Source organism: Mesocricetus auratus, unplaced genomic scaffold (assembly GCF_017639785.1).
Source record: "Mesocricetus auratus isolate SY011 unplaced genomic scaffold, BCM_Maur_2.0 Super-Scaffold_100038, whole genome shotgun sequence".
NCBI classification, from domain to species: Eukaryota; Metazoa; Chordata; class Mammalia; order Rodentia; family Cricetidae; genus Mesocricetus; species Mesocricetus auratus.
The window spans coordinates 8,597,175-8,668,675 of record NW_024429216.1 but is presented as its reverse complement, the minus strand read 5'-3'; the positions used below and the strand labels follow the sequence as shown (position 1 = coordinate 8,668,675).

The 71,501-nt window shown below is 45.4% G+C and overlaps 1 protein-coding gene, 1 long non-coding RNA gene and 1 pseudogene across 2 annotated transcripts; 2 read left to right on the top strand and 1 right to left on the bottom strand.

The window, feature by feature from the left end:
- Nucleotides 1-9,064: 9,064 nt before the first annotated feature.
- LOC101827815 lies at nt 9,065-9,880 on the top strand (annotated as a pseudogene).
- A 9,224-nt stretch (nt 9,881-19,104) lies between these two features.
- On the bottom strand, nt 19,105-28,013 carry LOC121135544. Its single transcript, XR_005872647.1, has 3 exons — nt 27,891-28,013; nt 22,856-23,095; nt 19,105-19,463 (listed from the first exon to the last, which is right to left on the bottom strand). It is a non-coding gene; the product is annotated as an uncharacterized LOC121135544 (long non-coding RNA).
- On the top strand, nt 22,659-57,023 carry LOC121135543 (cytochrome P450 2B1-like). The gene is made up of 9 exons (XM_040734560.1): nt 22,659-22,844; nt 44,782-44,944; nt 45,045-45,194; nt 47,050-47,210; nt 47,967-48,143; nt 48,569-48,710; nt 50,300-50,487; nt 50,637-50,778; nt 56,460-57,023. Exons 1-9 carry the CDS (start codon nt 22,665-22,667, stop codon nt 56,639-56,641), a joined length of 1,485 nt encoding a protein of 494 aa, XP_040590494.1. The 5' UTR covers nt 22,659-22,664; the 3' UTR covers nt 56,642-57,023.
- The last annotated feature ends 14,478 nt before the right edge of the window (nt 57,024-71,501 follow it).

The window sequence follows — 71,501 nt, the reverse complement described above, 5'->3', positions numbered from 1 at the left end:
TGATTAAGTATCACTATCTCTTAAAGATTTTTCATTTTATGTTTTTAAAACTCATTTTACTTATTATTATGCACACATTGCTCTTCTTGCATGGATGCCTGACAGAAGAGGGCACCATATCTCATTTCAGATGGTTGTGACTGACCCTGTGGTTGCTGGGAATTGAACTTATAACCTCTGAAAGAGCAACTGGTACTCTTGATCGCTGAGCCATCTCTTCGAGAGCCCTAAACATTTTTCTAAGGAGCCTCTTTGGGTTAAATTTTCATTATTTTCCTTATGGGCACGCTGCTAAAAATCAAATCAGTGCAACTCAAATCAAAACAAAACAAGGACTTTTCACTTCTAACCAGTTATACAACACAGTTCTCACCTCCTGGTATTTGCTTAAAAAAAAAAGATTTATTTTATTATGTATACAGTGTTCTGTCTGCACGCCAGAAGAGGGCACCAGATCTCATTGTAGATGGTTGAGAGCCACCATGTGGGCTCTGGGAATTGAACTCAGGACCTCTAGAAGAGAAGTCAGTGCTCTTAGGCTCTGAGCCATCTCCCCAGCCTCCCCTTTTTTGACAGGGTCTCTCTTTCCAGTCTGTGGCTATCTTGGAACATTTAGGCAGGCCAGGCTGGTCTTGAACTCACAGAGCCCTACCAGCCTCTGCCTCCTGAGTGCTGGGATTAAAAATGTGTGTCATCACACCTAGTTCTAGTCTTTGCTTTGCTGGTCCTTTCCCTCTTCCTTAAAAAAAGTTTATTTTGAGACAGGGTCTTGGCTAGCCTCGAACATGATATATAGACCAGGCTGGCCTTGAACTCACAGAGATCTACCTGTTTACTTCTACCTCCTCAGTGATGGAGTTACAGGTATGTGCCACCATTACCTATCCATGCACCTTTAGTAGTCTAGGATGTGTCTGGCATCTGTGTGGCATCAGTGGCATGTGTGGCTCTTAGTGTGTGACCAGACTCAGTGTTCACTGAGTGACCAGGACCTCATCTTAGCATGTGACCATGGCCTGTGTTCACTGCTCTGGCCAATGTAATGTGTAGTCTCCACCAGCCACCTGGGTCCCCTTGCCACGTTAGCCCCCAAAATAACACAAGAGACACTATGCTAATTATGAAGGTGTTGGCCGTTTCCCTGGTTTCCTATCAGCTATCTCTGACTTAATTATTAACCCATAACTGCCAGTCTGAGTATTTCCACGTGGTCTTCTCTCACCGGAGAAAGGGTCTGCACCTCTTACTCCTCTGGTGTCCTACATAATGACTCACTGTGCCTCTCTTTCCCAGAATCCTCCTCGACTCCTAGTCCCACCTATCTTGCTTTCCTATTGGCCCACAGTGCTTTATTGACATATACACAGAAGGACTTCCCCCATCACCTCCTCTTTTCTGTCTAAATAAAAAGAAAGGTTTTAACTTTAACGTAGTCAAATTATATATAGCAAAACAGTTATCAAGTAAGGACCATAGTTACATTATTTAGTAAGATTTAAAAAAAGTATTTTATTGCCTATCCTATCTGTGTGAGTCTAAAGTCTTATATGTAACTTATCTTTTATCATAACTAAGGAAAACTATAATTATAACTATCTGTCTTCAACTCCATCAAAGACCACAGAAGGACAATATATAAACACTAGAATTGACAGAGACATCTTGCTACCTGGACAGTTAGCCAACATTCTTCTGTAACGTTGGGGTATCCATCTTCAGCCCACAGGCCACAGTGTCTGGCGGACTTCTCAGAGAAGCAGGAAATTTTAAACTGTCCATCTACACTGGCAGTTTGTCAGTCATTTCTCTGTGTCCTGCAGAAAGTTTGGCAGACTCTTCCATGAAGCAGGAACCCTTTAGGACTGCCCATCAAGTTCAGCAGTCACTTTCCTGTGACTCCTGCATGTCCAGATTATACAGTAACAGTCAAATAGTCCAGGCAAGAGCAGTCTCTTGTGCAAATGGCCAATCCTGCCATATTGAAAGCAAACCCCATAACGAGTTTCTTCGATGCCCATCTTCCTCTCAGATACAATTGGTGTGTCAAGAGCAGTTGTGTCTCACTATCATGAAAAACCCTAAACCATTTAAATGTCATATATTCTGTAGGTCTTTGAAAGGTTTGAAGAATATCTATCCATCTCAAATACATTTCTGTATATCTAGAAAACCTAACTAGCTTAACTATGTTTTGACTATTATAGGTAACTAGCTATAATCTGTATTCAACTATGTATTAGGTTTTAAAAGATCTGTATAAACACAACACTTAAACAAGAGGAAAAAATATATATCACAAAATTGACCTTAAATTTGTATCAATAATTAAAAATTCATACCAATACAATTTCTATACCATGATCTCCCTTTTACCTTTAAAAAGAGGTTGGTTGTGATCACTAACCATTTATAAGCAACCCCATTTAAAATTACGAAAACAAAATTTTATAAACAGTATTTGGGAATTTGGACATTGTTCATTCCAAACTGCTTCCTGCTGGTTTGGGGCGCTGCCCATACCATGGGGATCATGACGAAACACAGAAACATGGCCAAGACCTTTTTTTTTTTTTGTAGTCTACACAGCTGTATTGTCCCAGCTTGTAGCGATCTGGTTTGGTTATGGGGCTTCGGGGTTACAACACTTCTCAGTGATCCGGGCGAAGGGCTAGGATGTAAATGAAGACAAAGACAGCAGCTCATTCTTGCAAGAAGAATGGCATTTATTTTAAGAAGAGTGGAGCGTTATATACCAATAGCAGGTATGATGGAAAACTACCAAGTTCTACCAAGGTCAGGAGCTCACATTCTCAGGGCCCTCCAGGAAAGGATGGGCCGATAACAGGAATTAGCATTTAGAATAAGGATGGACAGAAAACGGGAACTTGCATTCAGGCTTACCTGGAAGGAGGAGACAAGAGGTATTTTGCTAGAAGCTCCTAGTTACAAGCTGGTCAGCAGACCCCCATAGGGGAAGGGTGCAACACCAGCTGTTTCAGATGTTGGACACTGATTCAGGAGGTCTTGCTTCATCAAACCACAGAAACCAGGAAGGAATCCACAGCTTTACATTTTCTGTGGAAACATAAATAAAATCTTTTACAAAGTAACATATCCTTATACTTAAATTTTGAAGTAAAAGCATTTTAAAAATATATAAATTGGATTAATTTAGCAGCATTTATAGTCAATTATATTTCAGCAGCTGTTCCTTCCTTAGCAACTGAACAACTGAAAAACACAATAGCACACAGTATCCAGAATCTCTGTGTATTTTCCATCTTTATGTGGCTTTTTAAAAAAATATTTTATTTATTTATTGTGTATACAGTCTTCTGCCTGCATGCAGCGGAGGGCACCAGATCTCATTCAAGGTGGCTGTGAGCCACCATGTGGTTGCTGGGAATTGAACTCAGGTCCTCCGGAAGAACAGTCAGTGCTCTTAACCGCTGAGCCATCTCTCCAGCCCTTTATGTGGCTTTTTTATTACTCTATTTTTTTTACTTTTATTTTTTTATTTTTTCTCTGAGACAGGGTTTCTCTGTGGAAATCTGCTGCCTCTGCCTCTGGAGTGCTGGGATTAAAGGCTTGTGCCACTATGCCCAGCTACTCTTTTTTTTTTTTTTTTATAAATCACTATCCTGTTTCTTTTTCTCTCTCAAGCCTATGTATATTTTTAAACACACTATGAACCTTTTAGAGGTTTTACTTCATCTGAATCTGACTTTACTGTAAATCTTTATGTTTTTCTGGCCATGTGTCTTTTATCTGCTAAGAGCCGAGGTTGTTTTAACTGTGGTCTTTCCAAGATGGTGGGCTTAAGTTTACTGCCAGCACTGGCTGTGTAAGTCTCTGCTTGTCTGTAGCAAAACAGAGCCCACATGAGAAAATGCTGCTACCAAGAAGCCTTGCTTTTCTCTCTTCTTGTGTTTCTAAAATCCATTTTTAAGTTTTTGTTAGATTCTTAAGTGGGAGTTCTTGACCCAAGTCTATAATGTGCCAATTGACTTGACCCAAGTCAATTTATAATGTGTAGTCTTCCCGCCAGCTGCCTGGGTCGCATTGCCACTTTGGCCCCCAAATAACACACGAGACACAATACTAATTATGAAGCTGTTGGCTGTTTCCCTGGTTTCTTATCAGCTATCTCTGACTTAATTATTAACCCATAACTGCCAGTCTGAGTATTTCCATGTGGTCTTCTCTCACTGGAGAAAGGGTCTGGATCTCTTACTCCTCTGGTGTCCTACATCGTGACTGACCGTGCCTCTCTTTCCCAGAATCCTCCTTGACTCCTAGTCCCACCTATCTTGCTTTCCTATTGGCCCACAGTGCTTTATTGACATATACACAGAAGGATTTTCCTCATCAGGCCAAAGCAAGTTCTAAATATCAACTGCTCGTTTTCTTAGGACATTTCCTGCAGTGTTGTCAGCTGCTACTGAGAGATCAGTGGCTGGACTCACTTAGCACTGAATGGTTTTTGTTGGGTGTCAAGCCCGGGACAAACAACTGAGGTGCCTCTTTCCCACATCAAAGTGGACCTGGTGGCCAGGCTCTTCCAGCATCCACAGTCCCTGCCTGTCAAAGGTGTGGCTGGCCATACCCCTCCTCCTTCCCTAAACTTCTCCAGCTGGGGAGCTGGACTTCCTTTCCCCCAGCTGCTCTTCTCCATATAATGCAGCCATGTTGGGTACCTGCTCCCTTTCGTCAACCTTGTCCCCTCCTGGCCTCTTGGCCTGGCTTCCCCTTCTCCCCTCCCCCTGCTCGTCACATGGCCCAGCTCATTCTGGACTCTTCCAGATGTTCCTGCCTCTGGCTACACCCTCCCTTTTATCTGCAATAAACTTTCTCTGCGGCATACCTAGCAGCCATCTGTAGGGACCAGACCCTCACCCAGTCCCCTGCTTTAGCAGCCATGACAGTCTGCAGAAAAGACCCAGCAGGATGTAGGCCTCTGACTGAGCATGTGTTCCAACCTTCTGACCTTGCCGGACCTTCCCCAGTCACTAGGAAGCCAGATACCCTCCATGTGGCAAAGAACTAATCAGAAGTTAGCTAGGGGGCTCTGGATGTGTTTTACAGATGTGATTTGCAGAGCGTAGCAACTACCCTGGGAGGGCCTATCGGCCATAGCAACCAGTTGACCAATCAACTCAGGACAGGCTGTCCAAGTCCGGAAGTGCACCAACCCTGAGACTGTTGTAGACCCCAGACACTCCCCTTGCTCTACACCAATAAATTCCCTGCCCTTTGATTTTTTTCTCGCTCCATCTACTGTGTCAAACAGACGGACTGAGTTAATACAGTAAAATGGTTAATAAAAAACTCATTGCTTTTGCATCAGATCGGGTCTCTTGGTGATTTTGGGGTTCAGGATTTGGGCACAGCAGGTGGCTCCTAGGGAATAATGCCAAGGTTGCCCCATGGCTTTCTTAAGAACACACGCATATATACATACGCATTCAGGCACACATGTGTTGTGGTCTGCAAGATCATGCAGTGAGATTTTAGTTGACAAACTCACCAGGCTAACCCATCAGAATCAACTGGAGAAAACCCCACTTGAAAAGCCTTGGGGACACCTGCCTTTTGAGTAGTCACGGTCATCTCTGTAAAACCCTGGTGAAGCTATAGCACTCCCCCTTTTCCATACTGGGATTCACCCCCCCCCAAACCTCAGCAATGTATTAACCAATTATTAGGCACAAATCCCTCTGCAGGTGTTTTCAGTGAATTGACGGTGTTACGGGCCAATCCTGGTGCCTCTGAATGAATAATAATTTGTGCTCTTTACCACTGAGCCATTTACCTAGCCCCTATTGGTTAATTTTTTTTGTTATTTTTGTTCCTTCATTGTTTTCCTTGTTTTTCCATTGTTGGTTTTTGAGACAAGGTCTTGCTTTTTAGCCTTGGTTAGCCTGGAACTTGCTACATAGATCTGCCTGGCTTTGAACTCACATAGATCATATAGGCATACCTCTGTCTATGTCTCTGAAGTTTTAGCACTTGTTACATGAGCAAGGCATCCACATTCCTTTGTCCCCTTTCCCCCCAACTCCTCCCACTTCCCCCCTCAATCTCAAATTCACAACCTCTTCTTTGATTACTGTTACATAATCCACTTTTAAAAGTGTGTGTGTGTGTGTGTGTGTGTGTGTGTATGCTCACATACATGCAGGTGCTCACAGAGGCCAGAATCAACAGATCCCCTAGGAACTGGAGTTGTAGGCAGCTGAAACCTGCTCCGTGTGTGCTGGGAACTGAACTTGGATCCTCTGTAACAGCAGTACCAGCTCCCAACTGCTAAGCCATCTCTCTGGTCCCCAAATCTCTGTCTTAAAAACAAAAAGTCATGTCTCCACCCTGCCAGGGATGGTCATTTGTAAAGGGAAGCCTTCCCGCCAGCCTGGTTCCAGAGCCGCATCAGTTCCAAATAACACCCAGGAGGCTATATTAATTATGAAGCTGTTGGCCTTGCTTGTTTCTTACTGGCTAGCTCTGACTTAAGTATTTATCCCATAATTGTTAATCTAAGTATCTCTCTTTTCGGAGCAAAGTTTCCGGGCTTCCTACCCCATGGCGTTACATCTTGACTTCCTGTGTTTCTCCTTCCCAGAGCCCTCCTGGACTCCTAGTCCCACCTATCTTGGTTCCCTATTGGCCAACAGTGCTTTATTGACATATACATAGGACTTGGTATATAGGACCTCTTGTAAATATTGCCAGCTGTGGAGGGCCCTAAATAAGGATAGCATAATAAAAGCCATCTTCATATTCCTACTGTATTCTTAGAGGCTAACGCTTAGTTAAGTTTCTATTTCTCTGTGTCTGCTTATCTTCCTGTACAGCGTACTTTCAAGGCCTGCAGTCCAGACTACCTCAGCTGCAGATTTGTGTCCTTGGAACATATCCTGCCAAGACCACGCTCCTGCTTCAAAGCAATAGCCTCTCCCACCTATCCCCCTCTGTCTCTGCTCTGCCAAGCTTCCTGCTTCAACCACTGTAAGAATCCTTGTGAGAAAATAAGATTTTGCAGCTTGATCGGAAAGTCTGTCTTGCTTTCTGTTTCTCGTGTCTCTTGTCCCTTTATTCCAGGTTCTCGTGGGTTCAAACCCCCATTGTGCCCTGCTGGCCAGGGCACCACCCTCTGATTTTTGGGATAAGACTTAGCTGTTGGCAGGTCACACTGATGGGTCACCTAAGGTATCCAGTCCCCATGTATTTTATCTTATGACATTAGTACATCTGGGCTGTTCCTGACATGTCAGCTTCATGCCTGGCTGAAGCCCAACACCTCCTCTCTGATTCCCGGTTTGGCTTTGTTTTTCTCATAGCACTGAGAAATAACAACATATAGCCAACTGTTTATCTGGACTTTAGAAAATTTCATCATACATGATAAGATGTTTGGGCAATGAGGTCCAAATCTAAACTCCAAACTTATTATGTTCCATATATCTATAGATAGCCTGAAGATAATATTCTCTCTCTCTCTCTCTCTCTCTCTCTCTCTCTCTCTCTCTCTCTCTCTCTCTCTCTCTCTCTCTCTCTCTCTCTTTCTCTCTCTCTCTCTCTCTCTCTCTCTCTCTCTCTCTCTCTCCTTCTTTCTTATTGAGACAGGGTTTCTCAATGTAACAGCTCTGGCTACCCTAGAACTTGCTCTTGTAGACCAGGCTGGCCTCAAACTCATAGAGATCCGCCTGCCTCTGCCTCCCGAGTGCTGGGATTAAAGGTGTGTGCTACCGCTGCCAAGCTGAAGATAATCTTAAGCAATGGTTAAGTAACCCTATTTTCTCAAACATGACCAATAATATGCAGTTACATGTGGAATTGCTTACTTGAGGCTTCATGTCAGAACTCGAGAGGCTTCAGTTTTGGGGGAACTTTGAATGTTTGAGTTAGAGATGATCAGCTTGTACTAAGTGGTATGGAAAGAAATTAGATCTCTAAATTGGGCAAACCAAAAGAGGAAAACAACTGCACGTTGCTCATGGCCAATGGGAGTCACTATGGGAATGAGATACGTGTCATGTCATAGTGTCCGCTTGTGCCCATGACCAAATGCCACACACAGTGGCTGAGAAACTAGAAATATTCCTTCTCATAATTCTAGAGGCAAGGTCCAAGGATAAGGTCAAAGCGGGGGATGGGGGGCAGGTTTGGTTTTCCCTGGGGCCTCTGTCCCTTCAGGTTGTAGCCTTGTGGGAAGCTGTCTTTGTGTGGCTGCAGTCTGAGCCAGCCGACTTGCCCGGTTTGTACCTGAGAGGGGGAGGAGAGTGGATTGAGAAAGGCGAGGTAAAGAGGTTAAGAGAGCCAGGCGGTGTTGGCGCACGCCTTTAATCCCAGCACTCGGGAGGCCAAGGCAGGCGAATCTCTGTGAGTTCGAGGCCGGGCTGGACCGACAGCCTCCAAAACAATACAGAGAAACCCTATCTCGTAAAAACAAAAAAAAAAAAAAAAAAAAAAAAAAGGTTAAGAGAAAGACAGACACAGGATAGTCAGGAGGGCAAATCCAGTCCATACTGAACGCCCTTAGTTTATTCTTCAGTATTCTTAAGTACCCAACCAAAAGTGGGGACAATGGCAGAGAACACTTCTATTATCATATATAAAAAACAAACAAATGTTCTTGTTTTCACTCCGGATTGTCCATGTTGGACCCAAACTGAGGAGCCCGGAGCTGCCACCGGGGGATCGGGGCTGGCTGGGGGTGCCAAGTGAGCCGCTGTCTGGGCTGTCTGCCCTCTTGTATGCCGCCTCCCTTCCTGGCCCGGGGAGGAACCGCCAGGTGGGAGGATGAAAAGACTGTGGGAATTGGAGTCTCGGGAATCCGAGTCCGACTGGCACCCCCTCCCACCCCTCCTCGCCCAGGCCCCTCAGCCCAACCCGGGAATCGGAGTCCAACTAGCCCCCGCCCATGCCCCTCAGCGCAACCTGCCTGCACGCTTGCCCGCTAGTCCTCCAGCCCCCCCCCCCTCGCCCAGGCCCCTTAGCCCAACCCGCCTGCAGGCTGGCCTGCTAGTCCTCCAGCCTGGCCAGCCCGGGCCCGCGGGATTGTTAGATGGACCATGGCTCCACCACGAGGAGGGAAGACGCCCTGATGCTCCCCAAGCAAGTCTCCAAGTCCTCTCCTAAGAAACCATGTGGCCGGAGCATCTTCAAGGTCCTTTTCTGCTGTTTCCACACCCAGCATGTTGGCCAGCCATGCTCTTCCACTGAGCTCACACAGAAGGAGGAGAGAAACACCATTGCTAAGTCGGATCTGTTGCAATGTCTCTTTTATCAGATCCCCGGGACCTGCCTGCTCCCAGAGGTGGCAGAGCCAGGTCAAGGAAGGATCTGTGTGGTCATCGACCTCGATGAAACCCTTGTGCATAGTTCCTTTAAGCCAATCAACAATGCTGACTTCATAGTGCCTGTAGAGATTGGACCACTCACCAGATGTATGTTCTCAAGAGGCCTTAACGTTGACCAGTTCCTGAGACAGAGCGGGGGAGCTCTTTGAATGTGTTCTCTTCACTGCCAGCCTGGCCAAATATGCCGACCCCGAGACAGACCTCCTGGACCAATGTGGGGTGTTCCGGAAGTCCTGTGTATTCAACTAGGGCTGCTATGTCAAGGATCTCAGCTGCCTGGGCAGGGACCTGAGGAAGATCCTTATCCTAGACAACTCACCTGTGTCTTACATCTTCCACCAGGAGAACGCAGTGCCTGTGGAGCTGTGGTTTGATGACATGGCAGGTCCAGAGTTGCTGAACCCCCTTCCAATGTTTGAGGAGCTGAGTGGAGCAGATGATGTCTACACCAGCCTTGGGCAGCTGCGGGCCCCTTAGCCTTCTTGCTTCCAAGAAACAGCCATCCCAGTAGGGGACTTTGCCACACTGTGCCTTTCTGGTCACAGCCGAGTAGGAGCTGGAGCGCTTGCCCGAGAGGGTCTGTACGTCTTCGGAAAATGATGACAAGATCTTTAGGGCAGGTTAGATGCAGAGCAGGCAAATCGGACCTATCCAGAGCTGTCTGCACCCTGTGTGTGGTTCCGGGAGAGAGAGTGTATGTGTGCATGTGTGTGCGTGCCCATATGGTGAACTGTGGCCCAGGGTGTCCAGTGTTCCAGCAGGGGGAGAGGCTGAAAGGCCTCTGTCTCCTTTCCTACTGACCTGTGAGCTGTCAAGCTTTACAGTGATGACCACCACTGCAGGCTCCCTTGCCAAGGAGAAAGGAAAAGCCAGAGGCCGCCCTGATGCTACAGACACACACCCTTCTGAAAACATAAAAATTAGCCACCAACTGCAGACATCCCAGGGAAGATGAGAGCGTGTTTGCAGAACCAGTGCTCAAAATCACCAGATCCAGCCAGGCGATGGTGGCACACGCCTTTAATCCCAGCACTGGGGAGGCAGAGGCAGGCGGATCTCTGTGAGTTGGAGGCCAGCCTGGACTACAGAGTTCCAAGACAGCCTCCAAAACAATACAGAGAAACTGTAGGTAAAAGGGACCAGTCAAAGAAACACACCCTGAGCAGAGCCAAAGGAACACACTTTGTCCCAGGAATCAGAGTCAGTGAAAGAAATGCACCCTGGCCCTAAAACTAGAGTCAAAAGGCTAAAAAGGACCAGAGAAAGAAACACACTTTGGCCCTAAAACCAGAGCCAAATCTGACCCTAATCCTGTGCAGAAAACTAACCAATCTTCGAGCAGAGCTCTAGCCAATCTGAGCTCAGCTCTGAAATCGGACCAATCCCTACCCTGGAAAAACTTCCCCGCCCCCAAGAATCCCTATATAAACCCTGTGTATGTTCAGCTTGGCAGGTCCAGCTGCTTCCTTCCAGTAAACCACTTCCATGAGCTTTGGGTAAAGATCTTCTTTTGCGGCTTTGAAGGAGCAGAGGCAACCCTGGGCAGAGCAGAGCGAGCAGGGCTGTAACACATTGCAGGGGAAACCTTCCCTTGGCAGAGTTGAGTTACTCTGCTCTCCACTCTCCCTCTCCACTCTCAGGGAGCAGAGCTGAACTGTAGCAACTTGGACTGAGAAACCTCCTGCCCAGGAAAACTGCTACACTGGGCAAACATCCCCAGCTGGAAGACCCTGTCCTGACAGAGTGGAGCGGATACACTGGGAAGCCTTTCCCAGAGGCAGGGCTGTAAGCAGCTAAGCTTACTACAACCTGTGGTGGTCCTTGGCTCCCGAGTTCCAGGATACCTTTCCATCTGAGCTAAGTAACCCTCAGTATTCTGTGACTCCCAAATGCCAGAATACACGGTCAATCCCAAAACGCTCACAGAAGCCCTGTCTCGAAAAACAAACAAACAAAAAATCACCAGATCCTGTGCGAGCCCCAATCCTCCCCCCATCTGGCTCCAGCAGAGTGCCGCCACCATGGGCCCTGCTGTGTCTGCCCAGGCTCCAGCACCAAGCCAGCCTTCTTACTCCCTAGCCATAGTCTTTAACTCCCGTGGGGAAGGAGGTCTTCTCCCTACCCTGGAAGAGGACACAGAACTGACTTCTGTTCTGTCTACTCTTTTTCAAATTCTCTTTGTAAATGTGGAGTGGTGGGCTGTGGGAACAACAGACCTTGGCTGGAGACCCACTTCCCCATCAGCCTGAGGGCAGGCAGCTGTAAGACAATGTTTACTAAAAAACATGTTTACTAAAAACATGTTTACTGAAAACAATCCGGTGTCCATAAGAAATGTTTACCGGAGCAATTAGTTCCTGAAAAGGGCTCGCCCACAGAACGCCCTGACCTCGACCTTTCCAAAGACTAACCGCCTCTTCCTGACCCCACCCACCGCAGTCTCTGGTGTCAGAGCAGAACCAGCCAGGGGTAAGGAAGGGAGCGGAAGCTTTTCTTGAGTGAAGCCTTTCTTGGAAAGTTTTCTTGAGCCTTCTTGGGGCCTGCTTAAAGATTTCTTTACACCACCGACTGGTCTCTGTGTCATTATTCCCAACACCCTCCACACATTCTCGGATACAGGCTGGGCAGCGGGCGTGGCAGTGGGCCTGCTTTGTGTCCAGCTGAGTTACAGTCTGGGGCCTGAGACACATACAGGAGGTGCTGTGGTACAGGGAAACATGTGTCCAAAGCGGAATGTGTGCCTCCTTGGGGAGTGGAATGAGCGTGTCCCTGCCTGCACATCTAAAAGTGCTGGTGCAAGGACATTAGCTCCAAAGGACCGAGAGGGCTGCCAGGCTGCTCCAGCCCTCCTGCTGCCCAGGCAGGGCTCTTTCGTATTGTGTCTTCCTTCCCTGGTGTCCGGCCCTGGTTGTCTTGTCTGGTCTAGCCTTTATCCCTTTCTGGCTGTTTTTCTTCCTCTCCAGGGCCTAGGGAGAACTGCTTTCCCAGGACTGTGGGGTTGCAGGTCTTGCTGTCATTGCATTGCCAAATGGGTAAATTGCTTCCTGCCTCCGGTGGTAACGGGGACCGGGACCGAGTGAGGTCCTCACCGTCCTGTACTCCGGGGATCTCTCAGGTTCTCAGTCTTTAAGTTTTAACAAAGAGTGGCAGAGTTTCCCCTGGTGGAGACAAAAGGGAAATGCAGCTGTCACTTGGAGCACAAGGGGCCCCCTGAGGCGCCACCTCAGTGTCACTGCCTTAATTGAGTCCTGTCCCCAGGGTTGGGTCATGTGGTGCTGGTGACACCCAGGACTGCATGCATACCAGACAAGCACTACCAGCTGAGCTACACCTCCAGCCCCCATTTCTTTTTAGAGAACATCGTTAGTTAAGAAACATCAGGGAGGAGAGGTGACGAGTGTGGCCAGCTGTCCTGCCCACCCCTTTAGTGCAGGGTCAGCTCCTGAGACGGCCTCTCTCAGGCTGGTGATGTTCTTTGCCTGTAATTACCCCAGGTTTGCCTATTTCCCCTTTCAAGATGCCATTTGGAGGGGAGGGGTCTGCTTCGCACTGTGACTGGACTATGGGACCCTTGACCACCTTGCTTATGATTTGATACATTTGTTGTATTAAAAAACTTAAAATGGAGGATGCCATTAAGAGTATGTTTATATTTTTGGAATATTTTTATTACTTACAGTTAATTAATAAAGGCTGGTTTAAAACCTTAAAAAACAAAATAAATAAACAAACATACTTCCCTTAATCCTCTAGATATTTGATAACCACACCCACTATTCAGTCTTGAGGGTCAAGAATAAACACACCTGAGCCCAAGTCTGTTGTTATTTAGATAAGAATGGCTACCAAGGTCAAGACATCCTGCCTTAGCTAAACATTTAGACCTTTAGGTCTGAGTGCAGTTTCAACTCTCTGATCCTAAGACAAGATAAAATAGACCCCTGTTTATGGGTCCTAACATTGCCTCCTCTGTTCCCTCTCATAGTCTTGCCTTCTCTTTTTCTCACTGTGTGTCCCTGGAGTGGGACTGGGTGTGTAGACTGGGTTGTGATTGAGTTCACAGGATCTGCCTCTCAGGTGTTGAAATTCAAAGCGTGCATCACCACTCAATGATTTCGTGATATTTCTATGCATGTACCCGTGCTTGTTTACATATTTCACTAGAACAGAAACACCCCAAAGGCAAGAGATAACAAAAGTGCTTATGGAATAGCGAAGGAATGTGTGCCAGCCCTGAGTGTGATAACCTGGGACAACCCTCTAGCTCTGTTTCAAAACTATGGCAGCAAACTGCCTCTGATTGGGTAGAGTCAATAACAGAAATATTGGCTCATCTTCTGGAGACCAGAGTTCAAGATCCAGGTGTCCTCAAGGTTGGGGTGGGGGTCTCCTTTTATCATCCAATATTGGGAAATGAACCTAGAGTCTTGAGCTGTTAGATGGATGCTCTGTCACTGAGCACTCCCCACAGCCCCTCACTGGGGGATTCTAGGCAGGGGCTCTACCTTTGAGCCATGACTCCAGTCCCTTACTGGGGGATTCTAGGCAGGTGCTCTACCACTGAGCAAATGAGTGCCAGTGCCTTCAGAGGCCAGAAAAGGGCATTAGATCTCCTGGAGCTAGAGTTATAGGAGATAGTGAGATACCTCATATTGGTCTGGGAACCAAACTCAGGTACCTGCTCATAGCTTTCCCCCTGTTATTAGACAGCGTTTAACTGCAGCCCAAGCTGGCTTCAACCTCATGGGAGATCCTCTTGCCTCTGACATCCCTGTGCTGGGGTTGCGGTGTTGCCCTGCCATGCCAGGCTCTCCTGACTGTCTCCTAAGGGTCGAGCATCCTTCCATACCTTTACACTGGGGAACAAGTTTCCAGCACACAGCGCTCTTAGGATCAAGACCTCTTAAAGCATAGTGTCCTCCTAGGAAGGCAGTGACAGCTGAAGTCTTTTGGAAAATAACATGGCTGAGTCCAGTCAGCCTCAGGCAGGGTTGAGGAGCCCAGAGTACATTTTGTGACCTCAAGACTTTGCTCCAAGATAAATTCCCCAGCAGATTAAGGCTTATTGTCTGAGGTGTTTATTTATTCTCCAAAGACTGTTGCATGAGTTCCGCCCATAGGAATGTTAACACAGGGGCCCAGCATTTGTTCCTTCTCTTACCCTTGTTGTGTGAACTTGCAGAAAGTACATCATGAGTCACTGTCCCCAGCGCCTCCTAGAACTGTCCCATCAGAATGCTAAGCAGGGATGACATTACAAACCTGTAGCCCTTTCAGGATAGACTATGCCACACACAACGTGAAAAACCACTGGGCGTATGTGAGTATGGGTTTGCACAGGGTAAAGAGGAAACTTTGGTGGCTTGTTTGGAAGAGTGAGCTCAGGGCTGGGGTAGGGGCTTGGTGGGAAAATGTTCATCTATCATGGATAAAGCCCAGCACCTATAAGCAGGGATTATCGGCTCATGTCCGTAATCCTGGCACATGAGAGGGAGAAGCAGGAGTTCAAAGCCATTCTTAGCTACATAGCAAGTGTGAGACTAGTATGACTCCACGAGACCCCATCTCCAAACGAAAGTGGGCTCTGCAGTCTGATGGACCCCACTGACGTCTGCAGCCTACCTACCACTTGCTGACTTGGAGAGAGGCCTTCAGTCCTTCTGTCTTACCCCCTCCCCTTCTCTTCCCTGCTCACTCAAGTCCAGCCTGCTTCCTGGACACACCACGGCTCTGGCCCGCATCTCAGGACTTTTGTGCTGGCTGTTAGTTCTTTGAATAATACTTTTCCTAAAAGGTCAAGTCTTTCCCACCACCAAGTCCCTTAGGCCTTCACTCCATTCATCACCATGTCAAGGAGGCTTCCCCTCTGTGTTCCCACCCGTCTCCACCTTCATCATCACCTAGACACACTCTTTTCTCTTTGAGATACTGTGGGATCCCATATCTTGCTTGTGGTCTGTTTCCAAATGACTGTGAGAACAAGGCATTTCCTGGCAATGGTTGTTTATCCTTTGGTGGGGTTTCCTGTAGCCCAGGATGACCTACAACTTGCTTCATAGTCAAGGGTACTCTTGGGCTCTTCCTCCTCCTGTCTCTTCCTCAGTGCTAGAAATGTGGGTGTCTCTCTTCACCTCTGTATAGCAGTCTCTAGTGTTTTTAACGGCCACCACTCAGCAAAGGAAGACACAGCACAGGACTAAGACAAGAACGCTGTAAATCGGACTTCCGTACTCTCTGACCTCAGCCTCCTCGTCTGTAACATGGAGGTCTCTTTAAAGCTATGAAAGCAGGCTGATGGGATGCTCAGGGGGTATGGGTGCTTGCTGCCAAGCCTGACTCCCTGAGTTCAAGCCCTCAGACACACATGGTAAAGGGAGAGCATACAGTCCCCCAGTTTGTCCTCTGCCCTCCACCTGCTCATCTTGGCCCACAATAAATAACTGGAATACAAAATAAAAAATATGAAAAACATCACAGGATTGAATGGCCACAAAACATTTTCTGTATCATCCGGCATAAGACGAACAGTTAATAAAGGCCGTCCGTCTCTCTGCGTCTTGGAAGAAGCCTTGTTTCTAATACATGATCTATGTGTGCTGTGAACTCTATGAAATCCATAACCCCATTTTTCCTTAAAGGGAACACATGTTGTAAAATCAAATTAGACTGCAACTAGGGACCATATAATTGGTTCCACTGGGATTATTTTGAAAGAATGATTGTCAGTAATTAACCAGGGCAGGAAGAGAAACTAAAAGAATCATTCTTGCAATAAAGTCACCGCCGATAAGGGCCAGCAGGGGACAGATGTTATGAAACCGGTTTCCAAGTCACTTTCTGTGTCAGGTGCCCTTTGTTTGGGGACTGTGTTACCTAAGAGGCAGGGTCAAGTTGCGCCTTTTGAATATTCCTTGACCCTCAAGCAAGAACGTGTGTGGGAGCCATGGTTTGGCACCCTGCTTCCGTGAGATCTAGGGCTGGGTGTCAGGGAGACATTGGAAGTGACTCTGGGTTTTCTCCTCTGCAGGCAAGATACTCTTTCAGGTGTAAACAGCCTTTGACATGGTGTCTCTTCACAGCAATAGAAAAGTAACGAAGACATCAGGCGAGTGCTCTACCGCTGTGGTACATCACCAACACTTTTTGTTTGTTTGTCATTTGAGACACGGTTTTTCTTTATTGCTTTGGAGCCTGTCCTGGAACTCACTCAGTAGACCAGGCTGGCCTCAGACTCACAGACATCCACCTGCCCTTGCCTCCTGAGTGCTGGTATTAAAGGCATACACCACCAATGCCTGGCATCACCAACACTTTAAAGGTTTTAATTGGTCATAAGTTCTTGATACGTTTTTGTGCAGGGATTGGTGCTTATCTCAGCCTTCCTAATGCAAAGATGAGAAGCATGGGCGGCCATGCCCATCCTTAGGCCTCACTTTCTTAACAAGACTTTACTTCCCTTTACTGGAGAGAGAGATGGAGTTAGGGAGAGGAGGCAACAGCCTTCTTGTGAGGTTCAGCCAATGCCTGTCTGATGCTGGCAGCAGAGCTATACTCCAGTGACTGAGGAAAGATAAAGGTAAGGAAACCATGGTGATTTCAGGCCACAGTAGACTTCAATGACACCAGCACCTTGCACCTGCTGAGCTGGGTAATCTGACACTGAACTTGGGTCATGATTCAAAGCCAGGATTCCCAGTAGATGCTACAGAATTGCATTTCATGCAGTAACTGCCACAGTCCTCACACTTTGTGGGAGGTATATAGCCTTCACCTACTAAAAAACTGAAGGACACAGATGTCATGAACCTTCATCTTAGGCCACATAATGGATTAGAACTATATGATACTCATGATAGCTACTCCCCAAGCATGACCATCACATGCTTGAAATGTGCCAGGTGTGGTAGCACAGACCTATAGTCTCAGCATGGGGAGGCTGAGAGGAGAACATTATTGTTATACTCCAGTGTCTGAGGAGAAAAGTCAGGAAATCACAGTGGTTTCAGGCAAGTGCCTGTACTTTTCTGACCTTGGCATGGTGCCACAGTAAACTTCGATGACACCAGGACCTTCCTTGGTCCTGCCAATGAGATGATCGGGCACTGAACTTGGGTCATTATCCCAACCCAGGATTCCCAGTGGGAGTCATGAACTTGCATTTCATGTGGTACCTGTCACAGTCCTCACACTTTGGGGGCAGTATATCGCCTTCACCTACTAATAGATGGAAGCACATGTTAGGAACCTTTATCTTAGGCTACACACTGACTTGGACCACATCAGCCTTGAGTAGAGAGGGAAACCTTGTCTAACACACACACACACACACACAAACCAAACAGACCAACCAGTGAATGCATTTCAAATGTGATATAGCTAATCAAATATTAATTTAAATAAACTCAATTTGGAAATTGTTACCCAACTATTGGAGAACTTCAGCTATTCCTGTAGCATCAGGTTCATGGAATTTCTCTTTTCTAGTGTGGGGTTTCATGAACTCTAAATACAAATCCAAGATTTTATAAGGGGAGTAAAAGAAAGACAAAGAACAAAAGAACATCTTTGGAGACAATTTAGGTCTCCAATTAAGTCAGGCTCTCATTGCCAAAATGCACACCAGATTTCAAGCACAGCATGAAGAAATCATAACAGCAAAAACATTGCCAGGCCTGGTGATGTTAGCTTACACACAGCTACTTCAGAAGTTGAGGTAAATTGACGGTTAAAGGCCATTCAGAGCTGTAAAGTGAGACCTAAAACCAATTACTAGGAATGGTGGCACAAATCCCTAATCCTGACACTTGGGAGGTAGAGTCAGGAGGACCAGGACTTCAGAGCCAGCCTTAGCTATATAGTGAGACTCTTTTCCCTAAACAAAACAACAATATAAAGAAATTATGGGGCCCATGCATATGGCTAAGTTGGTAGAATTGTGGCTTACATAGCACATCTGGAACTCTAAGTTTAATCCTCAGCACTGCTAATATGAACATGATAACTCACGATTGTATTCCCAGCACCTGGGAGATGGAGGCAGGGAGATCAAATTTCAAAGTCATCTTTGGCTACCAAGGGAATTCAAGGTCAAGCAGGCCTATATTAGACCTTGTCTTTAAAAGAGGGAAGACATTACGGTGCAATATTAGCATTGACTTGCTGATCTTGTTGTGCCGGAATTTTGAACCCCAAAATCACCAAGAGACCCATTTCGATGCAAAAGCAAAGAGTCTTTTATTGTAGATGTTTAATGAGCTAACCCCATTAGCTCGGGCCCTTCACCCTGCCACCATGGCGAATGGCTGGAAAAAGACCCCAAGCAACCTCGAGGCAGGGATCTTAAAGGGCAGCATAAGGGGAGTGTCTAGGGTATGAAACAGTCTCAGGATTGGTGTGCTTCCAGGTTTGGGTGACCTGCCCTGTGCTGATTGGTCAACTGGTTGTTGTGGCCCACAGGCCCTCCCAGGGTGGTTGCTATGTTCTGCACGTCACTGTTGTACACTGTCTGTAAAGCACACCCAGGGCTGTAAAGCACAGCCCCACCAGCTAACTTCTAATTGGTTCCTTGTCACGAGGAGGGCTCTGACCTCCTAAGTGACCAGGACAGGAGCGGCAAGGTCATGCAAGCACATGTTAGCTTGTAATGGCTGCCAAAATGGGGGACTGGTCACTACAATCTATCAGGAGGACCAATTCGTGGAGTCAGCCTTGGCCACCGAACCATGATGCTGTTGATGGTTTTGGGTCTTTAATAATTGAAATTTCTTTTTTTGGAGATACTTGGGAACCGTCATTGTAACTGAAAGTGTGATAATTGTGTATTTCAAAATGACCTTAAGTTCCTGCTCCATTTCCAGAGTGAGGGGATTGCAGGCATATGCCACCTTACCCACTTTATGCGATGTTGAGGATAAAACTCAGAACTTGGTGAATTCTGGGCAAAAGCTGCATCTCCAGCAAATTTTGTCCTATGATGCCACTGTAATTTGAAAGATTTCTGTAGAGGCCAGTGTTGTTTACATGGTCCCTTCTCAGTTTCTTCCCCCTCTTCCTCTGCCGATGAGTCAACACAACCTTCCAGTTCTTCATTTGTCATCAATTCTGCTGTGGATATCAGGATAAGAAACAAGTCTCCAGAGACAGAGGATAAAATTCTCATCTAAGCCATAGACATATACAACCTTCCATGATCCACATACATGAACTATACAAGCTTATACCAATTTATATTTTCCCACATGAATGATGAATAATAAAGTCCACACAGTGAATGGTTGCAGGAAAGACTGTCAGTAAAATAAAACTTGGGGCTTATTGGTATGGAATGAATGTATTTTGTGTGTGAAAGGGCATAAGGGTTGTGTGTGTGTGTGGGTGTGTATGTGTGTGTGTGTTGTGGTAGGAAAGCTGCAGTATAAATGTCATCTCTGAAACCCATGTTGAAATTTTAATGTCTTTATAACAATGCTAAGAAGTGAGGTCTTCAATGTGTGATAATGGTATAAAGCTTTTGCATTTATGTTACAGATGGATGGTGAATGTTGCCCCAAACGTGTGCTTGAACATCTGGTCCACAGCCGTAGTTCTTGGGGAATTATGGAATCGTTAAGAGGCAAGGCCTGCCTGGTGGAATTGGGTGACTTACAATAGACTATCCTTAGATTATATGATGTCTTAGACCTGGGCCAGATTCCTGCTTGTTCCTTTTTCTCGTTTCTCATCGGCCACCATTATGTGACCAGCCATGAGCTCCCCTATCAAGCCTGGGACTCCAACTGACAAGGATTCCAGCCTTTGAGTAACAGGGCCTTGTTTATCCTAACCACCCTGTTCGGGACCATTTTTCTGCATTTGTTGCTTTTCTTGTCACCATGGGCAAATTCCTGCTTCAGAGCAACTGAGAGGAAAGATGTCTTTTCTGTGAGTCTCTTGGCAGATTCAGTGTAGCGCTTGGGGTTTTGGTCTTGGCAGATGGAAGAAGATGGTGGAGGATAAAGAGGAGGAAGAGGATTCTCTCTCTCTCTCTCCTCTCTCTCTCTCTCTCTCTCTCTCTGTGTGTCTCTGTCTCTGTCTCTCTTTCACACACACACACACAGAGACAGACAGACAGACACACACACATACACACACATGCACACACACACACAGAGAGAGAGAGAGAGAGAGAGAGAGAGAGAGAGAGATAGTCTCATGAGGTAGAGTTGTGACTGTCAGCTTGCCCCCAACAACCTTCCTCTTTCTTGCAAGCTTTACCTCTTAGGGTGTCCTGCCTCCTCCCCAAATAGTGTTATCTGTTAGGTGCAAAATGTTGACATGTGAACCCATGACAAAGATTTCACATTCAAAACTAACACTTTGTGAATGTGTTAGTCATCACTGAGGTGGTGGCCTTGCTAAGGAAGTCCATTTCATTTTGCACTTTCTCCTTGAGTCTTAGGTGGTACAGTTGCTGACCCCTATGTCATGTTATAGTGCAACAGCAAGGGCCTCACCAGACGCCAGTGCTGTGTTCTTGCAAACAACTGCTTCCAGAACAAAACATCCTATTCATATAATGGCTGGGTTTCCAGTATCCTGCTACAGCAGCATACAGACTAATACAGCCTCTGCATCACAGAACTTCATGTTCTGTGAAGACAGCCAGGAGGACAGAAGTATCTGCCTTTAGGCACAAGAATCAGAGACTATATTAGTTGGACTTTCTATCTCCTTGACAAAGCACCACTTCCAAAGGCAACCTGGGGAGGAAAGGGTTATTTTGCTTGCATTTCCCTCCTCCAGTCCGTCATCTGTAGAAAGCTGTCTTTGTGGGGCAGTAGTCAGAGCCAGATGACTTGCCCCAGGTTTGTACCTGTGAGGGAGAGTGTGGGTAAAGAAGGGTAGCTAAAGGAAGTGGGAAACTCGGGAATATTGTCAGGAGGGTGAGTTCAACCCATAGAGAACGCCCTTAGTTTATCCTTCAGCAATCTTAAGTACCCCACCCAAAGTGGGGCAATGGCAGAAGGAATTGATTATCATGTATAAGGGGCAAACAGACTCACTCCCCTTAACCCTCTAGGCATTTGGTAGCCATACCTGCCCTTGGGCTTTCAGGGTCAAGAGTAAACACACCTGAGCCCCAGTCTGTTGTTATTTAGATGAAGACATCTGCTACCAAGTTTGAAACATCCTGCAGCCACCAAGCTGTAGCCTCACAGGTATAAGGACAGTTTTGAACTCTTTGATCTTGAGGCAAGATGAAATGGACCCCTCTTCATGGGCCCTGACAATCATCCAGAGAAGTAAGGAGAGGGACCTAGACACTGGAGCTGATGCAGAGCCTAGAGAGGGTGCTACTTCCTGGCTTGTTCCTCATGGCTTGCTTAGTCCACTTTCTTATAGAACCCAGGACCCCAGCCCAGGGACAGCAGCACCTGCAGTGGACTGAACTCTATCAATCATTATTAATCACTAATAAAAATTGCCCTGCAGTGTGATTTTATGCATGCATTTTCTCAGCTGAAGCTCCTTCCTCTCAAATGACCCCAGCTGGTGTCAAGTGAACATAAAAGCAGCCAGCACAACACCCAGAGGTTCCCACCGCTCCTCTGCAGGTTTCAGCCTCTCTCTCCTCTGGCTCCACAGCCTCTGCCCTCCTGAATCTCTTGCCTCTCCTCCTCTCTCTTCTTTTCTCTCATTTGTGGCTGTCAGGGACTCTGGAGAAATCGCATCTGCGGCCCTTCAAGGACATGGGTTGGGGACTGCACAGACACACAGAGACACGCAGAGGGCCATGGGACAGTCTTCTTGTCACTTCAATGTAATCACATTCACATATGAAGCTAAGCACACTCAGAAGGACCTCCACCATTGAAGACTGTATCTGCAAACACACCCCACACGTGCAAGAGTAGACTAGCTATCATGTCTAGACTCAACCGCAGAAACACACAGCCTCACAGTCATAATAGAAGTGACCTTTCACATATGAAAAGCGTACAGTGCACACACTCAGGTCCATGCCTGAATAAATAATCAGATAGATCTGAGCTGACATGTGTACACTCACCCCCAGAAATAGATATGCATTACTCCCAATGCCCTTTTGTCCTGTATATCTGGTTCATGGTGTCCCTGCCAACATCTAGGGTGGGGATGAGGGAATAGGGAGTCAACAGATCACCGGTAGCCCACGCAGGAACTGTAGGTGCTCACACTCTTAAACAACGATGAGACAGGAGCAACTGAAGTTGCATAACTGGGTGGAGAGCAAGGTGGAGCATAAATGATCCTGCTGGAGTGTGCGGTGTAGTGGATTGTGTTCAGATGAGGACCATGGAGCCTAGTGTCCTGCTCCTCCTCACTTTCCTCCTGGGCTTCTTAGTGCTGTTGGCTAGAGGACACCCAAAGGTTCATTGCCACCTCCCACCAGGACCCCGTCCTCTGCCCTTCTTGGGGAACCTCCTGCAGATGGACAGAAGAGGACTCCTCAACTCCTTCATGCGGGTGAGACTTACGTGGGGATTTAGTGTGGGCTTGCCTCTGCTTTTGTCTATGGAGATCTCTCATTAGGATGAGGAACGGACCCCTTCCAGGCCGTAGGTTCAGGTGGGAAGTTCGCTGAGTGTAAGGTAAGATGCTGATTGGTAGTGGATAGTGTTCAGATTCACAGGATTGTCCTCGCTATGTTGTGGGTCCCTGTGCTTGGAGTGTGACAGGTGTCCAGATGGTGAGGTGTAAACATTTACACAAGGGGCCTGTCCAGAAAGGAAAGAGAAATATCAGAGGCATCTACAACAGGTTTTGTTCCTGTAAACAAAAGAGAGAGCAAAGATTAGATTGAGGTGTTCAGGGACGAAGAGGAGAGGTAGGCAGAGCAGGAGGAGGGGTGAGTAGGGAGTGTATATCTGTTTCTTCCAGCAACTAGCATTGTATTTTCCAGTCTTTGCATTGATGCTTCACACTTGGGGTTTAACGCTTAATTACCACCTGTTTATTACTACTTAATCAGCCTCTGCATCATGGTCCCACCTTCCAAGAGAGAGCTGAAGAAGTGGCTGTAAGTCCCACTCCTCTGTCTCTCCCCATGGTGTGGCAATCTCCCCCTTGAACCTTGTATATATTACCTCCTGGCTTTTAAAAGTCCCCCCCCCAATTGATGGCAAATTCAGTTATTTTAATTTACATTGTGTGATAGGGTCTCCTTGTGTTTTTTAGGTTGGCTTCCAACTCATGATATATAGGTGGATAGTAATGAATTAACCAGACCTGGTAGAGTAGTAAATGGTGTTTATTTGGGAAAGAACTTACACAGAAACCAAGTGACATACTGTAGTGGGGTTCCTGCTCCAAGGATGCAGACCCTGCCTCCCAGATGCTCTGGGTGAACCGAAGGGCCTTCTGAATCCCAATCATTTCGCTGTGACCAGCCATATCTGCATCTGTAAACACGCCCAACAGGTGTGGCCACTGATACAGGTGCAGAGGTGAGTATATTGATGCAATTCCCTTTTTAGTCTAAAGAAGGTTTAGGCTTGATACAAAACTATGTACAATTTAGTGAATACCAGATATGCTCTAGGAGGAGGAATGGTAAAAACAGACCCACTGAAGACCATAGTGAATACCAAATATGCTCTAGAAGGAGGAAAGGTAAGAACAGACTCAATGAAGACCATAGTGAATACCAAATATGCTCTAGGAGAAGGAAAGGTAAAGACAGACTCACTGAAGACCATAGTGAATACCAAATACGCTCTAGGAGGAGGAATGGTAAAAATAGACCAACTGAAGACCATAGTGAATACCAAATACGCTCTAGGAGGAGGAAAGGTAAGAACAGACTCAATGAAGACCATAGTGAATACCAAATATGCTCTAGGAGAAGGAAAGGTAAAAACAGACTCACTGAAGACCATAGTGAATACCAAATATGCTCTAGGAGGAGGAAAGGTAAGAACAGACTCAATGAAGACCATAGTGAATACCAAATATGCTCTAGGAGGAGGAAAGGTAAGAACAGACTCAATGAAGACCATAGTGAATACCAAATATACTCTAGGAGAAGGAAAGGTAAAAACAGACTCACTGAAGACCATAGTGAATACCAAATATGCTCTAGGAGAAGGAAAGGTAAAGACAGACTCACTGAAGACCATAGTGAATACCAAATACGCTCTAGGAGGAGGAATGGTAAAAATAGACCAACTGAAGACCATAGTGAATACCAAATACGCTCTAGGAGGAGGAAAGGTAAGAACAGACTCAATGAAGACCATAGTGAATACCAAATATGCTCTAGGACAAGGAAAGGTAAAAACAGACTCACTGAAGACCATAGTGAATACCAAATATGCTCTAGGAGGAGGAAAGGTAAGAACAGACTCAATGAAGACCATAGTGAATACCAAATATGCTCTAGGAGGAGGAAAGGTAAGAACAGACTCAATGAAGACCATAGTGAATACCAAATATACTCTAGGAGAAGGAAAGGTAAAAACAGACTCACTGAAGACCATAGTGAATACCAGTTATGCTCTAGAAGGAAAGGTAAAAACAGACTCACTGAAGACCATAGTGAATACCAAATATGCTCTAGGAGAAGGAAAGGTAAAAACAGACTCACTGAAGACCATAGTGAATACCAGTTATGCTCTAGAAGGAAAGGTAAAAACAGACTCACTGAAGACCATAGTGAATACCAAATATGCTCTAGGAGAAGGAAAGGTAAAGACAGACTCACTGAAGACCATAGTGAATACCAAATACGCTCTAGGAGGAGGAATGGTAAAAATAGACCCACTGAAGACCATAGTGAATACCAAATATGCTCTAGAAGGAAAGGTAAAAACAGACTCACTGAAGACCATAGTGAATACCAAATACGCTCTAGGAGAAGGAAAGGTAAAGACAGACTCACTGAAGACCATAGTGAATACCAAATACGCTCTAGGAGGAGGAATGATAAAAATAGACCCACTGAAGACCATAGTGAATACCAAATATGCTCTAGAAGGAAAGGTAAAAACAGACTCACTGAAGACCATAGTGAATACCAAATATGCTCTAGGAGAAGAAAGGTAAAGACAGACTCACTGAAGACCATAGTGAATACCAAATATGCTCTAGGAGGAGGAATGGTAAAGACAGACTCACTGAAGACCATAGTGAATACCAAATATGCTCTAGGAGAAGGAAAGGTAAAAACAGATTCACTGAAGACCATAGTGAATACCAAATACGCTCTAGGAGGAGGAATGGTAAAAATAGACCCACTGAAGACCATAGTGAATACCAAATATGCTCTAGGAGGAGGAATGGTAAAGACAGACTCACTGAAGACCACCGCCAGTGACGCAGCAAACAGCAATAGAGAAGAACCAAATGTCCAGTCGCAGGACAAAGCACGACAGAGAATCTGCGAAGTTGTCCTAAGCTGGAAAGTTTAAGTCCTATACCTCATCCTTCTCTCTAAGAAGAAAGGACAGCAACTGTGACAGTCTAATCTTCATCCTCATCAGAGACCTGAGAAGGAGGAAAACAATACTAGGGCAGGCAGGAAGTTCAGGGGAGCGACTTCCAAAGGTGCAGAGAAGACAGAAACAGCAGGGTACGTGGACAGTCACCCAAAGTCTCACAGCAGTGTAGGGGAACCAGCTTTGCCTGAGGCCTAGAGTAACTGACTGACCAACACAGAAGCAGGGAGGTTGAAAGACTGTCTTACCCTGACTTGGCAGGTTCAGTGGTCTTCTGAGTTTAACTCCTGCAAGCACGGTAGGACAGCATGTCCAAAGTGAGTGGTGTAGGCGGGGGCAGTTCTTTGCCAAGTAGCCGAGGAGAGAATGAACTCCAGAAGGAGTGTCCTCAGTGCCCATGATACTCTCAGGAATAGCTCTGTGCTGTTAGGAGCAGTTGTGTCTCATGTCAACGGAGTACTAATATTAAAACATTTAAATGCCATATTCTGTAGGTCTTTGAAGTGTTTGAAGATCAAATATCGATGTCTGACTAACGTCATTGGTATAAGAGACATGGGTAACTATAATCTGTAGTTCTCAGAAACATAGTTGCTCAATGGCTGAAGCTTCCCAAAATAATTTAGCAAGGACAATTACTTCAATTAATGTAACTATATGCACATGACACATTCTCTCTCTCTCTATATGCATATATCTATATCTATATCTCTAGATCTCTATGTTATCTCTATATCTCTATCAATATCTCTATATCTATATCTCTATATCTCTATCTCTATATCTCTATCTCTATATCTCTATCTCTATATCTCTATCTCTATATCTCTATCTCTATATCTCTATATCTATATCTCTATATCTCTATATCTATATCTCTATATCTCTATATCTATATATCCATATCTATATATCTATATCTCTATATATCCATATCTATATATCTATATATCTATATCTATATCTCAATAACAACTGAATTGTCTTGACTAGAGGTAGAACTGCAAAGTGCAATATAAAATATCCTAAGTTGTATCAATATACAATATATAAAAGATAGTTTCACATTTGTTTGGGAAACAGAAAGAAGACACTATTTAGACAACATACAAGAATCTAACAACTAGAGTTATCTATAGCTAATGGTTGCTAAATTTAGTTCGCAAGAAGATATGGTAACCTATTTCCCATTCTAACCATACCCTTCCCATCCATCCCCTTATACCCGAGTCTGACAATCATCTTCCATATGCAACCCCATTCAACTTAAAATCAACTCTAATCAGGTGATCATTATCCCCATTTTTAGTTATGAGAGAAAAGAAAACAAAACCCAAAATACCTTTAATACCAACTGTAGGGAAAGGTGGCATTCTTTTTTTTTCAGAATTACTTCCCACTGAAATGGGGCAAAGGTAACTCTATGGGATACTGTAGGAAAAAATAAAACAAGGAAAAATTTCCAGAAGACTAGCTGTAACATTTGTAGCTAGTCTCTGTGAGGCAGGAAATGCTTAACTGAAGTTCTTATCTGAAGCTCTGGCCAGGGTGTAATAAAAAGGTGCATCATTTCAGCTAGCTAATCTGGAATTGTCTAGAGCAGTAAAGTCCCAAACTGGTCTTAGGTGTTATCTTTTAGTTCAAAGACATCAAGTTGAATCAAGTGGATTCTATGAAGTGGGGCCCCATCTTCTTTCTGGAGATTTCAAAGATTGCTGTTAGGAAATTTTTTTGTTTACTTGAGAAGACTTAAACATTAATATCAGCACAGAAAATTTAGCTTTAATAGGCATGCGTACAGGGAAAGGTAACAATAAAGATGGAAATAAGTGTGAGGGAATAGGATTTTTGAGAGAAAACAAAGTTATGACAATAGTAGTCCTTAGATTTTGTTTTCTTCTGTCTTACACCAATTGGCCTTTTTATATGAGACAGAAACTCTGAATTTTACTTAAACATGTTTGAATTTGGAGAAGGAGGGTCAAATCCAACTCCAAAGCCATCTTTGAATTTTATGTGAATTGGTACTATGACTACTGGGAAGTAAGGAGATATAAATTTAGTATAAAGATTTTACCATAAATACATTTGGTACCATAAGTCAGATTCTTCTTTGTTTGATGGTTCTTTCTGGATAGCTAGCCTCTCTTCCTTAGGCATCTACACCTTCGAAGTCTTTTGGCTTCTTGAAGATGGGTGTTTTCTGTCTTACTGTAAACTCTAGAACAGAACACTCCCCCTACCTTTGTGAGGTCTCCATACATCACGTGGGATATACCTTGGTGGATGACCTGTCATTTCTCCTCACCAAGAGGTTTCTCCTGTTTGAGTCAGATCTTGATCAACTTTGATGGTATCCACAGCCTTTCTTCTCCTGTAGAAACAAGGACGAAACCCCTACTCCAATGTAACCCATATCCTGGTTTCCATACTGAGGTCACTGTATCCTTGAACTACACTGGTTGATTTAGTTCAGAAGCTTTTTTCTATAGTCCAGTGTCTTTCTGCAGCTGTTTTTCTTTTCTCATTAGCATTAAGAAAGTTTAATATGAGTAAAGCATTATGTAATCAGTTTTTGGGGGTCTTTGTTTCCCCTGCCTGTTTATAGAGCATTTGCTTTCAAGTGCAATTAGATCTCTTAACTACTGCTTGTTCTGTAGGAACCTGTGGTATTCAAGTTATATGCATCATGTTATAATATTTACTGGAAGACATATGCTGGGAACATTGTTAGTTTTTATTTATGCAGGTATACCCATAATAACCATTACCCTTATAGGTGTGTTATAACAAAATCAGCCCTTTCTGAGCTTAGAGAAGTTGCCCATTGAAATCCTCAAAATGTGTCTATTGTGTGGTGCACATATTTTAATTTTCCAAATTCTGCAAAGTGAAACACATTCATTTGCCCAATTTCATTTCCATGCATACCTTTAGGGTTACTACCTGCTGGTAAAGGAGATTGGTTATAGAATGAACAAGTAGGACATTTTAAAAAATATTTCTTTACCTTGCTGCCAAGTGATGGAAAAATCCTTTTTTAAATCTTTGCTATTCACGTAGTGTTTTCTTTTTAATGAAATTGTGAGACCCCAAGCATACTTCCTATTAATAAACTATCAGTTTCATCATTGTGTGTGTGTGTGTGTGTGTGTGTGTGTGTGTACATACATACATATATGATGAGCCCTATGCCTGGTTATTTCTTGTCATTGTATAAACAATGGAGTTAATTCTATTTCATCAGGAATAAATTCAGCAGTTTCAATGTATAAGACAACTCTCTCTGCACATTGAGAGTCAGTAACTATATTGAGAGGTTCTGTAAAATTCATAAGTACCATGAGAATGGCGGACAATTCTGCCTTTTGTACAGAGTTATAAGGGCTGTGAACCACTTTACTTTTATTTCCTGATTTATATCCTGCCTTACCTGTTCTCCTTACAATGCATGGAAGGATCCAAATGGATTTCTTTTTCTTTTTCTTTTACACTTTTTTATTATATATTTAAAGTAGAAACAAGCTTGCTTCCCATGTCAGTCCCAGTTCCCTCTCTCTCTCCTCCATGGCCACTCTCCCCACCAGGCCCCCCCAGCCCCCCACCCAATCCCCACTCCATTCCCCAGGGAGGGTAAGGCCCTCCATGGGGGATCTCTAGAGTCTGTCGTTTTGTTCGGGGGGGGCAGCCCTCCCCCAAGTATCCAGATTGAGAGAGTATCCCTCATTGTGGGATGGGCACCCAAAGTCCATTTGTGTGCCAGGGATAAACACTGATCATGTGATTTTTGTTTCTCAACTTGTTTATATAGTGGATTACATTAATGGATTTTTGTATGTTGAACCATCCCTGCATCCCTGGGATGAAACCTACTTGATCATGGTGGATGATTTTTCTAATGTGTTCTTGGATTCGATTTGCCAGTATTTTATTGAGTATTTTTGCATTAATGTTCATGAGGGATATTGGTCTGAAGTTTTCTTTCTTAGGGATTCACTCTTCCATCTCTTGTATTCTGTTGGTTATGCTTGCATCTGTAGTACCTGACCATTTTCCCAGCTTTTCTATTTCCAGCATTCCTTCAGCCTGTGTTTTTTTTAATTGTCTCCATGTCAGCTTTCAACCCTTGCATTGTTTGAATTGTTTCTTGTAATTTTTGCTTTGTGCTTTCCTCCCTTTCTTGCATTTGTTGGAATTTTTGGTTTGCTTTTTCTTCCATTTCTTGCATTTTTGGTTTGTTCTTTCTTCTATTTATTTAAGGGATTTTTCTCATATCCTCTTTGAGGGCCTCTATCATTTTCATAAAGGTGTTTTTAAGGTTATTCCCTTCTGCTTATTCTGCATTGGGGTGTTCAGCTCTTGCTGGTGTAGAATCTCTAGACTCTGGCGGTGTCATATTTGTTTTTCTGTTGCTCAGTGTGTTCTTATGTTGCCTCTTCATCACTTCTTACAGTGGGTGTAGAAAGAGCCTCTTCCTCTCCTGCTGTGTAGGTGATCAGGGTTCCCTTTTGACGGGTGCAAGCAATTCCAATACTCTCTGTCCTCTGCCCTCTGCTCTGAATGTAGCGGGAGTAGACTGGCTTTCTCTGCAGGCTCCTGGTTGCTTGGTCATCTGGGGGTGAGTGGACCTGGCTGCAGTCCCCAGGCCCAGGAGATCTGAGGGAGGGTGAGAGGGAGCAATTTGGGTCTTAGATGGGGGCCCGGAGCTCACCCTTGCACTCTGCCCAGATTTCTTTTTAATAAGAAATACAGGAGAATTCCAAGGGCTGATAGATTCTTTAATAAATTCAGCATTTAGCTGTTCCTGAACCAACTCTTCTAGAGCCTCTAGCTTTTCAGAGGTCCTAGGCTAATGCCACACCCAGACAGGTTCATCAGTTAGACACTTTTTTTTTTTTTTTTTGGTTTTTACGAGACAGGGTTTCTCTGTATTGTTTAGGAGGCTATCGGTCCAGCCCGGCCTCAAACTCACAGAGATCCGCCTGCCTCTGCCTCCCGAGTGCTGGGATTAAAGGCGTGTGCCACCACTGCCCAGCTAGTTAGCCACTTTTAGGGTAGGGCTTTTGATTCCTCTGTTAGTTTGGCACTTGTGTTGTGTTTTTGTATAGCCGGTATAGTTGGTGTCTGTTTTTTTTTTTTTTTTTTGAAATTTTTTTATTTATTTATTTTTTTTATTTTCCATTTTAAATTTAGATAAGAAACAAGGTTGCTTCACAAGTCAGTACGAGGTCCCTCTCCCTTTCCCTCCCCTCCTCCCGTGCCCTCCCCCCCATCCCCCCCCGTTATCCCCTCATTCCCCCAGGGAGGGTGAGGCCCTCCATGGGGGTGTCCATAGTCTGTCATTTCATATAGGGCAGGGCCTAGACCCTTCCCCAAGAGTTCAGGGTGAGAGTGCACCTCACATTGTTCTATGGGAGTCCAGAGACCGTGTGTATACTTGGGATGGGTACTGATCTGCTGTCCAAGGCTCAATAGATTACCTAGGCCTCCTCACTGACACCCAGATTCAGGGGGTCTTGATCAGTCCCATGCTGGATTCCCAGGCTGATGCCTGGGATTCAAGAGTTAACCTTTGTCTGGTCAGCTGTTTCGGGGGTTCAACCAGCCCAGTCTTAATCCCTTTGATCATCAGTCCTCCCTCTCTGATACTGGCTTTCTTGAGTTCAGCTCAGTACTTAACCAGCCAGTAAATGAAGTTTCTGTTTCCCAGACTCTCTGGCAATAGGATTGTAGGCTGGCACTCCCCAGATCTATGTCTAAAATCCATATATGAGAGAGTACATGCCATGTTTCTCTTTTTGTGACTGGGTTACCTCACTCAGGATGGTTTCTTCTAGTGTCATCCATTTGCCTGCGAATCTCATGATTCCATTATTTTTTTCTGCTGAATAGTACTCCATTGTGTAGATGTACCACATTTTCTCTATCCATTCTTCGGGTGAGGGACATCTAGGTTGCTTCCAAGTTCTGGCTATTACAAATAAAGCTGCTATGAACATAGTGGAGCAGACATCTTTGTTATATGAATGGGCATCTTTTGGATATATGCCTAAGAGTGCAGTTGCTGGGTCTTGTGGTAGGTTTATTCCCATTTTTCTGAGGAATCTCCATACTGCTTTCCAAAGTGGCTGAACCAGTTGGCACTCCCACCAGCAATGGAGGAGTGTCCCCCTTTCACCACATCCTCTCCAGCATAAATTGTCATTGGTGTTTTTGATTTTAGCCATTCTGACAGGAGTGAGATGGTATCTCAGAGTTGCTTTGATTTGCATTTCCCGGATGGCTAAGGATGTTGAGCACTTTCTCAAGTGCCTCTCGGCCATTTTAGACTCCTCTATTGAAAACTCTCTATTTAGTTCTGCAGCCCACTTCTTAATTGGGTCCTTTGCTGTTTTGGAGACTTGCTTCTTGAGTTCTTTGTAAATTTTGGAGATCAACCCTCTGTCAGATGTGGGATTAGTGAATATTTTTTCCCATTCTGTGGGCTGCCTTTTTGTCTTGCTGACTGTGTCCTTTGCCTTACAGAAGCTTCTCAGTTTCAGTAGGTCCCATTTATTAATTGTTGATCTCACTGTCTGTGCTACTGGTGTTATGTTCAGGAAGCTGTCTCCTGTACCAATTCTTTCAAGGGTACCACCCACTTTCTCTTCTAAGAGGTTCAGTGTGGCTGGATTTATGTTGAGGTCTTTGATCCATTTGGACTTAAGTTTTGTGCATGGCGATAAACATGGATCGATCCGCATTTTTCTACATGCCAGTCTCCAATTATGCCAGCACCATTTGTTGAAGATGCTTTCTTTATTCCATTGTATATTTTTAGCTTCTTTGTCAAAGATCAGATGTTCGTACGTGTGTGGGTTAATACCCGGATTTTCAATTCGATTCCATTGGTCTGCCTGTCTATTTTTGTGCCAATACCAAGCTGTTTTCAGGACTATAGCTCTATAATAGAGCTTGAGGTCAGGGATAGTGATGCCTCCGGATGTTGCCTTGTTGAACAGGGTTGTTTTGGCTATCCTGGGTCTTTTGTTTTTCCATACAAAATTGATTATTGTTCTTTCAAGGTCTGTGAAGAATTGTGCTGGGATTTTAATGGGGATAGCATTGAATCTGTAGATTGCTTTTGGCAGGATTGCCATTTTTACTACATTGATCCTACCTATCCAAGAGCATGGGAGATCTTTCCATTTTCTGAGGGCTTCTTTAATTTCTTTCTTTAAAGATTCAAAGTTCTTACGATACAGGTCTTTCACTTGTTTGGTTAGCGTTACCCCAAGGTATTTTATGTTGTTTGTGGCAATTGTAAAGGGTGATGTTTCTCTGATTTCTCTTTCAGCCCTTTTATCATCTGTATATAGTAGGGCTACTGACTTTCTTGAGTTGATCTTGTAACCTGCCACTTTGCTGAAGGTGTTAATCAGCTGTAGGAGTTCCCTGGTAGAGTTCTTTGGGTCATTGATGTAAACTATCATATCGTCTGCAAACAGTGAAAGTTTGACTTCTTCCTTCCCAATTTGTATCCCCTTGATCCCCCTTTGTTGTCGTATGGCTATAGCTAGAACTTCAAGTACCATGTTGAAAAGGTATGGAGAGAGTGGACAGCCTTGTTTTGTTCCTGATTTTAGAGGAATTGCGTTGAGTTTCTGTCCATTTAGTTTGATGTTGGCTGTTGGTTTACTGTATATGGCTTTTATTATGTTTAAGTATGTCCCTGTTATCCCAGATCTCTCCAAGACCTTTATCATGAAGGGGTGTTGGATTTTGTCAAAGGCTTTTTCAGCATCTAGTGAGATGATCATGTGATTTTTGTTTTTCAGCTTGTTTATATGGTGGATTACGTTGATGGATTTTCGTATGTTGAACCATCCCTGCATCCCTGGGATGAAACCTACTTGATCGTGGTGAATGATTGTTTTGATGTGTTCTTGGATCCGATTTGCCAGTATTTTATTGAGTATTTTTGCATCAATGTTCATGAGGGATATTGGTCTGAAGTTCTCTTTCTTGGTTGTATCTTTGTGCGGCTTGGGGATCAAGGTTATTGAAGCCTCATAGAAAGAGTTTGGCAAAGACCCTTCTGCTTCTATTGTGTGGAACACTTTGAGAAGAATTGGTATAAGCTGTTCTTTGAATTTGTGGTAGAATTCTGCACTGAGGCCATCTGGACCTGGACTTTTTTTGGTTGGGAGACTTTTGATGACAGTTTCTATTTCCATAGGGGTTATAGGTCTATTTAAATTGCTTATCTGTTCTTGATTTAGTTTTGGCAAATGATAGCTGTCCAGGAAGTCATCCATTTCCTTTAAATTTTCGAATTTTGTGGAGTACAGGTTTTCAAAGTATGACCTAATGATTCTCTGGATTTCCTCAGAGTCTGTTGTTATGTCCCCCTTTTCATTTCTGATTTTGTTAATTTGCATGCTCACTCTCTGCTGTTTGGTAAGTTTGGACAAAGGTTTGTCTATTTTGTTGATTTTCTCAAAGAACCAACTCTTCGTTGCATTGATTCTTTGTATTGTTTTCCTGGTTTCTACTTTGTTGATTTCAGCCCTCAATTTGATTATTTCCTGGCGTCTACTCCTCCTGGGGGAATTTGCTTCTTTGTGTTCTAGAGCTTTTAGCTGTGATGTTAATTCTCTGGTATAACTGTTTTCCTGTTTCTTCATGTGAGCACTTAGTGCTATGAACTTCCCCCGTAGCACTGCTTTCAAAGTGTCCCATAGGTTTGGGTATGTTGTGTCTTCATTCTCATTGAATTCGAGGAAGTCTTTAATTTCTTTTTTTATTTCCTCTTTGACCCAGGGATGGTGCAGTTGAGCATTATTCAATTTCCATGAGTTTGTAGGTTTTCTGCAATTTGTGTTGTTGTTGAATTCTAATTTTAAGGCATGGTGGTCTGATAAGATGCATGGAGTTATTCCAATTTTTTTGTAGCTGCTGAGGTTTGATATGTTGCCAAGTATGTGGTCGATTTTTGAGAAGGTTCCATGTGGTGGTGAGAAGAAGGTATATTCTTTTTTATGTGGATGAAATGTTCTATAGATATCTGTTAATCCCAGTTGGGTCATTACTTCTATTAGACCCTTTGCTTCTTTGTTGAGTTCCTGTCTGGTATTCTTGTCTAGTGGTGAGAGTGGTGTGTTGAAATCTCCCACTATAACTGTGTGGGGCTTTAGATGAGATTTAAGTTCTAATAATGTTTCTTTAACGAATGTGGATGCCTTTGTATTGGGGGCATAGATGTTCAGGATAGACACTTCGTCTTGGTGGGTTTCACCTGTGATGAGTATGTAATGACCTCCTTCATCTCTTTTGATTGATTTTATTTTAAAGTCTAGTTTGTTAGATATTAGGATTGCTACCCCTGCTTGTTTCTTGGGTCCATTTGATTGAAAAATTTTTTCCCAACCTTTAACTCTCAAGTAATGTCTGTCTTTGAGGGTGAGGTGTGTTTCTTGTATGCAGCAGAAGGAAGGGTTCTGTCTTCGAATCCATTCTGCTAGTCTGTGTCTTTTTATGGGTGAGTTAAGGCCATTAATATTGAGGGATATTAATGACCATTGATTGCTCATCCTTCTTCGATTTGCGATGGTTGTTGTTGGCGGAATTATGGGTGGAATTTCGCCCCTTTGTTCTTTTGGCTGTTGGTAGAGAGGGATTCTCTAATGTTTATGTTTTTCTGGTTGTAGTTAGCTTCCTTGGGTTGGAGTTTTCCTTCCAAAATTTTCTGTAGGGCTGGGTTAGTGGACACATATTGGTTGAATCTAGTTTTGTCATGGAATATCTTGATTTCTCCGTCTATAGTGATTGAGAGCTTTGCCGGGTATAGTAGTCTGGGCTGGCATCCATGGTCTCTTAGTGTAGGTAGAATATCTATCCAGGACCTTCTGGCTTTCAGAGTTTCCATGGAGAAATCAGGTGTAATTCTGATAGGTCTGCCTTTATATGTTACTTGACCTTTTTCCTTAGCTGCTCTTAATATTCTTTCTTTATTCTGTATGTTTGGGGTCTTGATTATTATGTGGCGAGGGGATTTTTTTTGTGGTCCACTCTATTTGGTGTTCTGTAGGCTTCTTGTACCTTCATTGGCATGTCTTTCTTAAGGTTGGGAAAGTTTTCTTCTATGATTTTGTTGAATATGCCTTCTGCCCCTTTGAGGTGGATTTCTTCTCCTTCTTCTATACCTATTATTCTTAGGTTTGGTCTTTTCATGGTGTCCCATAATTCCTGGATGTTTTGTGTTAAGGATTTGTTGGATTTAAGGTTTTCTTTGGTTGATAAATCCATTTCTCCTAATGTATCTTCAACACTTGAGATTCTCTCTTCCATCTCTTCTATTCTGTTGGTAATGCTTGTATTGGTAGTGCCTGACTGTTTGTCCAGCTTTTCTATTTTCTGCCTTTCTTCAGATTGTGTTTTTTTTAGTGTCTCTATTTCAGTTTTCAACCCTTGCAGCGTTTGCATTGCTTCTTGCAATTTTCTGTTTATCTGTTCATCTGTTTGTTGCCTTTTATGAATTTTTTGGTTTGTTCTTTCTTCCATTTCTTGCATTTTTTGGTTTGCTTTTTGTTCCATTTCTTGGATTTTGTGCTTTGTTTCTTCTTCCATTTCCTGCCTTTTTTGGTTTGTTTCTTCCTCCATTTTTTTCATTTTTTGCTTTGTTTTTTCTACCATTTCTTGCATTTTTTGCTTTGTTTCTTCTTCCATTTCCTGCCTTATTTGGTATGTTTCTTCTTCTAATTCTTGCATTTTTTGCTTTGCTTTTTCTTCCATTTCTTGCATTTTTTGCTTCATTTCTTCTTCCATTTCGTGCCTTTTTTGGTTTGTTTTTTCTTCCAATTCTTGCATTTTTTGGTTTGTTTTTTCTTCCATTTCTTGCATTTTTTGGTTTGTTTTTTCTTCCATTTCTTTGAGGGATTTTCCAATATCCTCTTTTAGGGCCTCTATCATTTTCATGAAAGTGCTTTTAAGGTCGTTCTCTTCTGCTTCCTTCGCGTTGGAATATTGGGGTCTTGCTGGTGTGGAGTCTCTAGAATCTGGCGGTGTCATATTTGTTTTTCTGTTGCTGACTGTGTTTTTGTATTGTCTCTTTCCCATCTCTTCTTTTAGTGGGTGCAGAAAGAGCCCCTTCCTGGTCTGGGGACCAGAGTTCCCTTTTGGTGGGTGCTAGTAAGTCCAGTAATCTGGTGGTTCTTCTATGCCTTGTCCAAATGCTGGTCCGTGGGTAGAGAAGAAGAACAGGAATCTGGGGCGCTTAGCCTCCTACCTGGTCCCCTGGACCCTATGCTGGGTCCTGTTGTACCTGATCCGGAACAGCTACTCCCCTGGTCTCCCTGGCTCCTGTAGTTTCCTGGTCTCTTTGGTGGGAGAGAAGATCTGGAGTCTGGGGTGCTTGGCTCCCGCCGGGATTGGGAGCTCTGTGCAGTTTCCAGGCGATCTGCAGGCTCTGGAACACAGGCCGGGAAGCCTGCCTGTTTACCTGATGCTCCCGCCGGGATTGGGAGCTCTGTGCAGTTCCCAGGCGATCTGCAGGCTCTGGAACACAGGCCGGGAAGCTGGCCTGTTTACCTGATGATGCCAGAGGGACAGCTACTTCCCTGTGCGCCCAGCCTCCTCTCCTTTCCTGGAATCGTTGGTGGGAGAGAAGATCTGGAGTCTGGGGTGCTTGGCTCCCGCCGGGATTGGGAGCTCTGTGCAGTTCCCAGGCGATCTGCAGGCTCTGGAACACAGGCCTGGAAGCTGGCCTGTTTACCTGATGCTCCTGCCGGGATTGGGAGCTCTGTGCAGTTCCCATGGTGTCTGTTTTATATAGTGCCTTACAATATTTTTTCCACAACCATGAATTTGTTTATGGTTCATATCTGATACTGGAGGAATGTTAATCTGGGTATTCCTTTGGTGCAATAGATCATGACCCCATAGATTTATTGCTATAACAGGCACATATGGCCCCAGCCTTCTTCTTTGTCCTTCTGGCCCTATTTGTTCAACACATCTTTTATTTGTTTTTACCTGAGATAGGGTTCCAATCCCTAAGAACTGAGTGCTTACCTCCTGCAGAGGCTATATTGGAGGCCAAGACTTTTGAGTTATAATGGTAATGTCTGAAGCTGTGTCCAGCAAGTCTTCAAGCATAATGTTATTTATTTGTACTCTTAATTTCAGTCTTTTATCATATATAGAAGTCTGCCAAAATATAGGTTTTTGTTCCCTCCATGAATGTTAGATTCATCTTCCAAAGCTAATCTTTTATCCAGAGCAGTATGGTTTTTTTTACAATAGCCTCCGGATTTTCCACCTCCTCTGGGGAGGATTGTCCTCGACAGTGACTGGGAATGGCTGGACCACTTTTGACATGGGGGTGTTTGAGAAGCCCCCCCAAGGAGTTTACCAATGGTAAAGGGTTTCCTTGCTTGTCCCTTGTCAATCTACATTATTTGTGTCAGTGTGTTGGCCTTTTCCATGTCTTCTACATAATCCAGGAGGTTGTGGCCTTCTGTCTGAATTATTCCTAAAAGAAGCATTATTTCTAGGAATACCTTGTCTACAATTTCTTCTCAGATGTCCTATTCTACCACGATTGGTATTTTGATGTCTTTTCATACCTTTGGAGACCGTTTCTCCTACCCAAGCCTCAGTGTCATAATCAAAAGACTCAATATTGTCTGTGTGCCCGATCCATTTATCCAATGGAGCTGATCTGATCTTAAGTGGCAAAGCACCTTTTTGTATTGTGAATTAGCATTCTCATAAGCTAGAGATTCTATGAGTATTCATCTAGCTTCTGGATGTCACCCCTATTTTTACTGCTCTAGTCAATCTTTACAAAAATTCACTATAACTTTCCTTGGGGCCTTGTAACACTTTAGTATAGGACTCAATTGTTTCCCTGGTTCTTGAATCTTGTCCCAATCATTCAAGGCTGTTGTACGGTATAGGGACAAGATGTGTTCATCTAATATTCAGCTTGAGTCTCTGAATCAGCATAAAAACCCTCACCAAGAATTTTATCTTGGGGAGCCTTATAACCCTTCTCTAGGCCTTGAAGTTCAAGTGCTTTGACCTTTTCCCTCCATAAAGCATGTCATTTACTCTGTGGTCCAGTTTCAAGGACAGCTGAGACTAGTTGGCACCAATCATTAGGGGTCACCCTATTCCTTGTTGCCCAAGACTCTACTAATTGCCTCACATGTGATGAGTGCATTCTATAAGAGACTAGTGATTCCTTCATACCTCATAAATCTTTCATATGTATTGGGTGGCTATGACATTCAATGAATCCTTCTGGTTGTTTTTTAGTTGTTGGTTTTCAGTAACAGTAACGGGATACACAGTAGGAGATGAAGTTACAACCTTTGGTAAGTAATCTCTGACTCAGAAAGATACTGATAATGTTAAATCCCTTTCATTTGTACCTCAGCTTCTGGTGTATCAGATTTAAGGTTTTTTTATGGCCTGTAATGTATTCACCATTGTTCCCCTGAGTGTTTGAATTTCCTGAATAGTATACATTTTTAAGGATTTCATTAAATCTGCCAGTTTTGTGTTCTCTTCGTTTATATATGATTCTAAAGATTTAATATTGTCATCCTTAGAGAAGATCTGAATGGCATTTAAACTGCCTTCCAAAAACAATGTTCCATCTGCTTAGCTTATCATTAGTCTCCGGCATGGAACATTTTTTTCTGTTAGTATTTCAATCTTCTTTTAAATTTTAAAATTTTTAATTCAAATAAGAGACAAGCTTGCTTCACATGTCAATTCCAGCTCCCTCTCCCTCCCCTCCTCTCCTGATCCTCCACAAGCCATCCAGCCTCCCACCCAATACCCACTCCATTCCCAATGGAGGGTGAGGCCCTCCATGGGGGATATCCAGAGTCTGGCATTTGTTCAGAGCAAGGTCTAGGCCCTCCCCCATGTGTTCAGGCCAAGACAGCATCCCTCATTGTGGGATAGGCATCCAAAGTCCATTTGTATGCCAGGGATAAATAGTGATCTACTACCCAAGGTTCCATAGATTGCCTAGGTTTCCTCAATGACACCCACATTCAGAGGGTCTCGATTAGTCCCATGCTGGCCTCTAAGATGTCAGTCTGGTGTTCAAGATCTCCCCCTTGTTCAGGTCAGCTGTTTCTGTGGGATTCCCCAGCCCAGTCTCGACACCTTTGCTCATCACTCCTCCCTCTCTGTCATTGGGTTCCAGGAGTTCAGTTCTAACTGTGGGTGTCTGCCTCTGCTTCCATCAGTCACTGGAGTGAGGTTCTAGGATGGCATATAAGGTACTTGTCAAACTCATTATCAGGGAGGGGCATTTAACTCCCTCCATTATGGTATCTCTCATCTCATCCTGTTCTCCTCTATTCTTCCCAATACTCGACCTTCTTGCTACCCCAGGTCCTCCTCTCCACTTCTTTTCTCCCCCTCTCTTTTTCCTGGCTCCCTCTCCCCAGCCCCCATGCTCCCAATCTGCTCAGGAGATCTCTCCTCATTCCCCTTCTCTGGGGTACCATGCATATCTCTCTCAGGGTTCTTCCTGTTTCGCAGACTCTTTGGCAGTGGGATTGTAGGCTGACACTCCCCTGATCCATGTCTTATATCCATATATGTGTGAATAAATATCATATTTGTCTTTTTGTGACTGGGTTACCTCACTCAGAATGGTTTCTTCTAGTGCTGTCTATTTGCCTGCAAATTTCAAGATTCCATGATTTTTTCCGCTGAGTAATGCTCCATTGTGTAAATGCACCACAGTTTCTCTATCCACTCTTCAGTTGAGGGGCATCTAGGTTGCTTCCAGGTTCTAGCTATTACAAATAATGCTGCTATAAACATAGTGGAACAGATGTCTTTGTTGTATGAATGTGCATCTTTTGGGTATATGCCTAAGAATGGAATTGTGGTAGACGGATTCCCATTTTCCTGAGGAATCTCCATACTGATTTCCAAAGTGGGTGTATGAGTTGGCACTCCCACCAGCAGTGGAGGAGTGTTCCCCTTTCTCCATATGTCTCCAGCATAAAGTCTCATTGGTGTTTTTGATTTTAGCCATTCTGACAGGAGTAAGATGGTATCTCAGAGTTGTTTTGATTTGCATTTCCCTGATTGCTAGGGATGTTGAGCACTTTCTTAAATTTCTCTCAGCCATTTTAGACTCCTCTGTTGAGAATTCTCTATTCGGTTCTGTAGCCCACTTTTTATTCGGATCCTTTGGTGTTTTGGAGATTTGCTTCTTGAGTTCTTTGTAAATTTTGGAGATCAGCCCTCTGTCAGATGTGGGGTTAGTGAATATCTTTTCCCATTCTATGGCCTGCCTTTTTGTCTTGTTGACTGTGTCCTTTGCCTTACAGAAGCTTCTCAGTTTCAGGAGGCTCCATTTATTAATTGTTAATCTCAATGTCTGTGCTACTGGAGTTATGTTCAGGAAGCATCTCCTGTTCCAATTAGTTCAAGGGTACCTCCCACTTTCTCTTCTAAGAGGTTCAGTGTGGCTCGATTTATGTTGAGGTCTTTGATCCATCTGGACTTAAGTTTTGTGCATAGCAATAGACATAGATCTATCTGCAGTCTTCTACATGAAAATATATAGTTATGCCAGCACCATTTGTTGAAGATGCTTTCTTTTTTCCATTGTATAATTTTAGCTTCTTTTCAAAGATCAGGTGTTCATACATGTATGGATTAATATCAGGGTGTTCAATTCGATTCCATTGGTCTACCTGTCTATTTTTGTGCCAATACCATGCTGTTTTCAGAACGATAGCTCTATAATAGATCTTGAAGTCAGGGATAGTGATGCCTGCGGACATTGCTTTGTTAAACAGGGTTGTTTTGGCTATCCTGGGTCTTTTGTTTTTCCATATAAAGTTAAGAATTGTTCTTTCATGATCTGTGAAGAATTATGCTGGTATTTTAATCGGGATTGTGTTATATCTGTAGATTGCTTTTGGTAAGATTGCCATTTTTACTATGTTAATCCTACCTATCTAAGAACATGGGAGATCCTTCCATTTTCTGGTATCTTCTTTAATTTCTTTCTTTAAAGATTCAAAGTTCTTGTGACACAGGTCTTTCGCTTGTTTGCATTACCTCAAGTTATTTTATCTTGTTTGTGGCAATTGTAAAGGGTGATGTTTCTCTGATTTATTTCTTAATCCTTTTGTCGTCTGTATATAGTAGGACTACTGATTTTCTTGAGTTGATCTTGTATCATGCCACTTTGCTGAAGATATCATCACTTACCATCTGTAGGAGTTCCCTGGTAGAGTTTTTTGGGTCACTTATGTACACTATCATATCATCTGGCCTACATAGGAGGATTCTGTCTCAATATACAAACACATGTCAATCACACATCTATTGAAATTTTTCTTAGTACTGTTTCATAAATAACATCAGGCACTGACCATTCTCATAGTCTTTCATTTCTATTAGCTGTGCTGCAATCTAGAGTGAGTTAAAGGTTACAAGAAGATGAGGGTGGGTTACTTCCAAATACTGCCCCATTCTCCTCAAGGGCTCTCAGCACTGAAGAGTTGTGATATTTCTGGGACCATTTGCCTGTAGATCCATAGATGGTCACATTGCCAGGTATTTCCCCAACTGTCTGTACCATAGTAATGGCTCACATTGAGTACCACTAGTAAGTGACAATCACTTTCCATCCCACATAATCCAGTGGGTGGGTCACAGCTATTGTCTTGAATGTTGTCAGGAGGCCTTGAACAGGTTGAAGCTGGGCCACAGGAAGCATGCTTCTTGAATGAGATTCCATAGCTGTCCAGACTGAAGGTTATGGCCAACTATATATATATATTCATATCTATCTATCTGTCTATACACATCAATATCATATCCATATCAGTTTATATATCTATATCTATATCTATATCTATATATCTGAAGCATCAGGTTAAGACCTAGACCTCTCACCTCACCTCACCAGTGAAAAATTACTTCTAACGTTCAAGAAATAGGAAAAAATCTCTTTAATAATGCTCATCTGGTTCTGGCCTACTTCCTAGAGAAACTCTACTTTACTTTAAAATGTACTTTAAAGAGTAAATTTTAAGAGCATCTGTATGTCTTGAGTCCTGTCAATCCCCATGTACTTTCATCTTTAAATATCTTTTAGGTTCCATTAGACTTTGAGGTGTTAAATGTGTTACAGAGATAGGAACAGCAATTCTGGCTGTTTCAGATACATGGACAGTTCTAGAAAAGTTAGTGTCACCATTACTTTAAAAGTAGACCAGTGTTGTTCCTTTTGAATCATGATGTCTGTGTCTCAGTCACTGTTCTGTTGCTGTGAAGAGACACCATGACCAAGGCAGATCCTATAAGAAAGCGTTTAGTTGGGGCTCGATTATAGTCTCTGATGTTTAGTTCTTTATCATCGTGTTAGGAGCATGACAGCAGGCATGGCAGGTACTGGAGCAGTAGCTGACAGCCACATCCTGATCCTTAGACAGAGAGAGAAACTCTGTTCTGTAGGCAGAGAGAGAAACTCTGGGCTTAGCATGGGCTTTTAAAATCTGAAAGCCCACCCCCCAGTGGCACACTTCCTCCAACAAGGCCACACCTCCAAATCCTTCTAATCTTTTCAAATAGTGCCAATCTCTGCTGACTAAGCATTCAAACATCTTAACCTAGGTGAGTCAATCTTATTCAAACCACCATCCTCAGTGCCATCTGCCCTCCTGGCAAGATCACACCCTTCCTGACATGAGACCATCACTTCATGGTGGTTGTTACCCAGTGCCATTCTCTTTGAGCCTCTCAGTAGAACCATGTTCTTCAACATGGGAATGGAGTCCAATTTGCAACAATTTTAACAAAAATATGAACAGAAATATGCTCTCAGAAGCATAAAGTACAGCAAGCCTAAACAACAATTTTGTCCAAGACACAACAGTTTCTTACAGTTTCTCACACGTTTGATTAGTTTACTACTCATCACCAAGTCATAATAGAGACAGCACTGCTTTAGCTAAGCCCTACCTTCTATCAAGAAGTTTGCTGAATGAAAGCTTTCGTCCCACCAGCCAGGTACCACAAACGCTTTAGCCCCAAATAAACAAACAGAGACTTCTATTCACTAGGAAACTGTTGGCTGTTTGATAGAGCTTCTTATTGGTTATCTCTGTCTTAATTACTAATCCATTTATATTAATCTAAGTATTTCCACATGGCCTTATCTTACCAGAGAAAAGTCTGGACCTCTAACTCTTTTTGTGGCTCACATGGTGACTGCTAAGGGTCTAACTCCTTTTGTGGCTCACATGGTGACTGCTAAGGGTCTCCACAGAGAAGAGAGTAATTTTCAGTTTGTCCCTGTTTTATATCCTGAATCTGCCCAGCTACATCACTTCCTGCCTGTCTATACAGACCTCCGGAACTCTATGGCTAGCTAGTGGCAATTTTCTGTCCAGTTACATCACTTCCTGTCTGTCCAATCAGCACATTAGTGTCTTATTCACTAACTAATAAGAGAAACAAATATACAGAAAGACTTACCCCATCACTACCTTGTGCAAGTCAGCATTTCCTAAGCAAGTTTGTCTTTGCTGAATCCATTGTAACTGCAATTCAATAACTCAGTTTTCCTGTATCACACCTATATTTTGTTTATTTCTTTGAGACAAGGTTTCAAAGCCCCTGGTTGGCCTCCAGCTCAACAGCAGCCAGAGAAGATCTTGAGTTCCTGGTCCACCTCATTTACTTGCCCAGTGCTGGTCCTATAGTATGAGTCCAAACACACAGCCATACTGTAATACAGCACAGCTCAGGACGTCCAGCATCCATGAAGACCTTCATGCTGGTGGTTTACCCTGAAATTGCTAGGTTCTCAGAAGCAGAAGGGTGGCCAGGGGAGGGGTTCCTACTTACCAGTCTGTGTCTAGGTGTTTTCACAGTGTAACAACAATGTCTGCGCTGAATAACCAAAACCCTGGTTCTCTTATGATTGGCAGTTTCAAGAAAAGTACGGAGATGTGTTCACAGTGTACCTGGGACCGAGACCTGTGGTCATGCTGTGTGGGACAGAGGCCATAAGGGAGGCTCTGGTGGACCAAGCTGAGGCTTTCTCTGGCCGGGGGACAGTTGCAGTGGTTAAACCTGTCTTCAAGGACTATGGTAGGAGGCTCAAAGGTTGGGATGAGGTGTGCACAGAAGAAGGACCCAGGCTTATTTGAACTTCCTCTCTACGTCACCCATTATTCCCCTACTTCCTTAGGTGTGATCTTTGCCAATGGGGAACGTTGGAAGGCCCTTCGTCGATTCTCTCTGGCCACCATGAGAGACTTTGGAATGGGAAAGCGGAGCGTGGAGGAGCGGATTCAGGAGGAGGCCCAATGTTTGGTAGAAGAGCTGCGGAAATCCCAGGGTGAGTCCCGGAGAAAGGGCATTAAGGAAGATGGAGAAGCAGGAACATGAGAGCACAGCCAGAAAGAGTTAGAGACTCACATGGGCAGAGAAGGATACACACAGACACACACAAACATGTGTGAACACACACACACACACACACACACACACACACACACACACACACACTGGGGAGACAAATACAGAAAGACAGAGAAAGAGATACGAAGTCCACAGTGTCCAATCATAACTCAGAGACATAGAATGCGTGATTTGCACGCTGGCTACTTATGTTCAGGGAAATCAATGCCTGGGTTAAGAATATGTGTCAGGGAGGTGGGAGAGGTGGCTCAGAGGCCAAGAGCATCCACTGCTCTTCCAGAGTTCCTGAGTTCAATTCTCAGCAACCACATGGTGGCTCACAACCATCTATAATGAGATCTGGTGCCCTCTTCTGGACTGCAAGTATATATGCAGGCAAAATACTGCATACATAATAAATAAATATTTAAAAAAAGAATATGTGTCAGCCTGGCATGATGGCCCAAGCCTGTATCCCAATACTCAGGGGACTGCCACAGAATGGTCACAAATTCAAATCTAGTTTGGAACATCATGAAATCTTGCCTCAAAGGTAAATGTGGTTGATGCTGTGGGTGCAACTGAGGCATGCTGGGCTTGCCCGACACACACACAATTCCCAGTCTACTCCCTAACACCACAGCGTTGGCATGGTGATTCATGCTGGCATCTTGTTAAAAATAAAGTAGAGGCAGGAGTTTAGATGCTGAGGTCACCCTTGGCTTTATATGGTATACAAGGCCATCTTGATTATATTTAATAGTCTCAAAACATTGTCTATGTCCAAGGTGGGTGTTGGAAGCAGGGAACTGTGGTTTTATCTTGTGAGGGTCCTGATGGTGTTTTACCTTGTGGCAGTCATAGCACTTCTGGGTTCTTACAGAAACTTTAACAGAGGTACACAGGTGACCAAGTTTGTTTCTAGCACCTCAGTCCTCCACGCTGGTGTTTATCCTAAGGTTTCTCAGGAGACTCTGAGATGTCCATGCAGAGGCTGGAAGGGAGCAGAAGGAATCAAGGTCTAAGAAGAGAGAAGGAGAAAGAAGCTGAGATGGAGCATGAGGAACCAAACAGAGCAGAAAACACTGGGGAGCAGGAGTGAGGGGAGCAGAGGGGGAGGAAAGTAGGTAGCAGGAGAGAGAAGAGAAAGACTAAAATGCAGTAAGACATTTATACAGGAAACCAGAGAGACAGATAAAGACTGATGAATGCCAGGGAAAGATCTGCAGAGGAATCAGAGACAACAGACAAGTGAGACCAGAGAGAGGGGCAACAATGGCCCAATATTGCTGGGCTGCCAACATCCCTCAACCATGAGAGCCCATGGTGGAACCCAGAATGCAAAGGCAGCAGGCACCAAGTGCTGATGGTTCTTGGACACCACAGAGCCTAGAATCAGAGAAGGAATGAGGAAAGACTTGCAGATGAGATACTTCTAAATTCACATAAGCAACCAGAGGGAGCAGGGTGGGGACTAACTTACACATGCTCTCCTTCACAGCTCCCTGGTATCAATTCATCAGTCATCAGTAGCTGTGTTACCTTGGAGAAGTTAGCTACTGTCTCTGTGTATACTAACAGTATTGAGTCCAATATACAATATTGAGAGGAAACTAAATAAAATGGTGTGTGCCCTCTTGAGTGAAAGATCTGGTGCATCTCATGTGCAAATGAGGTAGCAACTGTTGCTATTATATCAGTAGTGAGTGGTGAGGACAACTTTACAGAGATGGGTCCATGGCCAAATGTTCATCGTGATGCCATGCCTCCTGTCCTGCATCCTCATCCTCCAGGAGCCCCCCTGGACCCCACCTTCCTCTTCCAGTGCATCACCGCCAACATCATCTGCTCCATTGTCTTTGGAAAACGCTTTGACTACAAAGACCGCCAATTCTTGCGCCTGCTGGACCTGTTCTATCAGAGCTTCTCACTCATCAGCTCATTCTCCAGCCAGGTCAGTGTGTGGGGAGAGAGGAGCATCCAGGGCAGAGGAAGGGGAAGATGCTCTGTGGGTGCAGAAGGGGTGTGCTAGGATGGAAGAGAGGCAGAGACAACATGGAGAGGGAAGGAGGTTAGGAGCAGGAGTGACAGAGGAATGGGGAACAGGGTGGAGACCACATGGAGACAGAAGGAGCCTGAGGTCTGGAGGGAGGGAGGGGGAGTGTTTATCAGGGTGGAGAGACCTGAGTGCAGAAACACAGAGCCATCCAGACGTGAGAAAATGATGACACGGGAACTGGGGACGTAGGTAAGAGGGTGGAGCAGTTGTCTATCATGTATAATTTCCTGGATTCATCTCTAACACAAAATAAGGCAGGTATGGTTCGTCCACATATGCAATCCCAGTACATGTGAGATCAGAGTTCAAGACCATCTTTGGAAAAACAATGAGTTTAAGGACAGTCTGAAAGACAGGAGACCCTGATAGGAAAAAAAAAGTTTATGGCTTAGGAAAGATAGATGGAGAATACAGGACAAGTGTGGAGAAGGATTCATGGAAACAGACTGACCGCATGCCCTGTGTGCATGTGCACGATAGGGAAGGAAGGAAAAGAGAAGACGAGGACAGGAGGGCAGGAAAACAAAGGGGGAAGTGGAGAAGACAGAGGAGAGAGCACAGATCCTCATGAAATATGGGGACCTAGGAACACATCCTGCTTCTCGAGAGCTGACAGCTCCAGGTGACCTTCTGGACCCTTCTTTCCTGCAGGTGTTTGAGCTCTTCTCTGGCTTCCTGAAATACTTTCCTGGTGCCCACAAACAAATCTCCAAAAATATTCAGGAAGTCCTTGACTACATTGACCACAGTGTGGAGAAGCACAGGAAAACACTGGATCCCAATAATCCAAGAGACTTCATCGACACCTACCTCCTACGCATGGAGAAGGTAAGTCCTGAATGAATGAGAGGGGATGAGTGAGGGTGAAGCCTGAGGATGTGAGCAGAAGAAATGAGGGCAGGGGATGGGGAGGAGAGACAGGAAATGGAGTAGAGAAGATGTAGAACATCTGGAAAATGCAGAAAAGAGAAGGGAGGAGAAATGAAATAAGGGGAAAGAAGACTGTGGAGGAAACACAGAGCAAGGACAAAAAGCAGAAAAGAACCCAGAGGAAGAAAGAAACCATGATAAACTACCAGAGAGCACTGTAGAGAGAGCAGACAGAACACACAGGGTCCAGGTGACATTGTCAAGGTCTAAGAAATGCCGTGTGGTCTGTAGGGTGAGACTGAAGGACAGTGCCCAGGATGTGTGTCATCTCCCTGCAAGGCTGCAGTCACCCTGACCCTCCCTTCTCTCCTCTCTGGAACCAGGAGAAGTCCAACCCACACACGGAGTTCCATCAGCAGAACCTCCTTATGTCCCTGCTGTCTCTCTTCTTTGCTGGCACCGAGACCAGCAGCACCACGCTCCGCTATGGCTTCCTGCTCATGCTCAAGTACCCCCATGTTGCAGGTGCGCCCCAGGCAGCCAGTTAGGGGATCTTCTAGCTCCCTTTAGTCTGTGGAGGTTTGTGTGAACAAGAGAGACCTGGGCCTCTTCCATCTGGAACTCTGAAGGCCTGATCTGCTTCTAAACTAGGGCAGTGCTCTGGGTGGTGTGTGAATGAACCCTCAGCTGAGCTGTTTTCCACTGTTCTCCCCTATCATTTAAAGGTTGATCCATCCATCCATCCATCCATCCATCCATCCTTCCATCTGTCCATCCATCCATGCTCCCATCCATCCATCTGTCCATCCATCTGTCCATCCATCCATGCTCCCATCCATGCATCTGCATCCACCCACCCACCTACCCTTTTATCCATCCATCTATCCACTTATCCACCTATCCTTCCAGCCATGCAACCTTCTTTCCTTCCTTTCTTCCTTCCTGCCTTCCATCTTCACATCTCTCTATGCATTCATCTTTCTGTCCATGCACATCTTCATCCATACTCATTCTGTTCATTCACCCCCTATCTCCCACCCTCCATCCACCTGTCATCTGCCCATCCCTGGACTCATTTTCCCATCCATCTGAACATCTGTCCATCCAAACATCTGCCCAACTATAAAGCCTTATTCACAAATATACAACACACACACACACACACACACACACAGACACACGCACACCCCCCCAACACCACCCACTCAACAGTGTGTTAATCCATTTCCAATTGATTCTTCAAGCACCTAACCAAACATTTCATTCAGTTATCTCCGTTAAACAACTTAGGTTTTCCTTTGATGAGTAGAACTGAATAAATTATCCATCAGTGATTTATTCATACACTCATGCATCCTTCTATCGACAGTGTCATTCCTTCATCCGTTCCCTAACTGGTCTTTGAATTCATCTTTCATTTGCTTATCTATTCCTTCACTTATCCACTAATTGAATCGTGTGTTGACTTACAAGTGGAATACATAATCCAGTGTTTAGTCTGTTCATTTCATTAACTCCTGAATCTGTGCATTTATTAATTGATTTATCCATTAATTTTCTTCTGTATTCATTTTTACATCCATCCATTGATAGATACATTTGCTAATCTACCAACTTCTCTGTTATATTCCTGAGGATGCAGCCTTGAGTTCTTAATATAAAAATCAATATAAAGTTACAGTACATGTGAGAGAATGTGTGTGTGAATGTGTGTATATGTGTGTGTGCATATGTGTATGTGTGTGTATAAAGAGACAATTAATTCCTTTGCAAAGGTGAGAATTTTTACTACTTTTCTCTGTCACACTCCCACACCAACGAGATTGCTATGAAGTGTCCCTCTGCAGTAGCCCTTTGCTGTATGTTTTACTTACCTTTTAAAAAACCCAGCTGAAGTGAGGTTGAAACTCACAAAGGAGAGATTTAATTTAGTTTGAACATGGACACAGAGGGACAATCACTTATGGATAGGTCAGTTTTGTACCCCTCAAGTACACTGATTTTATCAGGAGAGTCCCCTTGCTGGACTCTTTCCTAGGTTGTAGGCTTATAGAATAGAACATCATTGCTACAAAGCAGGCAGAGTAGATTCACCGTTTCCCTCTTCTGTGCAGAGAAAGTCCAAAAGGAGATCGATCAGGTGATCGGCTCACACCGACTTCCAACCCTCGACGACCGCACCAAAATGCCACACACCGAGGCCGTCATCCACGAGATTCAGAGATTTTCAGATCTTGTCCCAATTGGTATTCCACACAAAGTCACCAGAGACACTTTGTTCCGAGGATACCTGCTCCCCAAGGTGAGACTGGCTGTCACTCCACATCTCTACTCCATGAGCCTCCTGCATTCTCCTTGATCCCAGGACCAGCATGGTGTTCATTTCCCAGCATTCCTGCTGTCTTACTGATGGTTTGACTCTGCATATGTGTATCTCGTAATGTCTCCTAGGACACTGAAGTGTACCCCATCCTGAGCTCAGCTCTCCATGACCCACAGTTCTTTGAACAACCAGACACCTTCAATCCTGACCACTTCCTGGATGCCAATGGGGCACTGAAGAAAATTGAAGCTTTCATGCCCTTCTCGACAGGTGAGACTCACATGTGCTCCCTTTCCCAGACACTAGAGGGCATGCTCATCCTCCAGGACACGCACAGGACTAGGTCCATGTTTTCTGAGTCTATTCCAGCTGCTCTGCCTGAACCATCCAATTCACCCTGGCTACAGCCCCACAAGAGACTCTTGAACTAAAGGAGCTTCCTGGTCTTGAGGACTTTGGGGAAGTATTTAAGGTCCTCTAACGCTGAGCAAATCATTTTCTTAAGAAACGGCAGCAAGAACAACTGACATAATCTATGAACTGTGCTATGAACTGGGTAGGGTCTTGATGGCTGGGAGACTCTGACTTCATCTGTGAGCACTGGTGACATGGGGCATGTCTTCACACTTGGCCCCGTTCGTACACTCTTGTTAATTTTTAAGAGTCATCAAAATTACTATCATGAACCAAAAGACCATTCATGATGGATAATATCCTGAACCAGAGTTCAGCACCCATCAGTGTTAGCACGTGGTTTCTGTAGACTCAAGGGAGCTGGGCATGGACACAGACCCTGATGGGTGCCATGCTGGGGTAGTTGTCAGCCTGGGGTAGGTCAGCTGCTCTGAGTGACTGAGATTTGTTCTTCACTGAAATAATACAATCTCAAGTTAGTATGTCATTCGTTTGCCTGCTGGGTTAGGTTAGTGTGTCACATAAGAAGCTCCATTTGGCCTAATTTAATTCATTTTAATGGACTCTATTGGATGTAAGCATGGACACTTTGTGTTCATGTTTGTTATCTGTTGGAGAAAGAGGAGTTCTACAAACACTACCTTAGCCTTTGTTTCCCCTCAACCCCAACTGGATCCTCTTACTAGGGGTGAAACCCAGGGCTGAGTGTGTGTTAAGCAATTTCTCTTCAAAAGATCCCACTCCTCCAGCCTTTCTCTGGTGCATTCTAGAAGACACTTGTAATTCAGTGTGAGTGTTACAGTTCTGGAGCTGCAAAGGTGTCTTGACTTATCAGGAATCCAAGGTAAACTTAGAGCCGCCATAGGACATTTCTGTAGACTAGAGCTGCAATAGGACAGCTCAGCCCTGGAGGGAAAGGTGTCCTGATTTGTTAAGTCAGGGATACCTGAATCTGGGGTGTGGTGGGGGATGGTCTCCCTGCAGGATATAGCAACCTTGGTCCTCTCCTAGAGAGAGCAGTTACAGTTTATCTCTGCTCTGTTACCCTAAGGGAACATTCTAGTAGAGCTCTCTTCTGCTGCTGAGGCCGAAGATATTGCTTCCTTTAAATTCTGCCAAAGGAGAAGCTGCTGCAGTAATGTAGCGATGTCCTCTGACTCTGGTGAACTACTGTTACCTTTTCTGCTCAGTCTTGCTCAGGACCCCTAAGGGAACATCCCTGCAAGGATTTTCTGCTCAACCCCCCAAGGGAACTCAGCAAGGGTCTCTTCTGCACTGGTGAATGAAGATCTTCACCCAAGACTCTTTTGAGAAAGAGATTTATTTGGGAAGGAGGAGTCCAGGAGGTAGGTTGTCTCCACCAGGGTGGGAAAGGACAGCCAGCAACTCACCAGGCAGGAGGCTTATACAGGGATTCTTTGGGGCAGAGTTTTCCCAGGGAGAAAATTTTCTGCTCAGGATTGGTTAGTTTTCCTGCTCAGGAGCAGAGTTGGCTCTGGTTTCAGAGACAAATTAGTGTTTTTCTTTCTTCCTTCCTTCCTTCCTTCCTTCCTTCCTTCCTTCCTTCCTTCCTTCCTTCCTTTCTTTCTTTTTCTTCATTCCTTTCCTTCTTCTTCCTCTTCTTCCTCTTATTCTTCTTCATCATCATCATCGTCATCTTCTCTTCGTCTTCCTCCTCCTCCTCCTCCTCCGCCTTCTTCTTCTTATTTTAGCTTTTTGGTCCTAGCTTTGGGGCCAGGGCATATTTCTTTCACGGGTATGTCAGCTGGGACATACCTGTCATTGATACCTGTCATTGATACCTATCACTGATACCTATCATTGATACCTATCACTGATAACTCATTTGTCTTGCTGGCTCAACCAGGCCTGCACTGAGGGGTTGTCTGTTGGCAAGGAAAGCATGATCTGCTTTGTAAGAAAATGGCTCTGGACTTGTGGCCTTTCCAAAAGGCAAACTAGGGCTAAAGACTGTGTTGCCCAGGGTCATAATCCCGAGGGCTAGGGACCCACTCCATTTCTTAAGTAATAGACCTGTCTGTTGCAGTCCCATTAAGAGGGGGTCTCCTAAAAGCGAGGCACCCTGGTCTCAGTTAGAATAGCCAATTAAGTCCATTTGTTATTTAAGATTTAAAGTGACCAGTTGCAATTAATATAAGTTTGGGAACTTAATGTAGAGGCATCCTCCCCTGGGGGTTTATCCAGCATGCCTGCTATGGCAACTGGCTGAGAGATAGGGAAGCCAAAAACTGCAGCCGCAGTGATGTCAAAGTCTCTCCTGTGTGGTGTGAGGACGAGTTGGTTCTCTCCTGAGTGTTCCACTGGAATAGGCATGACACCTGGTGCCAGTAAGCACTTCCAAATTCCCACCAGGGAAATCGGCAGCCATGCCCCACCACGCTGCCTGGCCACAGTTCCTGGCACTCACCCCTCCAGGCCAAACGATCTCCCCCCAGCAGCACAACACAACATAATCGCTGCCAGTCACTGGGGGCACAAACTAAGGCTGTAAAGGATCCAAAAATGGCCTGATTGAAAAGGGCAAGAGGCCCACAGGCCATAGCTGCCTTAGGATTACAGGCAGGGGGTCGCATAAGAAGAGGGAGCAGACTCAGAAGGGGAAACATTGGAAGTCTGAATTGATCTAGCAGACTCTAGGTCTTGAGCCTCTGTGAAGGCATCCTTAGTTTTCCTGACCTGTTCCTTTACTACGGTATTATCACTAATAAGCACATCCTTAACAAGACGCCACAGAGAAAAGGCAAAAATTGGTATGGTGTTTAGCCCTTTCTTATGTAAAGTTCTTTGTGGGTTCACTCTAACCTGGTTCCAGTCAAGGGAATTAAGATCACCAGAGACCAAAAACCAAGTGCTGACTTTATGTATAGTTTTTAAGAAGTTCTTAGCTGTCTTATGTCTGATAACTGTGCTCTGACATTGTAACGATTGGATCAAATGGTCCTCCAACAGAGGGTAGGAACTAGTAGCACCCATACCTAATATACTCACTCCTAACCTTAAGAAGAATGCTGGCTGGCTTTTTGTGGGGGTGGGCTCTCAGGAATTCCATGACAATTTTGACTCAATGGGTCAAGCCAGGGCTGAAGCCTAACTTTAAGACATCCCTCTATGGGGGCTGACCCACTATCTGGGGCCTAACTCTTTAAACTGTTGGGGTCCCTCAAATTGAGGAGGGGTCCCCAAGCTGGATTCATTGCCCCAAGAATCGAGTCCACACGCCAGTTGATGCAACACGCAAGATTCTTTAATTAGGCATCTGCAGATGGGCCTCTTGGTCAGCTTTTAGACCGATTGGCCCCGAGGTTCAGTTACAATCAGCTTTTGGTTTTACGAGACAGGGTTTCTCTATATTGTTTTGGAGGCTGTCGGTCCAGCCTGGCCTCGAACTCACAGAGATCCGCCTGCCTCTGCCTCCCGAGTGCTGGGATTAAAGGCATGCACCACCACGCCCGGCACAATCAGCTTTTAAAGACAAAAACCACAAGCCTTTGGGAGGGGTCCCTATCTTGTGACCAGGGGGATACGTGACTACTGACCAGGGGAAGTAGATGTCTTCTTGACCTACATGTTGTAAACTCCTCAAACCTTGGTATGAGTTAATCATCTCTCCCTAAGTAAATGGTGGTTATCGTCTCCTTGTTTCCCACGAATCTTGTTTGCCCATCTCTGATGCCCTGGTCAGTTCGTCCCAGATGGTCAGTAGCCCGGAATTGGCCTTTTGTGGGTTTACAGCCCTTCTGCAATTAAGGTTGCTAAACCATACATCCCATTCTGTGGTTTGGCCAGTTCCTGGAATGAGGCCCTTTGTTCACTTTCTGAATTCTTTAGTGAGGTGGTCTCCTTGTTTAAGCTTATATTTTATTTCTATAAATTCGAGGTATTTCAAAACCACCCCTTTATGGGGGCTGACCCACCATCTGAGGCCTAAATTTAAACTACCCCTCTTCAGGGGCTGACCCACTATGTGGGGCCTAACTCGGTACCCTTAACTTGGTACTCCTATCCAAATACACCCTCCTAACTTACTTGCTGGCCAGCATTTGAGTGTAATGCTTTAGCAGTTTCTCTTCTTTCCCAATCTCGGGGGCACCTCCATCTGTAGTAGGCTACTGGTTTTGGCTGCTACAGGGCGACAACACTTCACAACGATCCGAGGTAAAGGGCTAAGGATGTAAATAAAGACAAAGACAGCGGCTCATTCTTACAAGGAGAATGGCATTTATTTTAACAAGGGTGGAGCCTTATATACCAAAGGCAGGCATGGTGGAAAACCATCAAGGTCAGAAGCCTACATTCCCAGGGCCCTCTGGCAAAGGGTGGGTCCAAAACAGGAATTAGCGTTTAGACAATAAGGATGGACTGAAAACAGGAACTTGCATGCCTGCCTTCACTGGGAGGAGGGGACAAGGGGTGTTTTGCTAGAAGCTCCTAGTCACAAGCTGGTCAACAGACCCCCATGGGGGAGGGGTGCAACAAGAAACAGACACAGGCTCAGGTAGACTGCCGTGGGATACCAGCAAGGAGTGAGCAAACGGGCAAACCAAGAGGATATTACAGCCAAAGAGATAGGAACGGGGTCCAAGTCTCCAGCTCCAGGCTTTGGGGCATAAAAGATGCTCTGGAGAAATTGTGTCACAAAACCAGTTCTAGGAGCTCCATCTCAGAGAGCTAGCCCGTGAAATTCCAACCATTGTGTTTGGGAACTTGTTGATCTCAAGCTGAACAAGGACTGGCTGAGAGGAGAGTGTGGGTGGGGAGCAGCAGGAGGAAGGGGAGAGACAGAGGATGCACACACAGTGCTCCTTCTGTGTGGTCCAGCCTGTTCTGAAAGCTCAGTCCCCCAAGTGCTGCACTCGCATCATGTGCCTCCATGTCTGCCTCACATGGGACCCTTGACACCATCCATTGTTAATCTAGGAGTTTTCTAATCAGTACTTCACCCTCAGGGCAGCCCAATGAGATGGGTACCAATCCCTCACACGAGAAAGCAGGGGCACTAAAGATGCTGTGTTACACATGTGGACACATACACACTTTGTGCCTGCTCTAGGTGGGGTCTTACAGATCTGGAACACAGGACTCTGATAATCCAACAAAAGCTAGGAATCTGTCAGAAGTGACCAGGAGACATCCACCAACGAACTGTCACATATGTTAAAATTTATTTCTTCCATTCGTACGTGGCTGTTTGCATATGCATGTGTGCTATGGCATGTGTTTATGTCAGAGGACAGACTGTGGGGTTGGTCCTCTCCTTGCACCATGTGGCTTCAGAGCACAGAACTCACGTCCTCAGGATTGATGGCAGGCTGCGTTCCTTGCTAAGACATTGGTGCTGGCTCCTGAGTCAGTTCTTTAAGGTTTTAGGAATCTCTTGACGTTGTCACTTGAATTGTAGGCTGAGGGTCAAACCTTCTCATTCATTGCAATGGGCAGAGTGTCTGGTTCTAGGGTGGGACAGTCTGCAGGTTGTATACTGCCTTGGGGCTCACATGTCTCATCCTCTGTGCCCACAGGAAAGCGCATTTGTCTTGGAGAAGGCATCGCCCGCAACGAATTGTTCCTTTTCTTCACCACCCTCCTCCAGAACTTCTCTGTGTCCAGTCCTGTGGATCCTAAGGACATTGACCTCAGTCCCAAGGAGAATGGCTTTGGCAGAGTACCCCCAACATACCAGATCTGCTTCTTGTCCCGATGAGTCATGTGAGGTGACCAGATGTCTCTACTCATGTTCTAATGTCCCCATGTCTCTGCCTCTGAGAGACATGATGGAAACCAGGTCCCAGATCACTCCTCACCTCATCCACCTTATGTAACTAATCCAAAGCTCCGAGGTGTGCTCTTCTGCCCTGTGAGTGGTACTGGAGAAATCAATCAATTGATTGTGTGAACACAGAGACTTCTGGAGGCCACGTATCACACTGAGTCACTCCCATATTGCTCTCAACAGCCTCCATCCCAGGTATCAGTTCCAGGTGCACCATGAAGTAATCTAATGGACTCTGTATGTGGCATGAATTCTGCATATATGGACTTGCCTCATATGTATGTATGGTTCACATAAATGGAATCACACAGTGTGTGACTTGGTGTGTGGTGTCTTTACTTCACATAGCATTATCTAGGTTCCTATGCTTTGATTCCCACAGTCACACACCTTCAAGTGCCTTCATCATGGTCTTTCTCCGCAAAAGCACAATTGCCTTGGTTCATGTGTTCTGCCAGCAGAAGGTATGTCCCTGGTTTAGAGTTGGCCTTCCTGCTTCTAATAATCCTATAGGAAATCTGTCACAGGAGTGTCCAGCAGCCTGGGTTTAGTTGGTGGCAGATATGGTCAAGCTAACACTCAAGAGCGTCCATCACAGTGCCCAGTCCATGGTCTCCCGGCTAGTCTTACAGGTGACCTCTTGATGCCTGGTAACTAAGGCTCCTTCCGGAAGGGCTTCTTGCTGCAGTCTCTGTCCCATCCACGACAGGTTGTGCAGGGTCACCCTGCTGCTTTGTTTCCACTCTGCTGTGAGAACCTGGAACCCCATGCGGGTGACACTGGGTGTTCACTATAGTGGAAGAGTAACCAGTAAGTATGTAAAGAACTCAATGAAGTGACCCCAGCCGTGTTGGGTACCTGCTCCCTTTCGTCAACCTTGTCCCCTCCTGGCCTCTTGGCCTGGCTTCCCCTTCTCCCCTCCCCCTGCTCGTCACATGGCCCAGCACATTCTGGGCTCTCCCAGATGTCCCTGCCTCTGGCTATGCTCTACAATAAACTTCCTCTGCCACCACACTTGGAGCCCTCATGTCCTTGCCATTTATTGTTTCCTTCATTCATCTGGAGCTGAAGCCTGGACCAGCCACATCCTTTCTTTTCTCAATCAATTATGAGTTACTTTGCTGTGAGTCTGACCTTCCACAAACAACATATAGATCCTTAGTTTGGATCCTGGTTTCAGTCAATGCTAGTGGAAAGGCATGATGGTGTTGAAGGGATTAGAGCCTCACCCAGACCCCTGCTTTGGCAGCCATGACCGGCTGCAGAAAAGTCCCAGCAAGATGTAGGCCCCTGACTCAGCAACATGTGCTGAGCTCCAAACCTTGCAGGACCTTCTAGTCAATAGGAAGCCAGATGCCCTCCATGTGGTGAGGAACTAATCATATGTCAGCTGGTGGACTCTGGAATGTGGAGCTAGCAACTGCCCTGGGAGGGCCTCTAGGCATAGCAACCTTCCTGTAGCTTCAGCTGGCCAATGAACACAGGACAGGTTGCCCAAGCTCTGAGGTGCACCAGTCCTGAGACTGTTGCTATGCAACTAACAGAACCCCAGATGCTACCCTTGCCCTACCCCATATATTCCCTGACCCATTGATGCTTGAAGTTCTTCTTGCTCCATCTACTATGTTGGGCTGACTGAGGATAGGAGTTAGTACAGTTAACTTGGTAATTAATTAATGACTCTTTGTTTTTGCATCACGTCGGGTCTCTTGGTGATTTTGGGGTTCAGAGTTGGGCACAAGAGTGGGAGTGACCTTGCTCAGGGTGGTGAGACTCTGTGGTAGAGCCATTCACATGCTAGCAAGCAAAGAGAGCATGCTAGTGTGGAGAGCTGCGCCACACCGCGCCTTAAAGAAGGTGCCAGCTTCAGCCTTCCACCATCCCGCTGGTGCCGGTGAGCGCTCTCAGTGATAAACAACTCCCTATTTGTCCTGCTCCCATCCCGCCGGAGTCACGCCATCCTCATCAGATTGCTTAAGCATTCTGGTGAGCCTATGGCTTGCGCACACGTGGCTGCTCAGGGTTGGCTGGCCTTGGCTATTTGGGGAGCAGGAGGGGTTTCTCCCGCGGCTGCCTCCACGTTGTTCATCAAGGTTCCTGAATAAAATGCTCGGAGAAGAGTCCGAGTGTTGCGTCTTCCTTGCTGGTCGAGGTGGGCGCGACAATTGGTGGCCCGTAAGGGGACACTCATACGAAGAAAGGAATTCAGAACTTACAGCGGTCAGGGGGTGCACCGGTAAGTCCCCAGGTAAGGCGGGGATCCGCAAAAAGAGCGGGATTATTGTTCTCACCTGTAGAGAAGGGGAGAATGGTCAGTAGAGCCGCGTCAAAGCAGACGGAGTAAAAGTGAAACAGAGGGTTGTATGGATTATTATTTTCTTGGCCCTTTGGGTGGTATTCAATTTAATTTTTTGGGTTTTCTTTTACTGTTTGTTACAAGGATTGTACTAGATCGGTCAGAAAATCAATTTTATTAAAGCATGGGTAATTCCACATCCCACCCAATTTTTCTGGCACTCAATGAGTTGCTGCGATCAAAGAATCTTAGACTAAAAAAGGGACCGTGACAAGAGCAGGGTAAAAAAAAGACTGCGACAAGAGTGGTTGGTTTGCTCTTCTCTGTAGGTAAAGAGAAGGTTCGTGGAGCAGCAAACCAAAAGTAAAAACATTGTTAGTTTGGCTATGGGCGCTTCTCAGTCTCACCCAATTTTTTGGCTCTGAATGAGCTGCTTCGTTCTAAGAATTTAAGAGAAATCTTGATTTTACATGGGACCGAGGAACAATATGGAAAATACACAAAAAGTCTGGATACTGTATGCTATTATGTTTGTGGGAACACCAGACCTTGAGCAGAGACCCACTTCCCCTTCTGCCTGGGAGTAGGCAGCTGTAAGACAATGTTTAGTAAAAACATGTTTACTAAAAACGATACAATAAGTTCCTGGGAAAGGCCTTCCCACGGAAACCGCCCTGACCTCGACCTTGTCCAAAGACTAATCGCACCTTAAAAACCCACACACATCCACCTCTGGGTCAGAGCAGAACCAGCCAGGGGAGAGGAGAGAGCAGAAGCTTCTCTGGTGGGAGCTTTTCTTAGGAGGTTTTCTTGAACCTTTTTGGAGCCTGTTTAAAGTTTTCTTTATATCGTTGAACGAGTCTCTGTGTTGTCAATTCCCGACACCCTCCGCACGTTCTCGGACACAGGCTGCGCAGCAGACGTGACAATGTTTTTCAATTTTTTGATTGCTCAGAAAAAACCAACACAACAGTGAACACACTAGCTGCTCCATAGTCATTCCACTGCTTTGAAATCTTGGAACCATGGGTGCCGATGGATACCCACAGAAAAGGTGGGACCTCACTGTGGATGTCCCAAAAGAAGCCACTGCTTTCCTAGGTGCTCCTTGAGTGGAAGCCTGGCTCATGGGTCCTCTAAAGTCACGACAGGAAGAGATGTGCTAGGTAGCTATGTGGACAGGAGAAGAAATAAAAACAAATTCCTGGAGGATGTTTTTGGCCATTTCAATGTTGTTGTGGGCAATGACCAAAGCTTTCTGAATGTCCTGGTAGGAGTAGCCCTGACTCATGAGAAGCTCAATCTCACTCGAGAGCTGTGGTGAGGGGGCCGTGGAAGCAGGGTTAGCAGTGGCACCTCCACCTTGCTGACAGCTACTTGCTTTTCGTTCAGAGTTGATTCTCCAAGGGAATGGTTTAGGGGGCCTCTCAGGAACTTGGGAACTCTCATTGAAGTTTGTTGTAGGATCACCATTCAGAGGTAACCAGCCAAAGGAGGAGCTGGCATTAGAGATGTCGGACAGAGTCCGGCAAGCCAGTACAGCAGGCACAGGTGGCTTAAGCACATCGTAGCCTTCATCCTCATTTTCTGATTCCTTAGGGCCAGTGCTGGTGTGGGCTGTAGCCCAATTCCCTTCTAATCTGAGCTGGTGTTCATCCATCTCTGACTTTAGTTTATTTTCTAGAGTCATCAGCTGCTTTTGATGCTGCCGCCTCATCCTCTTGTAACCAGACATCTGTTCTCTAAGTTCAGAATCCTGCTCGTGCTCTTGCATCTGTCTTGTAACCAGTGATGCTGTTCGTAGAGTTGCAAAGTGTTCTCTATTGTGTTACATCGGTACAATATCAAAGTTTCACTCATGCAGCTAACCTGTCTAAAAGATTGTCTCAGTTTTTGCTACAGAATTGGACGTCTGATTTTGAAGACACCATGAGAGAACTCCGGATGGCGATTGTGCATGTGAATTCCACTCGAGTTGACCTATCCCTTGCTGACGGCCTGACGTCCTGGTTAAACTCTGCCATGGATCACCTAAAGGAGTGGGTGGGTCCCTGCTTGGCCTGATGGCCATAGCCTCCCTGGTATGCCTGTGGTTCTTCTGTAATGCTCAGTCTAATCAGCGCCGTAATGCAATGATGGTCATGCAAGCATTCGCTGCCATTGAAGAAGGTCCGTCCCCCTCAGCCTGGCTGGCTACCTTTAAAAACTAATTTTCTCTGGTTGGGGTGCAAGGCTAAGCACTGCACGAGGGTTTGCTTGTAAGCAGTTAAGCTACCCTCGGAAGACAAGCCCTATTGCATGAAGGTTGTACCCAAGATCCTTCCCCTGGGAAAACAGGTACAGGATGGGTCAGGGTCACCACAGGCATAGAGTCTGTAGGTGTCACCTGTACATTATCCCAGCTTTGCACACCAGAGATCGGGCCTCTATCTTCACCCGCCATATTCATATTTAAAATAAAAAGGGGGAACTGTGAAGAGCTGCGCCACACCACGCCTTAGCACCTTAAAGATGGCGCCGGCTTCTGCCTTCCACCATCCCGACAGTGAGTGACAAACAACTCCTTATTTGGTGTGTTCCTATCCCGCCGGGGTCACACCATCGTCATCAGATTGCTTACGCATGCTGGTGAGCCTATGGCTTGCGCACACGTGGCTGTTCAGGGTTGGCTGGCCTTGGCTATTTAGGGAGCAGGAGGGGTTTCTCCCGCGGCTGCCTCCATGTTGTTCATCAAGGTTCCTGAATAAACCGCTTGTGAGAAGGATTCCTGAATCGCGTCTTCCTTGCTGGTCGAGGTGGTCGTGACAACTGGTGGCCCGTACGGGGAACAGCTGAGGACTCAGAACTTCTTGCAGTCAGGGCAGTGCACTGGTAAGTCCCCAGGTAAGAGGGGGATCCGCGTCAAGAGCGGGTAAAAGGACCACGACAAAAGTGGGCTAAAGGGACCACGACAAAAGTGGGGTAAGGACCGCGACAAGAGCGGGGTAAAAAAGGGACTGCAACAAGAGCAGTTGGTTTGTTCCTCTCTGTAGGTAAAGAGAGAGCGGGACAAATGGTTCGTGGAGCAGCGAACCAAAAGTAAAAACATTGTTAGCTTGGCTAGCAGGGAACCCAAAGTAAAAGCTAAAAAGAAACATTAGAAGCTTAAAAGAAACATTGTTAGTTTGGCTAGCAGCGAACCGAAAGTAAAAACATTGTTAGTTTGGCTATGGGCGCTTCTCAGTTGCACCCAATTTTTTGGCTCTGAATGAGCTGCTTTGTTCTAAGAATTTAAGATTTTTGGAAGTTAGAGAGAGATCTTGATTTTGCATGGGACTGAGGAACAATATGGAAAATACACAGAAATTCTGGATACTGTATACTATTGTGTTTTTCAGTTTTTTTGATTGCTCAGGAAGGAACAACTGCTAAAGTACACTTGATGATAAATGCTGCTGAATTAATCCAAACCCTCAGAGGTGGTGTTCGGCCTGTCTGGAGACTAGTAAAGAGTTGCCTTGAGGATCAGAAGTGCAGTGAGGCAGTTAAAAAGGGGAGAAATGCTTTAGAACAATTACAAGAGGAGAGATCAGAGCAGGCAAACGGTGAAAAGGGAGGAAAACAAAGAAGAAAGATGTACTCAGCTCTAGAAGATCTAGAAGACTCAGAGTCTACGGACTCCAAGGAGGACGAGGAGGATGAGGAGGATTAGGAGGATGAGGAGAATGAGGAGGAACTCCAAGCTCTCATAAAACAATTAGAGATGACCAAGATCAGAAAAAAGGAAAAGAAAACGGAAAGCCTTTTTAATTGAATTTGCCAACGAGCAAGCTGCCGCTAATCAGGCTGCAGGAAATCAACATTGGGATAGGGATATGCTACTTGGACAAGGTAGATTTGCAAACATGCAGACAGGATATCCAGTGCAGGTGTCTGAACAAGTAAATCAGATAGCCATTAAGGCTTAAAAATCATTGCCAAATAAAGGAGAAGTGAGTGGCAATCTTACCAAGACTTTGTAGCAAGGCTAGTGGAAGCTGCTGGAAGGATTTTTGGGAACCCAGATGCAGCCATGCCTCTTATTAAACAGCTAGTCTTTGAACAATGTACCAAGGAATGCCAACCTGTAGAAGCGCCTAGCAGTATGACTTTATTCAGACACTGTAAAACTTAGCTAAGCACATGATAATCTAAGCCAAAGGGGAGTGTTGAGGTTATAACATCCAGCAGGGTTAGGTGTAATACCACAGCAGATGGGAGTCTTCAGAGATTCCTTCCTGAAGCTCTTGTGACAGACAGACAGACACCCACGCAGCAAACCTGTCTGAAAGATTGTCTCAGTTTCTATTACAGAATTGGACATCTGAGTTTGAAGATACCATGAGAGAACTCCGCATGGCTATTGTGCATGTGAACTCCATTCAAGTAGACCTGTCCCTTGCTAGCGGTCTGACTTCCTGGCTAAATTCCGCCATGGACCATCTAAAGGAATGGGCGGGCTTGGCGGCGCTTACAGGCCTTTTGGTACTGGTCTCCCTGGTTTGCCTATGGTGTATTTGCAAGATTAGGGTCACACAAAAGCGTGATGCAGCCATGATCACCCAAGCCTTTACGGCCATAGAGGCAGGACAGTCCCCCCAGGCTTGGTTGGCCACTATTAAGAACTAAAATTCCTCTCCGACCGGGGTGCAAGGCTAAGCGCTGCACGAGGGTTTGCTTGTAAGCAGTTAAGCTACCCTCGGAAGACAAGCCCGATTGCATGAAGGTTGTACCCGAGATCCTTCCCCTGGGAAAATAGGTATGGGATGGGTCTGGGCCACTGTAGGCATAGAGTCTGTGGGTGTCACCAGCACATTATCCCAGGTCTGCACACCAGGGATCGGGCCTCTATCTTCACCCACCTTTGTTATTATATAAAACAAAAAAGGGGGACCTGTGGAGAGCTGTGCCACACCGCGCCTTAAAGATGGTGCCAGCTTCTGCCTTCCACCATCCCGCCGGTGCCGGTGAGCACTCTCAGTGATAAACAACTCCTTATTTGGCCTGCTCCCATCCCGCCGGGGTCACGCCATCCTCATCAGATTGCTTAAGCATTCTGGTGAGCCTATGGCTTGCACACACGTGGCTGCTCAGGGTTGGTTGGCCTCGGCTATTTAGGGAGCAGGAGGGGTTTCTCCCGCGGCTGCCTCCACGTTGTTCATCAAGGTTTCCTGAATAAACCGCTTGGAGAAGAGTCCGAGTGTTGCGTCTTCCTTGCTGGTTGAGGTGGGCGCGGCATGCTAGCACCAAGCCCACCACTGTTGACCTGTTTCTACCAGCCAGAACCCAATGCCTAATGGCTTCATATCCTTCAAAATACCCCACAAAGGACTGGAGAGACAGATCAGGTTAAGAGCACTGGCTGCACCTCCAGAGGACCTGAGTCCAATTCCTAGCATCCATGTGGTGGCTTACAACCATCTGTAACTCCAATCCCAGGAGATCTGATGCACTCTTCTGGCTTCCAGGAGCAATGCATGCCAGTGGTTTACATTTATACATGCAGGCAAAATCCCCATACACATTGTATAACAATACATAAACATTAGAAAACTCCATAACATCAGAACATTCAAAAACATGAGTAAGTCAATGGTGTAAGGATTCTGGCATTATGCTGGCCTGCCCCTGTCACCTGCAGAATGCACTCCGCAGTATCCTGGTCAGCCCAGGGTTCCGTGGTTGTGTAGTCTGCACGCAGGGGCAAAGGACCCTTTAAAAGACAGACCCCTGTCCCATGATGCTATCTCTTTTCCCACTCTCTTTCCTGCTCTCTCTTTCTTCTCTCTTTCTTGCTGTTCCCCTGGGACAGACCAGACTTTTCCTACCCCATCTATTCTTCTCTTCTCTTTTCTTCTCTGTCTGTCTTTCTTCTTTTGTCTTAGCTTCCCCCTTCCCCCCCCTTCTCATAAAACTTCTCACTTATGCTCTGTATGCCCGGCATGTGTGTCCACCATCTTGGTCAACCATGCCTGCCATGGAATCCACAAAGGTCCCCCACGAACTTTATCATGACACATGGGAGGACACTTCAGGCTCATGACATCACAGTAGGTCATGATATCCCATCTCAGATTGCCCTACACCATGAATACACTTGGTTTGTAAGAAAAAAGACAAGAGAGGTAAACTTACTTTGAGGGGCACTTACCTGTAGGTATAGAACACAATTGTCCTTGTTAATTCAAACATCCCTGAGTGTTGCAGGAGCTTGTAGCCCTCCAGAGGGTTCCCCAGGCATATCCTCTTTAACTTTCAAGATAACCGAATGTGCCCAGAAGAGAAGGCGGCATCTGGAGACTCCTGGTCCATCTGGTGCCTTCAGTGGGAAGTATTTCACCTGGGAGCACCTGTACCTCATCCTGCTCTTTAATTATTTGCATATTTTCATTGCATGTATATGAATTTGTGTATTTGCGTGAATCTGAGTAATGCACCACATACTTGCATTCCTGGTGCTTGCCAAGGTCAGAAGAGGGCGTCAGATTCCCTGGAATTGGACATACAACTGGTTGTGAATTGTCATGTGGATGCTGGGAGCCCAACCCAGGTCCTAGGGAAGAGGTGCTCTTAACCACTGACCCATCTCTCCAGTCCAGTCTCACACTTTAAAGCACAGGACTGAGGCGAGCATGGAGAGCCCTTTGCTATAAGACAACAAACAACTCAATAATTGCAAGTTGATTGTCATTGTTACCCCTGGGTTATAGAAAAGAAAATAGAGGAGTAGAGTGTTGTTCTTTTCTTTAATTTTGTGGAACCATGACCAGAGAGTACACTAACATAGTTTATTACAGTGCGGGAGAGCGAGAGGGGGAGAAGAGAGAGGCGAAGGGAGGGGGGGAAGGGGAAGAGAGGAAGCATGAGGGGGAGAGCAGAGAGCAAGAAGTGAAGGGAAGTAAGAGCAGAGAAGGAGAGGAAGAGAGATGTAAGTGGGCGGGGTCTGCCTTTTAAAGGGGTCCTTTGCACCTGCTTGCAGACTGTACTCATGGAACCCTGGGCTGACCAGAGTACTGCCTGAATGCATCCTGCGAGGTAACAGGGCAGGCCAGTATAAAGTCTGAACCTTTCACAGAGAGTTCAAGGTGCTTGCCCAAGCTCACCGAGCTCGTTACTGTTGGTCTAGAATCTAAATGGAAAGCAGTGAATTGTTACATTGTTGCAGGGACCAAAAGCTGCCTGAGAAACAAACTAAACGGAGAGGCAGTTTCAGCACACCGGAACTAAACGGAGAGGCCGTTTCAGCTTACGGGAACGCTTCATGTTAGGATGAAAGCAAGGGGCCGGAGGTGCGGGCTTGACATCTTCAAGGACTCACTCCAGGGGCTGCCTCTTCCATCCTGGTCCCATCTCCTTAAGTTTCTGGGACCTTCCAAATAGTGCCACTAGCTGACTGCCAAGCTCTCCCTACATGAAGCTCTGCCCCATCCCCTCGTTTCTTTTTTTGAGGTGAGGGCATTTCCCATGTAAATCCTAACATGTACAAGCACACATACACACACACACAAATAAATAAATAAATAAATAAATCTGATTTAAAAATGCCTAGTCAGGTGGTGATAGCACATACCTTTAATCTCAACACTTGGGAGACAGAGGCAGGAGAATCTCTCTGAGTTTGACTCCAGCCTGGTCTACATAATGAATTGCAGGACAGCCAGGGATACATAGTGAGACCCTGTCTTGAAAAACAAACAAACAAACAACAAATAAACAAAATGTCTGTAGGGAAAAGGGACCAGTCAAAGAAACACACCCTGAGCAGAGCCAAAGAAACACACTTTGGCCCTGCAACCAGAACCAAAGAAATGTACCCTGACCCTAAAACCAGTGCCAAAGGAACACACTTTGTCCCTGGAATCAGAGTCAGTGAAAGAAATGTACCCTGGCCCTAAAATTGGAGCCAAAAGGCTAAAAAGGACCAGAGAAAGAAACACACTTTGGCCCTGAAACCAGAGCCAAATCTGACCCTAATCCTGTGTAAAAAAGTAACCAATCCCGGAGCAGAGCTCTAGCCAATCTGAGCTCAGCACTGAAATCGGACCAATCCCTACCCTGGAAAAACTTCCCCAACCCCAGGAACCCCTATATAAACCCTGTGTATGTTCAGCTTGGCTGGTCCAGCTGCCTTCCAATAAACACCTTTGGATGAGCTTCGGGTGAAGATCTTCTTTTGCGGTGGCGACAGAGCAGAGGCGACCCTGGGCAGAGCAGAGCAGAGCAGAGCAGAGCGAGCGCTGTGCCCGGGACACCTTCCTTGGCAGAGCGGAGTTGTTACACTCTGCTCCCGCCCGGCTCCCTGCTCTCCGCTCGGCTCTCCAGGAGCAGAGCTGAACTGTAGCAACTTCGCCCGAGAAACCTCCTGCGGAGCAAAACTGCTACACTAGGCGAACATCCCCAGCTGGAAAACCCTGTCCTGCTGGAGCGGAGCTGATACACCGGAGAAGCCTTTCTCTGAGGCAAGGCTGTAAGCTGCCAAGCTTACTGCAACCTGTGGTGGTCCTTGGCTCCTGAGCTCCAGGATACCTTTCTACCTGAGCTGTGTAACACTCAGTATCCTTGGCTCCCGAGCTCCAGGATACCTTTCCACCTGAGCTGTGTAACACTGGGTATTCTGTGACTCCCGAGTGCCAGAATACCTGACCCACTCCTGTTCCTGTTCCTGTCCTGACCCATCCCGACGAAACGCTTACAATGTCTATGTGCCTGTGAACTTGAGGAATACTGTGTTTGCACCCTCACCTTGCCTGTGAGTTTTTCAGCAAGTCATCCTCTTCCCTGTCTTAGTTCGCAGCTGTAAATCCAGAGGGGTGGGTGTTAGGAGGTCACATGGGGTGTGGCTGAATTCCTGCTGGTCTGGTACCAGAATGTTAGCAACTAACCCTAATCCCCACTGGGCTACATCTGGCCTAGAGAGTTAGCACCAACTCTAATCCATCTTTTGTATAGCAGACACCCTTTGTTTCTCTTGTTCCCCTGTGGAAATCTTGACTGAGAGTTTCTCCAGGACCCAAAGCCTATGCAAACCTGGAAATGGCTGGTACCTGATGGATCCATTGTCTGCACTTGGCATTGTGTTTTTGGAAGCCTCATTCAAGTTGTAATGAACTGGCTACAATGTAAACATAGAGAAAGATAAAAATGCCCTGGGCGAGGGGAAAGCACTTCAGTCCATCCAGGCTGGGGGACCCCTACAGCCTCAGAAGACTAAATTCATTCTTTTTTTTAATTTTAGGTTTTTTTTTAAGACAGGGTTTCTCTGTGGCTTTGAAGGCTGTCCTGCAACTCGCTCCTATAGACCAGACTGGTCTTGAACTCACAAATATCCTCCTGCCTCTGCCTCCGAGTGCTGGAATTGGAGGCATGCGCCACCACCACCACTGTGCTGGCTAAGTTCATTCTTAAAGTGTCTCTGAGCTTTCTTTCGACAGACCCTTGTGAACCCACACCCGCTCTGCAACATGGCAGACATTGGGGGTGAGCGGATCTGCAGTGATTGTTTGTTATGATTTAGATGCAAAGGACCCTGGTCTTCACCTACCCTGCCATTCTTGGTGGTGGTGGTGACTGAATAGTATTCTATGGTGTATAACAGTAACATTGTTTTTCTTTCTTTCTGTTTTTGTTTTTTGTTTTTTGTTTTTGAGACAGGGTTTCTGTGTAGCTTTGTAGACCAGGCTTGCCTCAATCTCACAGAGATATGCTTGCCCTGCTTCTGGAGTGCTGGGATTAAAGGTGTGTGCCACACTGCCCGGCTCAGTCTCATTTCCTTACACATTCATTGGTTGGTGGCCACGAAGGCATTTCCACTTTGTGGCTGTTGTAAATCGTGCTGTACTGAACACTGGAGTGTAGATGCATTTTTGGTGGACAGATTTCATTTTCTTTGAACATGAGCCATGAGTAGGATTGCCCAATCATGTCTTGTCTTTTTTCTTTTGTATGCTCTTCTATTGCATGCTACAGCCAGTGTATATAAAATAGTTAATCCCTGTGAAACAGAAATCCATGGGAATTCAGAGAGGTAGACATTAAGGACTGACAAGAAGATTTTTGCTGTGTCGAGTGTTGTGGACCAGCGTTTGTACAGACTTCCAGTTCAGTTCTCTTGAATGCTCAGTGGTTCATGAAAAGCAGCTTGAGAAGTCACAATACATATGCCTACATAAAGGAGCAGACTCTCTCGGCTCTGAAGGGATTTTTCCTTGAAGACGCTCCAGGCAGCAGAGAGTCACGTAGACTATTCTCCACAGTGCACTGTTAAAGGGTGCAGTGGCCAGGGAAACCGTCGCGAGGTTGAGCCCGGAGCTGCTGAACCGCCTTCTTGGTGGCGGAAGAAGAGCATGGTGTGGTGCTCACAACAGCAGGAGTGGCGCCTGGGGCCCGAACCCAAATCATGGCCTTTTGCTTGATTGTTAATTTAAACTATTTCATTTATGGTGCTGGAGAGTGGAACAGTGGATTGAGAAGTTGCTGATCTTCCAGAGGATCCGCTGTTGCCTCCCAGTTCCCACAAGGGGGCTCAGAATTGTTCTTTAACTCCAGTTCTAGGGAATCTGGCGCCCTCTTCTGGCCTCTGAGGCCACCAGGCACTCATGCGCTGTGCATGCAGGCAAAAACTCACACACGAAATAAAGAGAATAAACACAACTTTTAAATTACATGTATTTATTTATTAACGGGGGTATGTGCTGATGTCAGATGGTAATTTGTGGCAATCAGTCCTCTCCTTTTACTATGTGGGAATTGGGGGTCAGGTTCAGGTCACCAGGGTTCGCAGCGGGCACCCACTGGGCCATTTTGCCAAGTCCCAAGTCCAGCTGCAATCTACAAAATTCCTACTCCAAGACAGCACTATTGAGTTGCAAAAACATTATTTATGAAGTTTTGTATGTGCGCGTGTGCACACACAGTATCAGATTCTCCGTTCTCTCTCAGCTTTGTTCCTGTCCCACTGAGTCCCTTCTTCTTCCTCTGTTTCCCCCTTCCTCATCTTTCTGTCCTGTTGGTGACCCACTGCACTTAATAAAGGCTGCAGCGTGAGGCTGGATGGAGCTATCGGCCTTTGGGAGGGGTAGACACGGGGGCCAAGCACTGAAAGGCTCCGAGTGAGAGGGTGGGTGGTGGTGGCACTCTGGGTCCTATCAGCTGAGCATCCTGCCCCCGAGGCCGGGTGTCAGGAGGAGGTACATGTAATCACAGTTTCAGAATTCCTTAGGGACTTTCGGGTCACACCTGCTTGGTCCACAGTGTTTGTGTCTCTAAAGAAGACGGGAAAGCAATGCATGAAGGAATGGATGCCCACAGATTTGCAAGGCAACCCAGGTCTTCTCCCCTTCAGCATTGCTGATGCCTCTGTGTCAGGTACAGCATGGACCCAAGGTCCCTGTCTTCCTACAGTTCTGGAGAGTGTCAGAGAAAAGGAGATGTCCTGCCTACCATTCCCGTGTGAACTAAGAAGACAATGCAACCTACTTGCTGGCCGCCTTGTACAAATGCCTTAGCTTCTCCTCGTGATAGCAGTTTCTTTGTCTTTAGATGGGAGCTGGTTTATGCCATGCCTTGGCAATCATCTAGGCAGCAACGACTCACAGCAACAACTATAGCAATGCCATTTTCAGTGTGACTGTTACTAAAGATACCAATGTTGTGTCAGGGGTGGTGGTTCACCCTTGGAATCCCAGCGCTTGGGAGGCAGAGGCAGGAGGATCATCACAGATTTGAGGTCAGCCTGGTTTACACAATGAGTTCCTGGCATGCCAGAGCCAAGGTGTAATGAGACTGTATCAAACCCCAAGAAGGAGGTTCGGGCACCCATGCTGGACTCTGTGAATAATGGAGAGTGCCTACATGCCTCTTTGGAGACTGAAGTATGAGGATTTCTTGAGTCCAGGAGTACAGAGCTATCCTGGGCAATGCAGTAAGAACCTATCAAAGAATATATTGGGATTGCACATATAGATGAGTTGGTAAACTGTTTAACATGTATGAGGGAGGTCCTGGGTTTGAGCCCCAAAACTGCAGAGAATTAGTGTTGTGGCTCATGCCTTTAATCCAGCTCCTGAGAGAGAGAAGCAGGGGAATTAGGTATTCTGGGTCATCCTTGGATACATACTGTCTTTCAGGCCAGCCTGGACTACTTGAGAACCTGTCCCTAAAGAAATCAATACAGAACAAAAATGGCACTTTAGAATTGGGAAGTGCATTAGTGACTTGTCTCACTGGTAAAATACCTCATGATAGCAGCTGAAGGAAGGAAGGTTTTATCATGGCTCACAGTTCAAGGGTGCCACCCACCATGGAGTCAGGGTAGTGATGGTCGCTGGAGGTTGAGGGCACTGGTCGTTCAAAGTCAGGAAGCAGACACTGATGGATCCTAGTGACCAGCTGGTCTCCCTCTCCCCCTTAAAAACAAAACACCTTTCTTTTGCCATTTTCCAGTATGTGTGGTGCATGTACATGTAGACATGCTTGCAT

Excerpts from the sequence above, each read along its gene's own strand:
- LOC121135543 (XM_040734560.1), top strand. The coding sequence starts at position 22,665 with ATGAGGACCATGGAGCCTAGTGTCCTGCTCCTCCTCACTTTCCTCCTG. Across the intron at positions 44,945-45,044 it reads ACCTGTCTTCAAGGACTATG|GTGTGATCTTTGCCAATGGG; the intron begins GTAGGAGGCTCA and ends CTACTTCCTTAG. Across the intron at positions 48,144-48,568 it reads ACCTCCTACGCATGGAGAAG|GAGAAGTCCAACCCACACAC; the intron begins GTAAGTCCTGAA and ends CTCTGGAACCAG.